The sequence below is a fragment of the Oryx dammah genome, unplaced genomic scaffold (assembly GCF_014754425.2).
Source record: "Oryx dammah isolate SB20612 unplaced genomic scaffold, SCBI_Odam_1.1 HiC_scaffold_21, whole genome shotgun sequence".
In the NCBI taxonomy this organism is placed as follows: domain Eukaryota; kingdom Metazoa; phylum Chordata; class Mammalia; order Artiodactyla; family Bovidae; genus Oryx; species Oryx dammah.
The window spans coordinates 50,859,117-50,930,834 of NW_024070205.1; the positions used below are offsets into that span (position 1 = coordinate 50,859,117).

General features: G+C 48.6%; 1 protein-coding gene across 2 annotated transcripts; it reads right to left on the minus strand.

Annotated features, from left to right (window-relative positions):
* Positions 1–1,168: 1,168 nt before the first annotated feature.
* Positions 1,169–58,717, minus strand: STUM (stum, mechanosensory transduction mediator homolog). 2 transcript variants are annotated; one of them, XM_040263654.1, is made up of 4 exons: positions 58,503–58,717; positions 7,396–7,575; positions 3,402–3,410; positions 1,169–2,273 (listed from the first exon to the last, which is right to left on the minus strand). In XM_040263654.1, exons 1-4 carry the CDS (start codon positions 58,699–58,701, stop codon positions 2,239–2,241), a joined length of 423 nt encoding a protein of 140 aa, XP_040119588.1. In that variant the 5' UTR covers positions 58,702–58,717; the 3' UTR covers positions 1,169–2,238. The 2 variants fall into 2 exon arrangements, with proteins under 2 accessions (XP_040119588.1, XP_040119589.1); XM_040263655.1 differs by lacking the exon at positions 3,402–3,410.
* Positions 58,718–71,718: the final 13,001 nt, after the last annotated feature.

Below are 71,718 nucleotides of genomic sequence, written 5' to 3' on the forward strand. Positions count from 1 at the left end.
CTCATAGCGGAAGGTTCTGACTTTCTGGATAAAGCCAAATCTGAGCCCACGCCTTGACAACACAGAGGATTCTAAATGTGAAAGCAGCTGCAAAGGCTTGGGTTGGGGCCAGGAAGAAAGGAGGGGAAAGAGACAGACACTGCCAGGTGTCCAGAACACGTAACCTGGCCCCAGGCAGCTCATCAGAACTAAGGGATGGATAGGGTGGTGGGAGGCAGGTCGGATCAGGCCAAGGAGTGGAGAGCCCACCTCTGATTCGGGGCCTGGGGTGGAGGTGGGGGGCAGCAAGTGGCTGAGGGAATTCCATTTCTTCAAGGATGCCAGTTTGCTGTCCAGGCCACAGGGAGCCCGAGACCCACCTCCCAGCAGACTGTAACTAGAAAGTTCGGTGGATGGGGTGGGTGGGCCACTGCCCCAGGTGGAGAGTACAGGAACAGAGACTAAGCACGCAGTGGCCCCCAAAGGGGCACATGGTAGAGTGAGGGGCCTACCCAGCTGCCGGTTGCCCAAGCCTTTCCATCCATTAAGGGGAAAACGACCAGAAAAGGCCACTCTTCTGTGCTGCTTTGCTTCAGCCATGTCCGAATCTCTGTGACCCTATGGACCATAGCCCCCAGGCTCCTCTGTCCATGGGATTCTCCTGGCAAGAATACTGGAGTGGGTTGCTGTGTCCTCCTCCAGGGGATCCTCCCAACTCAGGGATCGAAACTGTGTCTCTGTCTCCTGCACTGGCAGGTGGATTCTTTACCACTAGTGCCACAGGCCGCTCTTCCATCCCTGGCCAAATTCTGACTGAGTCCCTGATAGATCGGAAAAGCCCCTTGGAGAAAAACACACCCAAGGGCACACAGTCCAGTGAGGCCAGAAACTTGGCTCTGGGCCAGTCCCACATTTCAACAACCCCTACGCTAGAATGAAAATGAAAAGAAAGCAGACATGTGAATGTCTACCTTGTCACTGTCATTTAGATCTCCTGTCTCTTAATTGCTGATTGATCTTGAATCAGACATCTTCTGGTGGTTGTGACTCTGTAACAATCACTTAGGTGTCGCAAAGGCCCCGGTCGTCCCTTTGCGACAGGAGGAATCCCCATGTAACACCAGCAAGGTCGCCTGAATGCCTCTGTTTGCAGGATTTTTGCAGAAGAAGGATTTTCAGAGAGGGGTCCACCACCACCTGCAATTATTTTTTTGCAATTCTAAAACCCCTAAAGCTCTCAAATGGTGAGTTTTCTCCCCTTACATATTTAGTGGCAAAATCTGACCTGTACTGAGGCAAAGCTATTTACAGTTATTGATCCTAATAAGTCTGATTATTCACATGCTCCTCTGCAGAAATGGTCCCGTGTTTCGTGGTGTGAGCACGTCCAGACTCCGCCGGGCTGTCACGAAATGGATGGCAAACGTTTCTTCTCCCCTTCCTCAGATCTAAAATGTGTGAAGTCAGAGACCTGTCGGCCCTAAGGATTTCAGAGAAAAGAGTACGGGCCCCAGTGTTGAGTGTAATGGGGAAGGCTGCCCATGCGGACCTGGGTTGGTGAACTTGTACATGAACACCTGAGCAATTCCAGCAGTTTTGCCCCAGGAATGGAGCCACTGCCTTCCTTCCCAGGGAAACAAAGGTCAGATCCACCCAGACCTGGAAACTTCAGTGGCGAGGAGATGAAGTCGGCCATGGAGCCAGCAGACACCTGTAGGGACCCGTTCCCGCCGACAGCGGAGGGCACAGCAGGCTTTTCCACACCAGGGAAGGAATCTGTCTATCCTTACTCACACCCGGGTGTTGCCCCCAGGAGACCACTCCCACAGGGGCCCGGAGGAGGTGTCCACCGCAGTCCTGCCCCTTGACGAGCCCTGCTCGCCTGGACAGGGTCACTGCTGCCTGGCCTGGCCGCCCCGCACGCCCTCATGGTGGGCAGCGGACGAGGCGAGGCGGCCTGAGCCTGGGGCGCTCCAGCTTCTTGCGTCAGCATCCCCGCCTCCACCCCACTCCCCACCCAACCCAGATGCCCTCTGGGCGTCTGCGCTACAGGACTCTCTGGAGCAGCAGGAGGAGCTGGCAGCTCTCAGAGCCTGCTGAGGAAAGCAGGTGCGTTTTCAAAATAAATAGTATTCTCAAATCCCCTTCTTTCCACTCCAAACCCAGGAAGCGGCAGAAGAGAACACGTGAAGACCCCGGGCCGGCCGCTGCCTGACGTGGCCCTCCTGGGTACCGGGCTTCTCAGCGGCTCGCCGGGGCTCACAGCTGCTGTGGGATGCCCTGCTCCTTGTAGCCTGTGAGGGAGAAGCAGAGGAGAGACGGTCAGACACCTACTTCCCTCACCATTTCTCCAGGCGGTGGCCCCAGACTCCAATATGCTAGAACTTATTCACACAGACGTGTGAATGACTGCTACAGTGGTCCAGCTTTTCCCAAGGGTGCTGGCTTCTTAATGGGGAACAAGGGGATGAATGGAGAGAGTGGATTTCGGGGTTTAGTCGGGGAGACATGAGAGGAGGATTTCTGTTACAGACCTGCTGGGGGTTGAAAGGTTATCAACGTGCTCCTGAATCCACACCCCTGAAGCCACTGCACAAATGTGGCCCCGGCAGACCGGCCTGCTGCCATTTCCTAACGCGGCGCCTTGGGAGAAGGTGCCAGGGAGACTTCCCCAAGTAATGGGCATCTGGTACGTGTGGATGGAGAGGAGGAAGGAAGAGAAAAGGAAGACAGCATACAGAAGGGAGGAGCCAAGCCGGCGTGCTCCATCAGTTGGACATCTGTGACACAGGCCAAGGTGACTGCTGGCTTCGAGCCTTTAAAGCCTTGGTGGTGACTATGAGAACATGAGAAAAACCTGATCACTGTTGATATTAAGGAACTGATGCTAGTTTATTTGAGCATGAAAAGGTACTGTGGTTCCTTTTTTTTTTTTTTTTTTTTAAGACATCTACTAGGATATTTAAGGGTGAAATTGTCATCTGGGTTTGCTGAGTAGTTACCCCTATTAGCTGGTAACAGCCCACAGAGGAGCATCAGTGGACTTGTGTTTGTTTTTTTTTTCCCCTTTATTTACCAGGTTACTTATCAAGTTAAGGTGTTGGGGGTGGGGGTGGAGGCAGACGCAGGCAGTAATAGAAGAAAACAGAGCGGCCGTGAGTGGATGATGGCTGAAGCTAGTATAGGCGTTTAGAGACTCGCTATACTAGGCCTTCTATTTGTGTCTATGTTTGAACATTTTCCAAAATAAAAAACTAAAAATAGAAGCTTGTTGGCCAACTGGGAGAGGGGGTGTTTGTGTGCAGGAAGTGGGGGATAGGCAGGGGACCCGGAGGGTAGCAGTGTGAGGTGGGGGAAGGGCAGTGAAGGGGAGGGTCCAGGCAGCCCAGGCATGAGACCTGTGCATATCCCAACAGACTCACCTTGGGAAACTTCAGAGAAACACAGGAATACGAGGCAGCATGAGGAAGAGGAGAAAAAGAGAAAGAGAAAACAGTCTAAAAAAAGAAGCCAGACGTGAGACAAGCTGGGACCTGGCACCCAGGACCCTTTGCTGCAGTGCTTGCACCTGGACAAACTCTCTTTGAGCAACAAAATACAAAGAAACTATGAGGGATCAAAAATAACTGCATGCATGTGCATGAGCAGTAGGGGCAAATTATGGACAAGAAGATACAAAAAGACCAAAAGAACCAACTGTCACTTCTGAAGAGCCTGGAGCAAAAGCAGTCCCCTGCGCACAGCACCACCACCTAAGGCACCCCTCCAGCCAGACCCCTGGACCTGCCCCTACCTTCATCCCATATAAGGAATCAGTTCACCTTTCTGCTCCGGGAGCGACCAAGGGAACCTGTTATTAGTTCTCACTACCCTCTATTGCAACAGGGGCCCCCAATAAAACCTTGCCTGATTTCTAATCTGGCTTCTTATCAGTTTCTACTGATTAAGGAGGCCAAGAAACCTGGTCGGTAACAGAGGGACTGCCTGAAATATAAAATGGGAGAGGCTGCATGGTGGGGATTGGGAGATGAAAGGAGTCTGAAGTTTGCATTCACAGTGTCCAGCCACTGTGGCCAGTGGGCAGCCCCAGAGGGTGTGTGGGCTTCAGTTCAGGAGTGCAGAGCATCCTCCCCTCCCTGGGGGAGTCACTCTCCATGAGACACCGCCAAGAAGCTCTTTCCTCTTCCCTCCGAATCTCAGCCAAGGTCGCTCTTCTGCTCACCTTCTGCCCCTCACTCTTCTTCTGCCCCCAACCCATCTTTGTCTCAAGATGAATTCTGGGTGGCTCCAAGGAGGGACAGCTACAGGACAAGTTTGACTGTGACAACCTAAAGATGTTGAAGTGACCAATCCTGGCCCCTGTTTAACCCATGGGGTTCACCTTTTATGTGGACAGGAGTCACATATATAAAACCTAATGCTTTGGGAAAGACTCAGGCAGGGAATGGCAAACAGACTTTTATCTTGCAGACATCTTGGATCCATTAGTAGTGACTGCCTGAAGCCCTGTTTTGAAAACCGGTAAGACTATTCAGCAGAAAGTGTGAAGATAGATTAGCAATGTCTGCCAAGGGTATGGCAGCTGAAAAAGGCTCCTGTACAATTACCAAGTATTTATTGACCCACACCAATACAGGCTATTGTTAACTTATGGATTATTTTTATTAATATAAACAGAGCAGCAGCCTTGCAAGTTCTTGATTTTAACTGCTAGTTTGATTTAGAGTTCTCTGATTTCCCCCTTAGGAGGTTTTTCTTGATGGTAGGTTTCTTTTGTTGTTATTGTTTTAATTAATTAATAAATTCTTTATAGTAGGTCCTTGTTGGTAATCTATTTTAAATCTAGTAGTATGTACATGTCAATTCCAAACTCCCAATCTATCCCTCCCCATGACATGTTTCTTGGTAACACTCACATAATGCTAGGTAAAAAAAAATTACCGTGTTGTTACATTTGGAAAGTCTCCTTCAACGAGGTTGGAGTGACATGAGAAACAACAGCCCCTTATCCAACTATCTACTAGGGCAGACCTTGTGCTAGGACAGTCCATTGTGATGATTCTCTTCAATGTAGTATTCCTGAGACATGCACACTCCACTGTTGCTTGGGGTGATCTCAGCCCACAGCACAGTCTCAACAGTGGCAATTATTGATCTTTTGCAATTAGGGAAACGAAAAAGGGGCAAAGGCACCCATTGCTGAGATGGGTGAGCAAGTCTGGTGCCTAGGTGGCGTAGGTGGGTAGTAGTGAGGTGTGGTGGGTTTTCTGGGGCAGCCCTCAAGTCCATTCCCCAAACAGTGTTCTAAAAAGTCTGACACAAAGACAGCACTCCTGAAACCAAGGAGGTGATCCACCGGGAAGGCGTGGGCTGGGAAGAAGGGGGCAGGAAGGGAGGGGCCGTGGGTTCCAGCACTTGAGTAGCCTGCAGCCCAGCTACGGCCCCCACACCAGCCGTGAGAGAGGGGTTAATGCATAGTCAACAGCTAGGGTGGTGGAAGGTGAGGAAGCAATAGGTTCCCATCTGCCTGTCTCTGGTGTCTGTGTCCTCCTCTAGGAGGTGATAAAGGGGAGTTCTTGAAGCTATCTCTAAGATCCAGACCCTGTGGGGTCTGGTATCAAGCGTGACCCAAAAAGAGAATACCAGAAAGCTCTAGGCATCAGGTTAAGCATCAACACATTTATTCTGACACACCTTTGTGCCGTTATAACAGAAAGTCTCCTCACTAACACGCCCCAGTGCCTGGCCCAACACCTGTGTGATGAGGCAATGACTCAGTCCAGGGCTCATACTCGGCAGAGATGGGGCAGCCTTCCCAGGCTTTCCATCAGCCACTGAGGAAGCCTCTGAGAGCACAGGGCCCCTTCCAGGTTCCAGCTGGGAACAGGCCTCTCAGAGAAGCACCAAACTCCCACTGGGAAATGATCAGACTTGGCTTCTCCAGACTCACAGCGATGCTCTGCCCTACTCCCCACAAATGGAAGTGGTCCGCGGACCTTTCCCGGGGCGGGGCTCCCCTGAGGGAGCTGGATGCATCTGCCTCGGCCTCTGCCTGCTCTGCAGGCTCACCGACCCCCTTGCTGATGGGCAGCCCCTGCCCCGGGAGCAGCTGTCCCAGGAGGGACTGAGCATCTTCCGACTGTTCCTCAGCTTCCCTGCTGTTTCTCCTGCCCAGTGTTCCCCTCCGTGTTCTCTGGCCACCCCTGTCTCCCGGCTCTAATTCTGAGATGCCCTGGCAGTCCAGCACCCCAGCGGGGAAAGCAGCTGCTTCCACCAGCCTGTCTAACCAATCCACTGGCCCTGCTGGGCTCGCTCAGGCTCAGGGACCTGCCTTTTCTCTGGCCTGGTGGTTTGATTGGTCACTGACCCTAACCTTGCTGGGCCCTGGTATCTGAGTAAACCTTGGGTCTTGGATGCTCACAGGATTATGAACTCGGACTGAGTCAACTAGGAATCATTCTAGATCATTCTAGAGCCCCCTGACCCTTGGGCTTCCCCTCTTGCCCCCGCTGTTCTTCCCTGACACAGCTCACCTCCGGCACAGGCACTCCACCTGCAAATGGTCTTGTCAGGTGTGGGGCACAGGAGGAGCGTGGGGTGTGGGGAGAAGGGCAAAGGGCCTGTGAGGACGTGCTCCATGTGAGTGAGGAGCTTCGGCCTAATGAGGTAGACAGAACGTGTGACAATACAGGGACCTACACGGGGGCACGGGGTGACGAGCGCGGCTGCTTAAAATAGGTGTCTGTCTGAAGATCTCGCCGGGTTATTTTTAAAATGTTAATCAAGTCTTCTTCGGCAGTTTTGTGTCGGGATCAAGTTTGTGTTAAGTGACTGGTGAAGGTCCGCTGAATACAAATCAGGGAGAGGAAGGCTTTAGTATCAAGGAACAAAGAACTTACTTTAAAAGAAGTTGAAATTATGCAGCTCTGGCTGTTAAATAAAAAGCAGCTACAGGGTCTCCTGAGCACAAGTATGCCTGGTGGCCTTTTCCTTCTTTCTAGAAATGGCATGGTGGAGGCACGAGGGACTGAGCTCTCGTGGGCCACACCCTTGCTACCCTGGTGTTGTCAACCGGGCTGTTTCCTTGACAAGTGTGATGCCTGGTGTGTCTGAGCTGAACAGGCGCTCTCTCTCTTCTTTATTCACGCCCTCTGGCTCAGGTCTCTGCCTGATGCTCTCGTGATACCCTGCAGGCCCCAGGGCTGGGTGTGCGGGGAGAGTCCTCTAGACCAGGCAGCCACGGACACCAGTGAGCCCTTGGGGGAGGAGCAGGCCCAGCCGTGCAGATCTCCCTGCAAAGCCCCCACCTGACCCCCAACAGGATCACAAACAAACGCCCATCCCATCCTGGCCCCCACCCCTCCTCCAGCCCTGTTCCCCACATCCCGGCCCGGCCCCAGCCCCACAGCTACTCACTGGCGAGAATGACCATGTCCATGCCCCAGAAGATGCTCATGATCCAGCCCACCATGACGATGGCCGTGAGGATCTGGATGAGGGCCGCGGCGATGTTCAGCCAGAAGACACAGCACACGTGCCTGTCCGGGAGGTCCGTGCGGGCGCCACACAGCACGGTGAAGGCCGAGACGAACGTCCCTGTGAGAGGCCGGAGGGGACAGCCTTTGGAGGGCGCTGGGAGACGCAGTGGCACGTGTGCCCATCATGAGCTGGGGCCCAGTGGCTCGCCCTCCGGAGCTCCGAGAGGAACAACTCAGATCCAGCACCTTGCTGCTCAGACCACTGGCACCCACACTAGAGATGCCAATGTACCAGCCTGGAGGAGGCATGGCCCTGGGCAGCCAAGGACCCAGCACAGTCCTGAGGCCTCAGCGGAACACAGATGTCACCTAACAATCCATGCCTGCCATTAAGGAGCCACAATGCAGCCACTTGAAAGGACAACAGGCAGCAGGTGGAAAGGACACCAACCTCGTGTGGCAAAGCTCCTTAGGGCCTAAGAGTTCAGAGTTAGGAGCTGGAGTCGTTGAGGGGACAGGGAAGCCACCCAGAGGGTAAATTCAGGAAATGACCCCTAGCACACACACTGACCACGGTGCCTGCAGAGGGGAGTAAGCTCAGGCCAGGGTGCATCTCCCAGAACCCTTCCTTCAAGGGGCTCTCCCAGACACCCCAGACCTATAAGAGGAGGGACAGAGAGCCCGAGATTTTCTGAGCAGCCACAGGCACAAAGCAATGTGGTGAGTGTGTCTGTGGGCCTTACTTCATCCCAAACTTCCCAGAGCCCTGCAGGTATTAACAATATCACTACATTTTTATTGACACTTTTCTCAAGCCAGGCTCTTTTCTACACGGGCTCTGAGCCCGGTAACAACCCTGCAAGGTAGTTGGCATTCCTCCAACTGTGTAAGTTCTCTATGGCTGCTGCAACAAGTTACTGCAAACGTAGTGACTGAAAGCAACACATGCTGGAGGTTAGAAGTCTGAAATGGATCCTCGGGGCTGGCTCGTTTCCGGAGGCTCTGGGGGTAAATGCTTTCCTTGCCTTTTCCAATTTCTCAAGGTTGCCTGCATTCCTTGGCTCATGGCCCCTTCCTTTGTCATCAAAGCCAGGAGCTGTACATCTTCTCTCCTCTCAAACCTCAGCTTCCATCCTTACATCCTCTCCCTCTGACTATGATCCTCCTGTCTCCCTCTGACTATGATCCTCCTGTCTCCCTCTTGTAGGGACCCTTCTGATTATCCTGGGCCCAGTGGATAATCCAGGGTAAGCCCCATATTTTTAAGATCCTTAAATTAGTCACATCTGAAAGGTCCTTCTTTTTTATGTAAGGTAGCATCTTTGCAGGTTCTGGGATCAGGATATGGACATCTCTGGGGGTGGGCATCATTCTGTCTATCATACTATCTTACATACTGCATTAACCTGGTGTTTCCGATGCTTTGGTATCTGGAGACTTGCTGACTCTGTAGAGATCCCCCTCCCAGGGCTAGCCAATTCCTAGGGATAGCAACTGACTTTCTTATGCAAGACAAACAATCGAGAATGCACACCCAGACTGCTCTTTTATAGACTCTCACCCTCTTCTGCCCTAATCACTCAGAGCCAGGCACCAGACAGCTCAGGCAGTCCCTACAACCTGGGGAACACTAGCCCATCCTAAGCCTGCTTGACTTGTCTTGACATTCCTTCACATGGAAATCACAGCAAAGTCTCCTGCCCATGTCTCCCCCTAACTTCCTCTGCCTCCTAATAGTCCCTGGTCCTTCCACATGTGCACCTCCAAAGTGTGGTATGCCTCTCCTCTTAGGAACTGTGAGTAACAAACTATCTTTTCAATGGCTGTCATTTCCTGATCTGTTGGCCTCACCACACCTCACTATTAATAATAACAAAACCTACATTTTAAAGCACGCGCGTACACTCAGAGTCAAGAATTAAGTATCTCAGACTTTCCTGGTGGTCCAGTGGTTAAGAATCCTCCATCCAATGCAGAAGACATGGGTTTGCTTCCTGGTCTGGGAAGATTCCACATGCCTCCGAGTAACAAAGCCTGGGTGCCACTCTACTGAGCCTGTGGAGCCTGAGCTCCACAACAAGGGAAGGCACCGCAATAAGAAACCTGAGCACCTCAACTAAAGAGCAACTCCCACTCACCATAACTAGCGAAAGAGCCGGGACAGCAGCAAAGACCCAGCACAGCCAAAAATAAATACATTAATTAATTTTAAAAGGAGGATTAAGTATCTTGTCCAAGGTCTCACGCATGGGTAGGCATTGACCCCACCACTGTCTGATGAGAAAGACAAACTTGGAGAAAGGAGAACTGAAAAATGATGGGGACATGAATTCAGGGCTTAGTAGTGGACATGGAAGGAAATAGGACATAGGGACCAGTAGAATGTATATGTTGCCATCCATTGCCTCTGCTTATGTGTCATGCTGTGAGACATGAGATAAACACTAGATGACACCATTTAAAACACACAGCCAAAGTGGAAAGATGGTAGAAGGTGAACAGGAGCATGTGGGGGAAATACTAAGCAACATTAACACAGGTGCCATTTACTGCATTCCTATAGTGCATTACAACATGCTACCACACTCTCCTACTCACACTGCCTCTAATTCTTATGACAGTTCATGATGGTTATTATTATCCCCACTTTACAGATGGGGAGACCAAAGATCAAAGAGGCTAAATGACTTGTCCACAGAGTAGAGCCAAGATGTAAACCCAGAATTGTCCAGAGCAGAAACCTGAGCTCTTTTCAGTCTAGGGTGTTCCAGCCTTACATTAAAAATTAAGGAAAACAGTAAAGCCCTTCCTCAATAAAATTAAAAATAGACTTGCCATATAACCCAGGAATTCTACTTCTGGGTATATACCCAAAAGAATTGAAAGTAAGGTCTCAAAGAGATATTAGTATGCCTGTGTTCATTGCAGTATTATTCACAATAGCTGAAACATGGAGGCAACCCAAGTGTCTACAGATGGATGAATGGATAAGCAAAATATGATCTATACATATCATGGAATAGTATACATCCTTTAAAAAGGGAGGAATTTCTGACATGTGCTACAACATAGATGAGCCCTGATGACATTATGTTAAGTGAAATAAGCCAGTTACAAAAAAACAAATGTATCATTTCACTTATATGAGTTACCTAGAGTAGTCAGAATCATAGGAATAGGAAATAGGATGCTGGTTGCCAAGGTCTGGGGGGAGGAGGTTATGAGGAGCTATTGTTTAATGTCTAGTATTGTAAGATAAAAGAGTTCTGGAGACAGATGGTGGTGATGGGTACACAGCAATTTGAATTTGCTTAATGCCCATGAATTGTGCACTTAAGAACGGATTCTGTGTAGTTTACTACAAGAAAAATAATTGGAGGGAAAAAGGAAAGAAACTTCATCCTTAATGATTTTCAAAATATTGTTGAACCTCTCCACATTCCCCCAGCCCTGCCCGGGCCAATGTCCTTCACGGAAGCAGACGGTGCCCTGACTCTGGCTAACAGTGTCCTGACTCAGTGGGATCTGGCTGAGGTTCTGTGAACCCCTGTCTCTTTGTAGCTGTGGCCTCACCATGGTCATCCTGCCTAGGAAATGGGAACAAGTTCTTACTCGACTGAACCATAAGAAATCACCATCTTGGTAGGTCAAAGAATAACAGCAGTTTCGTATGGCTCAGCCTAACATGTAGCTGATATGAAAAATTTGAGCATAAGGAAACCCCTGAACTCAGAGATTCTTAGTTAAAAGGTCATCTAATCCATCCTCTGCCCCAAAACAGCATATCACCAGAATTACCAAACTGATTAGAGGCCAGTGAGCCTCTTCATGTATCTAGTTGCTTGCCATGGAGAGAGGGAGGCCTAGCCAGCCTGCTGCTCTGGGGACAGGAAACATCAGCAAAGAGGAAGGCTTATCTGCTGGGGAAGCTGGGCTAACCCACATTTTATTTAAAAGACAACATGGGTGTGGTGTGGGAGGGACTTTAAGACATGTATAAGAATAAAAGCACATTAGTCACATACCAACCAGTACAATATGTACATATATTACCTGCAGTTGCATCAATCTGGATAAATTACAAATTAGTTATTAATTTGGATAAATAATTTCATTTACTAGGAAACAATGGTGATAGGTCCCTTTAGCCATTTGTTGTTTTTGTTCGGTCACTCAGTCATGTCCAGCACTTTGTGACCGCCATGGACTGCCAGCGCACCAGGCTGCCCTGTCCTTCACCATCTCCTGAAGGTTGCTCAGACTCACGTCCATTGAGTCGGTGATGTCATCCCTTTTGCCATATAAGGTAATATTTGCCACAGAAGGGCTTCCCAGGTGGCACTAGTGGTAAAGAATCCACCTGCCAATGTAGGAGACAAGAGATGTGGGTTGGAGCCCTGGGCTGGGAAGATCCCTCGGAGGAGGGCATGACAGCCCACTCCAATATTCCTGCCTGGAGAATCCCATGGACAGAGGAGCCTGGTGGGTTATAGTCCATAGTGTTGCAAAGTTGGACACAACTGAAGCGATGTGGCACACATGCCTGCACATGCTATAGAAGGTAAGCATTAAGTGAATGGATTTATAATATACAAACATCGTTTTAATCTACTCATCAGGAAATTAAAAAAATTATTTTAGCACTGCTGCTGCTGCTGCTAAGTCACTTCAGTCGTCTCCGACTCTGTGCGACCCCATAGACAGCAGCTCTGCAGTCCCTGGGATTCTCTAGGCAAGAACACTGGAGTGGGTTGCCATATCCTTCTCCAGTTGCATATGAAGAGGTATTATTTTAAACGAGTCTTACTTGCTAAAGAAAGAGCCCCCACTCCCAACAGCAACCAGTTAGTCCTACCAGTCCAACCAGTTATTCCATGAGCACCAACCCTGAGCCAGTGCCAGGCCCTGGAACAGAGAGTGCAGGCTGGTGCTGGAGACTTGGCTGGGTCCCTTGCAGGGAGCTCACGCTCTGGTGGGGATACTGAGTTCCAGAAAGAACAGTGACGAATCAAGTTTGGTTTATCAGGAAAAACTTCGCAGAAGCAAACGTGATGAGGGGAAAGGTATAGAAAGCCAATGGGAAATAGTCAAGTGGAGGAGGGGAAGAACACCCCAGAGACAACCTAGAATGTCTGTCCAGAAGCCCAGAGGGTGGCAGGGAACTTTGAGGGTGCCACATGCAGGGCAGGGATGAAAATCGGGGCTGGAGGTGGGCAGCTGTCAGACTGTGGGGGGAGGGGGGTGCCTGAGGGCCTTGCTATGGGGCCTGGCTTCCTCTTCCAGGCAACCAGGCAGCCCCTGGGAAGGCTGGTTTCAGTGGGGAATCACAGGTCAGGGTTGTGACCCCCAAGGGGAGGATGGGGCAGAAGGGATAAGGCAGAGTCTGGGAGGTGAGATGAGATGAGGTAGGCAGGGAAGCATGGTAGTAGATGCAGGGGACAGAAGGACCCCCGGTTGGGGGGGGTGTCCTGGGGATTGAGGGGCCTGTTCATTTCGGAGAAGGGAGAAGGGGGTACAGTCGGCTCTGGGTATCTGGTTTCCCACACTATGTGGTGAATGTGGAGCCACAGACCAGGTGGGGAAGCCAGTGAGGGCGGCACCCATGGGCTGAGCAGAGCCGAGCTGGAGACAGGCTCAGGAGGGTCGCCTGCAGGTAGTGGAAGTCGTCAAAGTGAATAAGGTCATCCAGGAAGGGGTGGAATTCAAGGAAAGATCCAGGGGACATCAAGGCCACAAAGGGGACAGAGGGGGGCCGATCAGAGAGAGGTGAGAGCGTGTGTCCCAGACACAGAGGAGTCTCGGGGAAGAGAAGCTGGTGGACAGGGTCACCGGCTGCAGAGATGGAGTGGGGACAGGCAGGCCCCAGGTCGAATTAAGTCACCAGTGGCCTCAGGGAGAGTCTGAGAAGCTGAGGGGCTGAGAGCAGGGAGCAGGATATCAGAGTTTCAGGGAGAGAAAGAGGTGAGGATTCGAGCACATGGGAGAGGACCCCTCTCTCCTTGGGAGAAACTCAAGCTTGTCTGGCTGCTGAGGAGAAGCCAGCGGGGAGGGAGAGGATGAGGATATAACCAGACCAGAGAAGCGGGTAGCAAGGTTCTCGAGAAGGTAAGGGGTAGGGGATCTACTGCAGATTTTCCAAACTGGTTCATACATTAGAATTCTCCAACTGAGATTTATTTATTTCCAAACTAGGAAATTTATTTCCAAATTGGGAAAGGAGTATGTCAAGGCTGTATATTGTCACCCTGCTTATTTAACTTATATGCAGAGTACATCATGTGAAATGCTGGGCTGGATGAAGCACAAGCTGGAATCAAGATTGCCAGGAGAAATATCAATAACCTCAGATATGCAGATGACACCACCATTATGGCAGAAAGCAAAAAAAAACTAAAGAGCCTCTTGATGAAAGTGAAAGAGGAGAGTGAAAAAGTTGGCTTAAAACTCAACATTCAAAAAACTAAGATCATGGCATCCAGTCCCATCACTTCATGGCAAATAGATGGGGAAACAATGGAAACAGTAACAGATTTTATTTGGGGGGCTCCAAAACCACTGCAGATGTTGACTGCAGCCATGAAATTAAAAGACTCTTATTCCTGAGAAGAAAAGCTATGACCAACCTAGACAGCATATTAACAAGCAGAGACATTACTTTGTCAACAAAGGTCCATCTAGTCAAAGCTATGGTTCTTCCAGTAGTCATGTATGGATGTGAGAGTTGGACTATAAAGAAAGCTGAGTGCTGAAGAATTGATGCTTTTGAACTGTGGTGTTGGAGAAGACTCTTGAGAATCCCTTGGACTGCAAAGAGATCAAACCAGTCCATCCTAAAGGAAATCAGTCCTGACTATTCATTGGAAGGACTGATGCTGAAGCTGAAACTCCAATACTTTGGCCACCTGATGTGAAGAACTGACTCACTGGAAAAGACCCTGATGCTAGGAAAGACTGAAGGCAAGAGGAGAAGGGGGCAACAGAGGATGAGATGGTTGGATGGCATCACTGACTCAGTGGTCATGAGTTTGAGCAAGCTCTGGGAGTTGGTGATGGACAGGGAAGCCTGGCGTGCTGCAGTCCATGGGGTCACAAAGATTCAAACACAACTGAGCAACTGAACTGAACTGAACTGAACTGAGGTTTATACAAATGCAGGTTGCAGGGTACCTGCAGGGTACCTCCAACCCACCAGAGGCACAGGGATGTGTCCAAGGACTGCTCGTTTGAAAACAGAAAAGAAACATTCCCCCAACTGATTCTAACACATAATCAGGCTTGAGAATCCTTCTCTGATAGGTGGAGAGGTTGGCCTCCCAGATAGAGAGCCAGAAAACCACACAACCTTGTAAGAAATTAACCCACAATTCTTGCCTTTTACTCTGTCCCATAGCATCCCCCACAAGACTTAGAGCTGAGTCAGGGAAGCTGTCCTCCAGTGTTTCTGGCGGGGGCCAAGGTCCAATCAGGCCTTCCCTGCTGGCTCAATGGTAAAGAACCCACATGTAATGTACGTGATGCAGGTTCGATCCATGGGTTGGGAAGATTCCCAGGAGAAGGAAATGACAACCTGCTCTAGTATTCTTGCCTGTAGAATGCCATAGAACAAAGGAGCCTGGCTGGCTATAGTCCATGAGGTCACAAAGAGTTAGACATGATTGATTAAACAGCAACAAGGTCCAGCCAAACACTAACTGGCACAAGAGAAAATGATGGTAATGAACTAAACTGTCAACTACCATAATCAGTGTGCTGAAAGACACCTGGGACCTAGGTGCAGACATATGCATTCTCTGTCCTACATGACCCCAAGGGAGAGAGATGGGCGGGGGAAGCCGGAGGAGGACCCTGCCCCCACCCCACAGAGGCTTACAGCAAAGACGCCAGAGGGCTGTGCAGTCACAGGGCTCTGCTGAGGTCACCAGCTTCCCCCAGGAGCTAGGGCTGAGGCTCCAGGAGCGTGCAGTGGGAGGGGAAGGGCTCTTTCATTCTATCCTGGATGTCCCAAAGGGTCCTGCGGAGGTGGTGGGGATAGGAGCGGGAGAAGCAGGGCAAAGCGAGCTGGTAGTCTCCCATCAGGACGGAGCCTGCGGGCTGAAATCATCCTTCCCGAGTCCCTTCAGGCTCAGGTTTTCTTTTGACTCACAAGGGAGTAGTGGAAGGTTCTGAACTTAAGGCAGGTGAGGGGGGATGGGGAGGGTCACAACGGGGAGAAGAGTAGAGCTGCTCCAGAGAAAATGTGCTCCCCTGGGACGGAGGCCAGGAAGTCCAGCTGGATTCCAGGCATCACCTGCAGCTGGCTCTGTGGTCATTAAGATGTGCCGCTCGTCAGTGGCTGAGACCCACACCCGGATGACCTCCATCACTGCTCCAGGGAGAGTTGGTTGAGCACAGCTCTCGGCAAAACTTTGAGTGTGAGTCTCAAGAAGGAAATGTAATGGAAGCCTTGGTCTGGACTTCACAGCCTAATGAAAGGACAAGCCACACCTTACAGAACACATCCCACTGCTAACTGTGTCCAACTCAGAGCCAGTCTGAGATAAATGGGAGATCACGTTCAGGGTCAGACTCAGTTCTATAAGATTCCATTTCTCAAACCTGGTTGGGGGGTGGCATAAGAAGCAATGGAAATTGTACTAAAAAATACATCTTCCTGGGTCACTGAGATTCTAATTCAGCCAGCCTGGTCATCAAGTTTTCATCATTATGCAATCACTTCAACTGGAAACTGGACAAAAGCCCTAGGAAGACAGAATCAAAATAGTTTCAAAGTAGGGTTTCCCTGGTGGCTCAGTGATAAAGAATCCACCTGCCAATGCAGGAGATGCGGGTTCGATCCCTGGGTCAGGAAATGGCAACCCACTTTAGTATTCTTATCTGGGAAATTCTTGGACAGATTGAATTCCAAAGAAGATATACAGATGGCCAACAGGCACACAGAAAGATGCTCAACATCACTAACCATCAGGGAAACGCAAATCAAAACCACAATGAGATATCACCTCACACCTGTCAGAATGGCTATCATCAAAAAACAAACAAACAAACAAACAAGTGCTGGTGAGGATATGGAGAAAAGGAAACGCTCATGAACTCTTTGTGAGAATGCAAATTGGTGCAGCCACTGTGAAAGACAGTATGGAAGATCCTCAAAAAATTGAAAATAGAACTATGATATGATCTAACATTTCCACTTATGAGTATTTATCTGAAGAAATGAAAACACTAATTAGAAAAGATATAGTCTATGTTCATTGCAGCATTATTTACAATACCCAAGGTAAAGAAGCAACCTAGGTGTCCACCAATAGATGAATGGATAAGGAAGGGATAAATTGAATACTACTCAGCTATAAAAAGGGAATGAAATCTTGCCATTTGCAATAATATGAATAAACCTAGAGGGTATTAATGCTAAGTAAAGTAAGTCAGAGAAAGCCAAATACTGAGTGATTTCACTTATATGTAGAATCTAAAAAAACAAAGCAAATGAACAAACATAACAAAACAGAGAGAGTCAAAAATACAGAGAACAAACTGGTGGTTGCAGAGGGGGAGGAGAGAAGCAGGTGAGGGAGATTAAGAGGTACAAACTTCCAGTTGCAAAACAAGTGAGTCATTGGTAGGAAATGTACACTGTAGGTAATACAATCAATAATTATACAATACCTTTATATGGCAACAGATGGTAACTAGACTTACCACAATCATTTCGAAATGTAAGAAATATCAAATCACTATGTTGTGTAACAGGAACTAACATAGTGTTATAGGTCAATTATACTTCAAAAACACACACATTCACAGAAAAAGAGATGGGATTTGTGGTTACGAGAGACAGGGTGGAAGAAGGTGGAACTGGATGAAGGTAGTCAAAAGTACCAAATTCCAGTCAGTTATAAGATAAGCATTAGGGATGCAATGTACAATGTGATAAATATAATTAACGCTGTTCTGTGTTATATATGGGGCTTCCCACGTGGCTCAGTGGTAAAAAAAAAAATCCACCTGCCAATGCAGAGACGCAGGAGAAGCAGTTTCATCTCCAGGTCAGGAAGACCCCCTGGAGAAGGAAACGGCACCCCACGCCAGTATTCTTGCCTGGAAAATCCCATGGACAGAGGAGCCTGGTGGGCTACAGTCCATGGGATTGCAGAGTTGGACACAACTTAGCAACTAAACAACAACAACATGTTATATATGAAAGTTGCAGAGAGAATAAATCCTAAGAGTTCTCATCACAAAGAAAATTTTTTTCTATTTCTTTAATTTTGTTTCTTTATGAGAGGATGGATGTTCGCTTCATGATGTGTGTAAGTCAAATCATTATACAATACTGTATGTAAGTTATATCTCAATACAACAGAAATAAAAATACATTAACAAAAAATCTGCCAGTGTCTTTGCCCCATCGATCCTGGACTTGTGGCAAAAGGCTTTGTGAACTGTTCTCACCATTCCCGACAGCACAAAGAGCCCTAATGAGGTGGCAGCAGTTCATTAGAAGGTGGCTTGTAAGTGGGAAGCTCATCATTTCAGTGCAGGAACGGGGGGTTTGTTCCTGTTGTCAGCAGCTCTGAGCAGACATTCTATCCATCTCTGATCAATTAGAGATGGGAAAGTGCGTTTATTACAACTTAAACCTTTCTGAGCATCAATTTCAAGGAAGGAAAATAATGAAGGGTGGACAGGTGAACTTTCTGTCCCCCCAGTAAAGAGAAGGTGTAAGGCACCTGGGACCACTTTGGCCTTAGCCCCAGCTGCTACCCTACACCCGGTGCCTCTCTCCGCACCCTCTCCCTAGTCAGAAATGACTAGGGTACCCACTCTGTATTCCCCCCTGGGCCTCAGGAAAACTCTGAGGAGTCACTGAGGGATTCAAGGATTGAGGAGCTCGGGGAAAGGCAGCCAGGAAGAAGCCTTCGGGTGGATAAGGGGGTTTACAAGTGAGACCTCCGCGGGTAACAGTCCTGGTTCAAGACTACAGCCACTATGGGGCCTTAGATTTTCCAATGGAAACGGCTCCATGGTTTAAAGGGAGGAGAACAGGGAGTCCCCATGGCTACCACTAATAAATCTGTTGTCCTTCCTTTGAGGACAGAGAAAACAAGACCAGCCCTCCTCTGTCCCTCTTACTGCGGCCACTGTGACATCAGGCTGATGGGGGTGAGGGGGCAGGCTGACTGCAACTGATAATTAATTTTAATGGCACTGGGTACTGCATCAGCCTCCCTGTGCTTGTCAGCAAATCTCCTCTGCCCTCAGCTTCCCCGGCCAGATCCTTGATGTGCTCCAAGACACACTCCCATCCCTGGACAAGCTTCAGGACTGAACTGAACCCCTTGGACTCTCGGGGACCCCAGGCTTTCCCTACGATCTTCAGCCTGAGCAGAAATATAATCACGTGCAATTTCTCAGTTCCTCAGTTTTGAGCCTTGTCACAACAGATTCTGACTTAAATGGCAGAAGATAAACTGAGGAAGTGGGGATGGGACCATGAGGGCGGCTGTGTACTGACCAGGGCAAGGAGCCCAGGCTGGCATGGAGGCCCCAGGAGACTGAGCTTCGTCCCTCCTGCCTTCCAGCAGGTCTGGTGTTCAGGATGGTCAGTCAGGTGGACGGATGGGCAAGGGCAGCAGCAGTGACATTTGCTGGGGGAAACAACAACAGCTTCCATCTCTGCAGAATTTGCAACCTGACAAGATGCAATTTCCATGGATGGGTAGACACTGAGATTAAAAACAGAGAGGGGCTCTGCCCAAGGTCACAGCTGCCGAGGAGCCCTTCTGAGATCACTGTGGTGAGAACCTGCAATGAGGTGAAGCCCGAGGCGCTGCTCTGGGGACACGGCTGCAGCAACAGACTTGGGAACTAGAGCCCAGCATCTGCCCCTGAACCCAGTGGGTGTCTCACCCACATGGGCAAGGCCTCTGGGCTCGCGGCTGACCCTCATTCGATCACCCAAATGACAAGTAACATCTTTGTAGCGGCTGCCATCTGCTTGCATTGAGACTGTTGAATTGGAGTCACTCTCTCCTCATTGAGTCAAGTGAGAGGACGAGGCTGCCCTGGGCCTGTGGCACCCAAGTGAGTGTGAGGCCAGGTGTGCCAGCACCCGAGGGTGCTCATCACTGGGATGCTGGGGGAGCTGACCCAGGTGCCCCGAACGGTGGCCCCCCAGACAGGGCAAGAGGGAGGGCACCTCGGCCTGGCACCCTGCTTGAAGCCCTCGGCAGCAGAGGCTTTGGGGAACCCTGACCTGTGCACCGCAGGTGGTGGGAGAACACCCCCCATCAGAACACCCAGGCCTGGAGGCACGCATTCCTGGGTGCAGAGTCGCCCCTTCCTTAAAAGCATACCGATTCATTTCATCCACTCATTTCCTCCATGTATTCAGGCAGCATTTATGAAGCACCTGCTGGGTGCCAAGAACTGGGCTAAAACCACGTGCACCGAACAAACAGGAGTGTCCCAGCCCTGAAGAATCTCACAAGGTGCTGAGAGACAGAAGTCACGAACACAGTCCGTGAGGTCAGTCCTGGGGGATAGGGCAGAGGCAGGGGGGACCCCAATTTATAAAAGGGACTCTGGAGCCAGAATGGCTGCACTGCCCCCGCCCCCGCAGAAGCCATGAGATCCTCACAAGTGACTGAACCTCTTTAGGCTTCAGTTTCCCCATCTGTGAAGCTAAGGTAATGATAGTAGCCTGCCTCATAGGGATGTGAGGACTGAATTCAAGCATGTAAAGTACATGGAACACAGGCAGCCCTCCTGGGAGCAAGGGGAGATCCTTCACCCCAAGCAGGGAGACCCAGAGAATCTTCCCCAGGAGGTGATGCCAGAGCAGAATCCTGACGAACAAAGAGTTACTCTTGAACATGAGTGAAGCTGAAAATCTCAATGAATCCTGCTCTCCTAGTGGCTTGTAGCCAATGGTACTACTCTTCATTCCACCTTAAACACGATTAATTATAACTTCTGAGTTCACTATGTCAGCCTCATGGAGACGGAGGCTCTGTATGCATCCATATGTCACGGTACTATGCGGCCAGTAAAATTACAATTATGATGACTCTGCAGCAAGCCAGACAAGTGTTTTAAGTGAAACTACAAAAATAGTATGTATACTGTACAGAGGACTATTTAAAAATATTTACATCTGTGGACAAGGATTGGAGCGTATTAAGCAGATGGGAATTGTTTTGCTGTGGCAGAATTGTGCTTAGTTGCTCAGTTGTGTCCGACTCTTTGACACCCCATGGACTATAGCCCACTAGGCTCCTCTGTCCATGGGGATTTTCCAGGCAAGACTGCTGGAGTGGGTTGCCATGCCCTCCTCCAGGGGATCTTTCCAACCCAGAGATCAAACCCAGGTCTCCTGCATTGCAGGTGGATTCTTTACCGTCTGAGCCACCAAGAAAGCCCATGGAAGAATCTGAGGTAACTTTTTCTCTGTTTTCAAAAACAAATTCTCTTGGGACTTCCCTGGTGGCTCAGTGAATAAGAAGCCGCCTGCCAATGGCAGGGGACCCAGGTTGGATTCCTGGTACGGGAAGATTCCACAACTCCTGAGCCCATATGCTGTAGCTACTGAAGCCCGCATGCCTAGAGTCTGTGCTCTGAAACAAGATAAGTCACTGCAATGAGAAGTCAGAGCACCTCAATGAAGAGTAGCCTCTGGTTGCTGCATCTAGAGAAGAGCCCCCACACAACAATGAAAATCTAGCACAGCCTAAATAAATAAATAAAAACAAGTCCTTTCTTCAGTTAGAGAAAGTTTCAGGCACCTGTTAAGATCTGACTCTGTGGCCCACCAAACAGCATCTTACTGAAACGGAGCAGGACCCTGTGGTCCTTGCAACCCCTCCATGTCATTGACCTGCCTTTTGCCTGAGGAACACTTAAGTCAAAGAATAAGTTTAACCAGAGAAGTGAGAAATACGGAACAAAGGAAATAGTCAAAGGAGACTAAATAATAATAATATAGTCACTAAGCACAGTCAAGGACCTTCAGTTCTCAAGGGCTAGAGCTAATATTCTGAGCCATATCCTGTGAGCAGTCTTACAGATACTAAAACACCAGGAGGAGAAGTTAACTACATGATGACCAGCCTGTACTCGTGACATAAGCTGCCACAATTCCGAGAACTGGCCTCAGAGAAATGGGAACAGATGGACCCTGGAACTGAAGATTAACTGTATCTAGAATAATCAAGATGACACTGGTCAGACCACTGATGATCAGCCTGAAGATGATGGTCAGAGATGACTGTATTGTTTCTGCATGTAGTCTCCCCTCCCACGTCTGTCTAGGAAAGTTCTTACCCCGCTGGTCGCTGTGGCTGGTGGCGGGAAGGCAGTGTGCAGGGAGAATCGGCCTTTGGACAGATTTCCACCATCCTCCACCTGCTACTCAGTTGCCGGCATCTGAAGTAAAGCAAACTTTCCTTTCCACCAACCTGGCCTGTTTATTGGCTTTTGAGCAGCAAGCAGCCAGACCTCACATATTCCCTTCAGTAACACGATTGGTGACAGAGAAAGTCACGTTGCAGTCAATCAAACCAGAGGACAGATGGCATGCAGACACCTAACACAGAAAAGAAATGATGCAGTGTGACCACACCTGGGCTGCGACAAAAGCCCCTGAACATCCAGGAACATCTCTGGAATTCAGCCCCCAGTCCTAGAACATCTTTCCCAGTGAAGCTGGCAAAGCTGGGCTCTTAGATGGGAGGGTCGGGCTCACCTGTTGGAGGTGGGAGGAGAAGGAGGAAGCTGAGGGTTCCTGTTTGGAAGCCAGGAAAGGACTCCAGTCGCAAGAGACCTGGAGAAGCCATGGTGGCTTCAGCAGTCACACGGCAATAACAGTGGAAAAGGGGGTGGCTGGGCTGAGCTGGTGCCCCAGCCTCCCAGAGGGCCAGGGAGGAAGAGGGAGGGCAGCAGGAGGCCTGTTTGGGGTTGGTGCTCAGGTGCTCTCTGTCTGGCTGGGGCCTCCCTATAGGCCTGGCAGTCAGACACACCTGCTCCTTCCTGGAGCCGGGCCTTGCGGAGTGGCCCCAGTGTGTGCTTCATGGCAGGGACAGCTTCCCGCTGGAGCTCCTGGGGCTGGATTCAGGTCGGCTCTCTCCATGCAGGGCTGACGTTGCAGCCCTCATGCCATGGGAGCATGCCATGCCTGCAGAGAGAGGGTGTCTGCTGCGGTTCTTCATTTTGGAAGTAAGCAACTCAATAGGCTCAAATGACAAAGGGAGTCATTGGCTCACATAATTGGAAAAGTTCAGAAAGGCAGTGTGGGCAGTGGTTAGAAAAAGTGGGCTCGAGGGTCAGACTGCTGAGCGCGATTCCTGATTATCATTTACTGGCTGTGGGGACGTGGGCAAATTACTCTGCCTCCAGAGGCCTATCTCCTCATCAAAAATTTGTTGACCTATTTCTTCATCTGTAAGGTAGGAGTTATAATAATACCTTATCCAGGCTCTTTGTAATGCTTAATAGAAATTATGCATTTAAAGTGCCTGGAACACACTAAGTCCTTAACCACTGTTCACTGTATTATTATTAATAAGAATTCAGGATTAGTTTGATTCCATGACTCAGTGATTCAACACAGACCCAATGTCTTCCACCTCTCTGTCTTTCATGGCATCAACTTTATTGCAAGACCAACTTCTCTCATGGTGACAAAATGATCATAGCAGTTCCAGTTTTCACATCCACACACCACTTGTCCAGAGATGACAGAACATTTCCATCCTAGTATTCCAATCTAGAGTCCTGAGATTTACCCAGAGTGGACTGTCACATGCCTGCCTTTGAACCAACGACTTGGCAGAAGATGGAAGGTACTTGCTGTCTTAAGCAACTGGGCTCACCTCTGGAGCCAGAAGTAGGGTCAGCTTCCTTTATAATGCCCAGATTGCATCGGGGTGTGGATTCCTGAGTGAAAATCTTAGTTTGGGGGTGGAGAGTAAAAAGAGGGTAATATGGGGCTGGTAAATTGTCCATGATGTTCACTAACAGAGGAGAAATGTGTTACAAAATCCAGCAGAGAAATGACAGGTTGGGCCATCTTTTTTAAATGAAGGTGTGATTTCAAAAGGTAGCTCCAAATTCTTTAACACTCTTCCATCAAAGGGTGGAGATCTACATTCCTCTTAAACTGTGCTCTGTGGCTGGTCAACAGAGCACATTATTATCAAAGCGCAGAGCTGCCAGCCACGTGCGGTATCACCTTTGACCCACACAACTGGAGGCAGCAGCCTAGGACGAGAAAGGCTCATTGACCCTGAAGCAGGGCCATCTGACTTCTGTTCCTCCTAGACACAGAACTAATATCTCTTGCCCCACCTCCCATTGAGGGATGACAGGCTGAGTCAGAGACAGAGAGGAGGACATGGTGACCACAAGGCCGTGGGGAAGGATAGAGGAAAGGGCCAGAGAGGAGGGGCTCCCTGAGGACCACTCCAGGTGGACAGGGACAGGCTAATAAGCACAGAGGAGGAAGAAGAAAGAACTGCCTCTACTTTCCTTTTGGCCAGACGTGTGCTTGATGTCTAAGGACAGACCCCTTCCCAGCCCTCCAACACTTGTTACTATGGCTCTGATGATGGATCTATAATGTATCAAGCATGCGTTAGAGATTAACATTTTACTATACTACCTCAGCCGATTCCCACAACAATCCACATCTTTATCCTCATTTAACAGACAGGACCTAGAGTAAAGGTGCATTAACCAACTGTAGTCAGGCTACCTTGGTGGCTCAGATAGTAAAGAATCTATCTGCAATGCAGGTGACCTAGGTTTGATCCCTGGGTTGAGAATATCCCCTGGCAAAAGGAATAGCAACTCATTCCAGCACTCTTGCCTGGAGAATTCCTTGGACAGAGGAGCCCGGTGGGCTAGGAGTCATGGAGTCGCAAAGAATCAGACACTGGGAGCAACTACACACACACAACCAATTGTAGTCAATTGCAGAAGGCAGGAGCCAGGGGGTTGAAAATGGAAATGAGATTTCAGTGGAATCTCAGAGAAACCTCAGCAGTGGAGGGGCCCCAGTTCTCTCTGAACCCATGTCTTTTGCAATGTGCTTTGCAACTCCTCCCATGAAAAGAACCTGTTTCCCCACCCTTTGAATCCAGACTGGCCTTGTGACTTTCACGGGCTGATACATGCGCTGGAAGAGGCATCATACCAGTTGAGAGCTGAGAGCAAGAACCACAGGCGCCTGCACTTGCTCTCGCACAGCTCTGTCCAGGCACCACATGAACAGGCCCAGCCCATCTGCTGGGGGATGTGACCACATGGAGGAGGCTCCAGCCATCCAGCCCTCCTGAACCCAGCCCACATCACAACCCACAGGCTGCTGTTTTAAGCCACTACATCTAGGGGAGGTTTCTTATACAGCAAAATCTAGCTAGACACCAACTGGGCCTGTTTTCAGAAACCCAGTGGCCACCAGGAAAGAGGAATGAGAGGCTGGAGGACTGAAGATCCTCCGCTCCATCAAGAGAACAGGAGGAAGGGGATGGACTCGGGTTTTGGCTGTAGACCCTCTCCTAGGACCTGAGAAAGCTTTTCCTGAAAACAGGAGCCAGACAGAATTGGTCTGGCTCCCCATGGATCATTCTCTAGAGAGACCACCTCTGGGGCTGCACTTTGCACCACTTGCTAGTTTCTTAAAGGGGCAAAGGGCACAATGGATTTGATAAATCTACTTATTTCAGGCAAGGGCCAAGAATTTAAACCAGCTGGCCTGATGGAGGCCTTCCTGTAGGTCTGGGAGGCTTGGACCTGACCCCTACAGTGCAGGGGGTCACGTAGTCGTCCCAGCTGCAGCCTTGGCATAAGTGGGGTTGCAGTGGCACCCCTGGGACCAGAGCTTCCAAGAGAAGGTTGAGAACTTCTATGGTGGCTGTAGGCTGACTCAGCTGAGGGGGCCACGGGGAAGGGACGCAGAAGCTGTGATGCTCAATGGGGCAGACGTGTGAGTAGGGAGGGAGGGAAAGGCAGGAGCTAGGGGGTTGAAAATGGAAGTGAGATTTCAGAGGAATCTCAGAGAAACCTCAGCAGCTGTGGAGGTTATGTCTATGTTACCAACCAGGAGACTGGCTGTGATCAGTCCAGAGAAGGCTCTGCCCAAGCCACTGTGACCGGAGGGGGCCAGGCCAGGCTCAGGAGGGAACTCAGTAATGGGTGGCAAGCCCTGCAGCACTGGCTCCTCCCCACATGCTGCGCTTCCTACCCACCAGCCACCTCTTCTCATCTGATTTTGCTGATTTCCTTTTCTTCACCCGCCCACTAGCTGGCTGTCGGTCCTCCCCCCACCATCTTCTCTGCTTACACTCCCTCTTGCTATACAATCTCCCCAAGCACTCCAGCTCGGAGCACAGGGGTGCCAGCCCATGCTCCCCCCGGGCCCCCACAGGCCTATGTACTACTTGCATGTAGCTCTCTCACCACAGTGAAAGGCCTTCAGGGGCCCCAGCCTCGTCTGGTCCACCTTTGAGGTCTCTACATTGCCGAGAAGCATAATCGGCTCATAGAAGGTACTCAAGTATCTGATGAATCTGAATGGAGGACAATTCCTGGGTGGAGAGTGGTCCTAGGAAGGTTTCCTCTCCCCCTGCACAAGCCAGGAGCACTTTGAAGGGTGTAGCCAAAAGGTAAGAAAGCTGACTCTGAAGCCAGCCTCCTTGGGTCTGAGCCATGGCTCTGCCCTTTACCACCAGTGTGACACTGGACAATCTCTTAACCTCTCTGGGCCTCAGTTTCTTCATCTGAAAATGAGGGCAATAATCTCTTCCTATCCTGTGTTGCCATCAACTTTACAGGAAGCGTTTGGTGCTTGGAACAGTGCAGGGCACCCACTCGTTGTTGTTCAGTCACTTAGTCATGTGTGACTTTTTGCGACACCATGGACTGCAGCACGCCAGTCTTTCTTGTCCTTTATTATTTCCCAGTTTCCTCAAACCCATGTCCATTGAGTCAGTGATGCCATCCAACCATCTCATCCTCTGTCGCCCCCTTCTCCTCCTGCCTTCAATCTTTCCCAGCATCAGGGTCTTTTCCAATGAGTCAGTTCTTTGCATCAGGTGGCCAAAGTACTGGCATTTCAGCTTCAGCATCAGTCTTTCCAATGAATATTCAGGGTTGATTTCCTTTAGGATTGACTGGTTGGATCTCCTTGCTGTCCAAGGGGCTTTCAAGAGTCTTCTCCAGCACCACAGTTTGAAAGCATCAGTTCTTTGGTGCTCCAGTAAGTGCCATGAAAGTGCTGTAATTATCAGTACACTAGAAATAGAGTTTGCATTTTTCTCCCCTGTATCTTCCAGGCACCGGTACAATGCCTGGCATGTGGCAGGCCTTTAGTAAGAGTTTATTACATAAATAGATCTCCACAGAGGCATCAACTAAGGCCCAAAGATGTGTGTCTAAAGAACTGGGCAAGGTGTGTTTGTCGATTTCTGCTGTTTCTGCTGCCCTCCTGTCTTTTCTCAGGGGTCACATGGTTGACCTTGAATGGACCATGAGCTGCTTGAGGGCAAGCCTGAGTGGTTAGCTTACAGGTAAGTCCATCTCCTCTGGGCTCCCATCCCACACCCTGACCTGCTTCTGCAGTCTGTGCACAGCTCACATTAAAGCAGAGCCCTCGCAGGACTGCCTTAGCTAAGAAGCTGATGGTTACACAAGCCGAGGAGACAGATCTGCTTTTCACACCCCCTATGGATAAGAGACAGGCTGAGGTCCTGGGAAGACAAAGCAGCTGCCTACATGTGCTCCAAACTCCTTAGGAAAGGCCGAGTGGTAAAGGAGAGCAGAGTCGCATTGTGGCCTTCCAGCCCTGCTTGGGCACTTAGCACTCACTGCAGGACCTCGGCCAGCACTTCCCCTCTCTGAGCACCCTTCCACTCTCGGGGTGGTTATTATTATTGATGTTCTTGTCTTTGGCACCTGCAGGATTCAGTCCCCAGAATACTTAATCACTTTGCCTTCTGAAACGGAAACGGCCCAGCTTCTTGGGGGGCTGTGCAGTTCACGAAGTATCTTCCCATTCTTCCTGCAGACCCATCAGGATCTGAGAACAGGACAGGGAAAGAGAACAGGACAGAAGCCCTCAGGGGACAGCCTGACAACAAGAGAGCAAAGCCCTGTTGAGAAGGAGCTACGTGAGCAGCCTAAGGACTTTGTGTCCCAGAGCACCCCACACCCCCAAAGTGAACACAAACAGACCCAAGCACACATCAAGGAAAATGTCCCTAAAGGGTTTAGGGGACCACAATGAAATGCCAGGAACATTTCAAGATATGTGAACAACCATGCCACATAGACAGTAGCCCCAAAGTACATGTTTCCTCCCCTGCAAGGCTATGACTCCTGCACCCACACTGTCAGGGCACGGTCTCTACAGCAGCAGACCCCCAGAATCCACATCAGGATTCAGACGCATGGGTCCTGGCCACAGTTCACCCTGATAGAAGTCAGAGTACTCGGCTCCATCACCCGCTTTATTCACTTCTTCACTGGGCTGCAAATTGCCTCTTTCCAGAAATGAATTTCACCTTCTTTGAGTGTGCTTTCTGGGAGTGATTTGAAATTAAAAAAAAAAAAAAATTAATGTGCTGCTGACCTTAAGAGCAGATCCCTGGGGATGAGCTTGTTCTGAGCAGCAGCCACCCCACAGAGGCCAGTGACATGCAGGACAAGAGAATCACCCATAAACAGAGAACTTATTTCATTTCCCAGCCACCCCCCTCAAAGGCAATGGGGTCCCAAAGCAGAGCACAAAGTGTTGGTTAAAAATGCAGTCCTGTTCCCTTATGTCCCCTTCCTGTGCTTCATCAGCGGAGACAGGCGCCTGGACATTTGGATGTTGAAGGGCAGTTGCCAACTTCAGCATCACCAATCTCATCTCTAGAGGTGGGATCAGCACAGAGTCAGGTTTATCCTGCACTCCAAGACCCAGGACATTACCTGTTGCAGTGATCCAGCCCACCTCCATAGGGTTGGAAGAAGCAGGTGCAAATGGGGAGAAGCCCACCAGGTTCCTCTGTCCATGGAAATCTCCAGGTAAGAATACTGGAGTGAGTAACCATCCCCCTCTCCAGGGGATCTTCCTGACCCAGGGATTGAATCCAGGCTGACAGAATGGCAGGCACACCAGCCACGGTCCTGTGGATATCACAGTGGGTGGACAGTGCAACTGGCTGAGGTACCAACCACAAGTGGTTACTTGTTGCAGTAAATCTGTATCTACAGTTAATGGCATGAAATTATAAGACGCTTACTCCTTGGAAGAAAAGTGAAGACCAACCTAGATAGCATATTCAAAAGCAGAGACATTACTGCCAACAAAGGTCCATCTAGTCAAGGCTATTGTTTTTCCAGTGGTCATGTATGGATGTGACAGTTGGACTGTGAAGAAAGCTGAGTGCTGAAGAATTGATGCTTTTGAACTGTGCTGTTGGAGAAGATTCTTGAGAGTTCCTTGGACTGCAAGGAGATCCAACCAGTCCATCCTAAAGGAGATCAGTCCTGGGTGCTCATTGGAAAGACTGATGCTAAAGCTGAAACTCCAGTACTTTGGCCACCTCATGGGAAGAGTTGACTCATTGGAAAAGACTCTGATGCTGGGAGGGATTGGGGGCAGGAGGAGAAGGAGACGACAGAGGATGAGATGGCTGGATGGCATCACTGACTTGATGGACGTGACTCTGAGTGAACTCCAGGAGTTGGTGATGGACAGGGAGGCCTGGCGTGCTGCGATTCATGAGGTCGCAAAGAGTCGGACACGACTGAGCGACTGAACCGAACAGTTAATGGCAGGCTCACGTCATTCTTGAGGCTTGTAAATTTCCCCTGTATGCTTTGTTTCCAAAGACAACCACTTGGAAAGTCTAGTTGAGGAACACCTCATACCAGAGATGGTACCTCTTGATTTGCTTTGGGCTGAATGTGACACAAAGCCAACTCATACTAGCCTGAGTGACATCATCGCAACTGATAAGAAGTCCAAAGCAGTTCAGTCGTGTCCCCAAGGCTCTTCCCATCTCTGCACGGCCACACTTCAACTCAAGGCCACACCCAGACGGCTGTAGCAGTTCCAGAAATCTCAATACAGACATGATAATGTCCGCAAGAATAAAGATAGCCTCTTCCTGTAGCCCTGTTTCAGGCATAAGGAAGCATTTCCCTGATTACAAATCATTGAGTCACCTGTCAATTTCTGAACTAGTCACCCATAAGAGGGGTTGGAGTCACAAAACTGGCTTGAATGAGTCATCTTGGTGGAAAGGATGCTCGGGGTCAACCTCCCTGCCCATCACACTAGGCCTTTACCTGGGAGCAGTGGGCCTCTCTCCTCTTCACCTCTCGGCATACCTCCTCCCAGGCAGCCAGATGCTCCAAATCAACCCCACAGACCACCGCGGAGCAATGTCATAGCCAGATGTCTAGAGAGGCCCACAGAACAACCACCGCATTTCAAAAATGTCCTGCCCAAGTGTCCATCACTGATGAATGGAGGCACAAAATGTGGAATATTTACAGTGGAATGTTATTCAGTCTTAAAAGGAAATGCTGACACGTGATATGACATGGATAAACCTTGATGATATTATGCTAAGTTGGATAAGTGTTAGTTGCTCAGTGATGTCCAACTGTTGGTGACCCCTGTGGACTACAACCCGCCAGGCTCCTCTGTCCATGGGATTCTCCAGGCAAGAACACTGGAGTGGGTAGCCATTCCCTTCTCCAGGGGACCTTCCTCACCCAGGGATCAAACCCGGGTCTTCTGCATTACAGGCAGATTCTTTACCGTCTGAGCCGCCAAGGAAGCCCAGTTGCAAAAGGACAAATATGGTATGATTTCACACAGAGACAGAGAGTAGAACAGAGGTTACCAGGGGGGGAGGGAGCGGGAATGGGGAGGAACTGTTGAATGGAGACTGAGTTTCGCCTTCAGATGATAAAGTCCTAGAGATGGAGAGCGGTGAAGGTTGCACGGCATCGTAAATATGCTTACCGCCGCAGGGTTGTACATGTAAAAATAGTTAATATGGTCAATCTTATGTTACGGATATTTTACCAGAACAAGAAAAGTGCCCTCTGGATATCTACTAACTCACTAGTCGCTGGCAGCCTTAGTGAGAATTGAGTCTTTACCAGGGATGTTCACGCCCCACAGAGCAACCACTTGGGAGCTTTGATCCTCTAATCTCGCCATGATTTAACTTCATCACGGCTTTGGGCATGCAGGAAGAACCCCTTTTTCTTCTCTGATTTGAATGCCATGCCGATTAAAGAGGCCCAACCCACAGGGAGGCAGCATGTGAATGCCAAAATGAGGGCCCCCCTCACAGCTTGGGGAGCCCAGAACACACAGCCTCCCCCTGTCCCCTAGTACAGCCCAGTCCCTCTAACTCTTCCCCTGCAGTCACCCTACTCAGAGGCTCCAGGAGCCGGTATGTCACTCCCTTTAATGAGGTGCTTCTGAGACCTGGGGCAAGAAGAGACCATCAATCTACCTGCCAGCGGCAGCTGGGAGAGGAGTTGTGTTCTTTTCTGGTGATCCCCATCTGACTACCGAGCCAAGGAGAAAAGCACGGGGTCAGACAGAGTTGCTTCCGAAGCTCATGGATTTCTGGGAGCAGAAGTCATTATGTGGAGGGAGTCTTATCTGGGGCTTTGCATCCTCAGCGGGAGGTTCTCTTTCCCAGTCTATACAAGCAGAGGAATGATGGAGTGGGCAGCCCAGGAGCTGGGGGGCGGGACTCGGCCCCAGGCCAGCTCCCAGGCGGGCTCTGGGGAGAGCTCACCACCAGACATTGCCTATTAGGGCAAGAAGGCTCTGCAGATGTGAAAGGTCAAATCTGTGGTCACCATGCAGTTGCCTCTGATATTCTGGAAGTTCAAATTAGCCACTGTAGGTCCCAGTCACCTAAAAGGGGGCTGGAAACCGGGTGAGTGAGTAAGGCATACAGTTCTGTAGAAACAGCTGGTTGCTTTATTCCTTCGGAACTAGCACTTTGGGAAACCTTGTATCTGATGGACTCCCAGGAATCCCCACGCCATTCTCCGCAGCAGGGGTGGTATAGGTGGAGGCTGGCCCAAAGCTGCTGCCCCAAACTTCCCTGTTGCCTCTTAACCATCCAATACTTTGCTACCCAAGGGCCAGCCAGGCCTGGCTGCTGAGTTCAGGAGCCTGGCTCTCTTCTGTCCTGCCTCTCTTTCATGCTAACCACCCTGGGTGTTCTGCTGGGGTAGGGGCTGGAGAGTGGCCTGTGAGAGACCCAGGCCAGGCCAATCTTTCTCTCTGAGAACCCTCAACTCCCAGCCAGGGTGCTTGCTAACTTCCTGCTCCCCTTCCTGCATCTCCCCATCCTGTGTGCAATGGGATAGGGCACAGTGCTCACCTTCACCTGTGCCAGGCCTGGCACACTCTCCACCCTGCTCATAACATGGGATGGTGGGTGACAGTCCATACCTGTTCTGTGAGCTTGTCCCCTGTGAGTGCCCAGCAGGCCTTCCCCTGGAGGGTGATGCGGTCTGCAGCCCCAGGGTCCCCTGATACCCAGCCGGGTGCCCCCTTCCATTTCCCTGATTCATTCACTGTCAGAGCCTGACTCCTACCCACTCTGGGCTTCAGGAGTCCTCTCACAGCCCCAGCTCAGGTGCAGCCCTGGGGATGTTTAGTCTTCAGACTCCATAACAGATTTCTGAAGCACACCCCACTGGCTGCCTGCCCCATAGCTCCTCCAGAAAGGTGCTTCCTGTCACACAGGGCACAGACTGGTACACAGGACTGGACTTAGGGACCCAAATCTACTAATCAACATGAGTATCTCCCCAAGGAAACCCCTCATCCTTGCCTCAGGTTTACCTCAGGGGCAATTTCTAATACTTTGTCCTTTGGCTTGTCCGGCAGGTCGGTTGCAGCCGCTGTGGCCCCGTCCTCCACTCAGCTCTCTCCATTCTGAGTGTTGCAAATGGTAACGTCCCCACCCTCGCACCCCTAGATGAACATGTTTCTGTGAGGTCATCACATCCCTCACCTGTCTGCTCATCTGTAATTTTTACCTACTTCAAATCCGTTCCTCTTCTGGAAACAGTGCCCATAGCTTCCTCTGGGACCTTCCTCTCTCCCACACCCAGGCCTTGAAGTTAGGATGGTACTAACCTTCCCCCAGGAGGCAGAAGCGCGATACAGACCTGGACCATCCAGACATTCTACTTACTCCCTGGGCCACAGAGACGGGCACATGACTCAAACCAGGTCTGTGAGATTCAGTTCCAGGAGATTACTGGACCAACTGGGAGGAGAAAAACCCTCTTTTGACTGGACTTGCTAGTGTAAAAGACATCAGTGTGGAATACCTAGGAGCTACCGTGTAGAAAGAACCCACCTAAAAATCAAACATAGAGGAATGGAATTAGGGCCAAGAGCGGGGAAGAGAAAATGAGGCCTGAGAACATCTCTGAGCACCTGGATCCAACAAGGCCTGAAATCCACTGTACCATAGGATTCCACAGTTCCACGAGGCAATACATTTTCTCTTCTTCTTAAGCCAGTTGAATTGGCTTTTTGACATTTCTGATTGAAAGACAGTAACCCACCACGTGTTCTAAGAGCTCTATGTGTATTACGTCACGTATGACACGAAACCTATGAAGTAGGTACTAGAAACATCAAGTTGTTTGCACTGAGGCACAAAGAACCTAACTGACCTGCATGAGGTTCGGAAGAGCAGAGTCAGGAATGGAGGGCTGAAGCACCACTTGGGAGAACCTCAGTATGCAGTAAGTAACCAAGGTGGCAATCCAGATCACCTTATCAGAACTGTCCACGTAACACTGTTGCGGGTGCTGAGCTGACTCTCAGATAGTTGTATCAGAACAACAAGCTGAACTTTATAACCTGCAAAAGGCTCAGGACTCAGGCATGACCTCCATCCTGCATCCCTGTGGGGCAAGAGAAGGACGATGTGGTCACACCACACTGCTCAGGGCTCGTAGTCAGGGGCCTTGGGCTCTCTCCCTGCCTCCTGCCACTGCCCCACAGCCTGGGAGAGCCCCTCTCACCTCTGAGCCTTGCTGTCTGAGTCTGTAAATTGAGATGCTTGGATGGCATGTTCCCCAAGAACCCTTTCAGGTCTAACTTTGGTGGCCCTGGTCCTGTGAAACTGAATAAAGCTGTTCTGGCAGAACCGACACCATGGGGCCCACGACCTTCCTGCTCAGCGATGGGGCAGAACCACTGGGGTGGGGAGGGGTGCTTTTGCACATTTGCTCAGAGGTTGGTGGGGTCATCTACATGTGGGTTTTCCCTGTGGCTGACAGAGAACGCCTGGGCCCCAGGAACTCTGCCCAGTGGCTGACTCAGGGACTCTGGGAACACGGAGAGGTTTCCCTGCCCACCTAACCCGCCTGCAGGCCTGTGCACTGGGCACAGCGCAAGAGAGAGAATCTCCCCCTCTGACCCCGAGGTGTCAGGGGCTCTGCCGTGGGGCAGGGTCTGCTCCCGGTGCCTCCTGACTGGCTCTGTTCTCCATCTCCTGGTGGCACCCGGCCGCACAGCACTGTCAACCTCCCCACCTTGGTCTTCCTGGTTTCCACTGAAACCCAGGGGCCTTCCCAATGGCTCAGCTTGTAAAGGACCCGCCTGTCAATGCAAAAGACACAGGTTTGATCCCTGAGTCAGGAGGATTCACTGAAGAAGAAGATCCCCTGGAGAACTGAAACCCAGCTTCATGAGACCAGCACTGCAGACCCAGGATTTATTTGAGTGACTAAATTTTTGGCACTTCATACACACATATTCAAAACTGTTAAATGCATATAGTAAATATTAGAGAAAACTGAAAAAAGCCCCATAACTGTCCCTCAAGAATCTCATAGTCAAAAGCTCTCCTCTTTCCAAAGTCAAATTATATCTCAGTGACCTTGACCTGGGACACCTGTGTTGCAAATGCCCCTTGGTAGAGGAAAGTGAGGGCGCCAGCCTCCTTGATGACACAGGTCACAGGTTCTCACAGCAGCCCTAATACCGCCATGACATCAACACTTACTTATTGACTATGTTTGTTCAACAGTGTCTTGCTGCTTGTACACAGATGTGCAAAGTAGAAGATTAGAAAGGGAAGAGGTTCTCAGGGGTGAACTGGGGGCTACAAACCCTCTGGGGATCCATGAACTAGGACTGGAAAAACTTACTTCTTTATTTTCACTAACCTTTAACTTAATTTTAGCATTTCCTTTCATTATAAACGTAGGTGACAGCTACAATATATTAGCAGAACCTGGTCTTCATCATCAATCGAAATCACAAATAGTTCCATACCACACTGAGGTCGAGAAGCATATTTGTCAAACTATCACTGACAGTTATTACTATTTCAAAGTTATAGCCCTTATTAGACTCACTGCTGGATCTTTTTATTTAGTGTATTAATACAGAAGCATGCTGTTTCTCTACACAGATTTGTTTTTAGTATTTTGATAACTGTTTTTTAATATCACTGTTTTCTTTATATGTCTGTGTACTAAAAGTGTATTACAATTATTTTGAGAAGGAATCGAAGGTTTTACCAGACTGCTAAAGGGTCTAATGGCTTCAGAACCCCTGGATCTGAATCTAATATCCCCTCCAGGCGCAAATCTGCCACTCTCCAATTACACACTATAGAAGGCCATTTGACTGGACGCTGGGTCTCCAGGTGGCAGGGAAGGAGGGAGGTGTGAGGAGAGGAGAGCCCTCCAGGTGATGTTTGTTCCACTGCCCGGAAGGAAGTGGCCTGACGGAAGGTGGCTTGGTGTCCCTGGGTAGGAACTTTTCTCCCTCGGAGCTCTCCAATCCAAACCAAGGGCTCCTGCATCTGTTCCAGGCTCTGAGTTTCTCTACCCATTGGAGGTGCTATGCTCAGACTTTTCTCGCGTACTCTACAGATTTTTATTGTGTTTTCTACGGTGCTTGTGGGCATCGTTGGATGTTCCGACACTGCCAGTGTGTTCTGGATGAGCCCAGTTGCTAAGAAACAAACCTCAGAGGTATCTTTAAACACAAAGCCCCGTAAAAGCACATTCCTCTTCGCTTGACTCCAGGGTGTCCCTTCTCGGGGCCGCTTAGGTTCAGCTAGCAGCTGTTTTCCAAGGGCTTCATTTTGAGCCTCAAGGATAACCCCTTGAACTGCTCCAATGACCCAAACAGGGAGCCACTTTCAGTGCTCGGGGTGGTGGCCCTGGGCAGAAAGGAGGGCACCATCCTGGCCAAAGCTGCCTGCAGACTCTGAGCTGGCGGCTGGTGAAGGAAGCCCTCTTTGGGCTCAGCACAGGCTGAGGGGACAAACGGGGCCCTGACATGCAGAGACGCCTTGAGGGACCCACATACCCACCTACATCCTGGGGGCTCCTTTTAGGATTTCTAGAAACCCCTGACCTCACCATTTCCTGCAGAGTGGTTCCAAGTTAAACAGGCTTTAGACAGAGTTCAACCTCAACCTCTCTCCCTGGAAGGCTCCAGTCTTCCGTGGCGTGTCCACCAGCCAGCGCAGAGCAAGGGCTCCAGAGAGGGACACAACCATCCCCTCCCAGCCCCAAAGGCAGGGAGGTCCCGCAGGCAGGCCCTGCTGGTAGTGGTTGCCCTTGGTTCCCTTCTTCTCCCCCAGGCCTGGCTCCGGGGACACCACAGATTGAGGCTGCCCAGGAGTTTATCAAATGGGGTTCTGTTTTAAAAATGCAACTTCTCCAGCCCCACCTGACTCCTACTAATACCAACGCAAACTTTCTGGGGACAAGAGTTGGGATGTGACAGCTAACAAGCTTTCCAGGGTTTCTGATACACCCTGAGGTTGAAGAACCACCATATAAGACCATACACCAGCCATGTCGCCAGCTGGCAGTCCTGATATTAAATTACTGAGGACCTGCTGGGAGCCAGGCATCATACCAGCCCCAGAGGGCAGAGCTGAGTGAAGACTGGTCCTGTGTTCAATAGGCACAACAGTCTAGAGGCCCTGCTGGCTTACACAGCATCGGTCCTCTCAGGGCTGGAATGGGAGGACTGGCTTCATCCCAGTACAAATTTCAAGGACGATAATATTTATTTTGTTAAGCATTTTAAAAATAGGCCAAAAAAACCTAAATAGAGATTTCTCCCAAGAAGACAAACAAATGGCCAGCAGGTACAGCAAAAAGTGCTGAACATTCCTAATTATCAGGAAAATGCAAATCAATGAGCTATCACCTCACACCTGTCAGAATGGCTGTTATCATGAAGACAAGAGATAACAAGTGTTGGAGAGGGTGTGAAGAAAAGGGAATCCTGGATCACTCTTGGGAATATAAATTGGTGCAGTCACTAGGGATAACAGTATGAAGGTTCTTCAAAAAATTAAAAATAGAACTACCATATGATCCAGCAATTCCACTTCAGTGTTTTTATCTGAAGGAAATAAAATCATTATCTCAAAGAGATAGCTGCATTCTCATATTCATTACAGTATTATAGTCAAGATATGAAAAGAGCCTAAATGTCTGTCAGTGAGTGAATAGATGACAAAATGTCATATATATATATATTCACATATATATATATGAATGTTATTGAGCCTTTAGAAAAGAAAGAAATCCTGCCATTTTTTACAACATGGATGGAACACGAAGGCACTATGCTGAGTGAAATACGCCAGACACAGGAAAGCAAATATCATATGGTCTCACTCACAGAATCATAAAAAAACTAAAAGCCAAATTCCTAGTAACAGAGAGTAGAATGGTAGTTACCAAAGGCTGGGACATAGGAGAAAAGGAGAGGTAAAAGACATTAATCCTTTTATAGCTTGGGGAAAAATGTAATCCTCACTGTGTTCCAAGCACAGTTCTAAGACTTTATGTGTAATAGCTCATTTCATCTTCTACAAAGTAGGTACTATTATTATCCCCATTTTGCAGATGAAGAAACTAAGGCACAAGCCGTTAAGTAACCTGCTCAATGTCACACAGCTATCACATGGTAGGGTGGAATCTTGGCCCTCAGCAAAATAAAGAGGCAATACCCTGAAAAGGATCACTAGGATTTGGGGAAACACATACAAAAACTTGGGGATCCCCACCTCCCCATCATCAAATGCCCTTCTTGTTCCCAAACCCAAAGTGGGCCTCTCCCTCCCACACCCTCATTTCTGGGCAGTGTAGCAGGTGGTTCTAACTTATTTTTCGCACCCTGAGAGTGCAATCTTCCCATTCCTGGTAGGGAGAGTAAGGACCAGCCTGGCCTTCCTGCACCCTGAGCATCTCAGATGGCAATGCCCCAGGGCAAAGCTCCCCATTGCAGTGTGCACCTGGGCCTCTGCCCCATGTCAGGGCAGCAGCCGCTAGAGGGGGGTCACAGGCAGAAAGGCTCCAGTCCCATGGCTGCTGTGTTCCTGGCTCAGCAGGCTCCTACCCTCTCCGAGCTGCCCACCAGCCCCCCTCCCCCCATGCTGCCTGCTACTGATGCATTGTTAAAAGAAAAGGAAAAAAAAAAAACTCTAAATTAAATATGTGCTAAGGGAAAAGGCTGAAACAGTGCTCCGGGCACCATCCTGGTTCTGATTCCTACTCTGGACGGGGCAGTGAGCCACTTTCCAGCAGCTCTCTATGCCAAATTCCTCTGGGCTATTTCAGGGCAAATAAGAATGCCTGGGAAGCCCTCTGGGCAGTCCTGGAAGGCATCACTGCAGGAGAGTCCCCTGGTCCTAAACAAGTCACTCCACCCACGGTTGACGGCCAGACACATCCCAGGCATCCGACAGGAAAGTCCCAGCCACAAAGGTGCCAGCTCTCCGCCTGGCATCCACAGGTGGACCCAGCCCAGGTCACTCCCAGAAGGAGCCTTGCCCCAAGCCTCACTTACTCTAGAAGCATCAAAGGGCGCCTCACACCTCTCCTTCACATTCTTTTTCAATAAACACCCTTAACAACAAGATAGCAGCAGTTGCTGTCTCCAGTCTGTACACAGACGGTCCACTGGGTGAGGGGGAGACTATGAGTGGTGTAGCTGGGGCTCTGCACCTTTCCAACCTGTGCAAACCAGAACGTGCCCTTGTCCTCTGCACACTGGGGGCACCACCGTGCAGGTTCACGTGTGCACACACTGGATGAGCAGACACAGCCCCCTCTGGGTATCACAGTTCGACTTTCAAGGAATGGAGATCAGCACACTGCCAGACAGGGAGTCTGGCATGTCCCCTGGGTGGCCCTGTTCGTATTTCCGGCACTACGTAAATAATAACAGTCAACACAATGGCTTTCTAGTAATTCATAATTCCTTATGATTCATAATTCTGTATGATTCAAACCCCTCGGCTGTGTCCAGGTGCTCGATTAGGCAGCTCCTGGCACTGAGTGCCCAGCCTGCTCACTAGAGAGCCCTCAGTGGAATTCATCTCACACTGACACACTTCCACTTTTAACTCCTCTTACTGGTCATTTCTCTTCCAAAATATTTTTAGTTTCTAGAAAATCCTCTCTTATTCATTCTGCTTCTCCCTCCATGGCTTTGTATATTTCATTTTCTGGGAGATGAAGTTTCACTGAGAAGCCCCTCCATTTGTGAGCTGAACAAATATCTAGCATTATTGGTAAAAAGTTGGGTGCCACTGGGACCCTCTACCTCTTCTTCTAATTAAATCTGCTTTTGCTTAGCTGCTAGTGTTCAAGATGACTATAAAACTATTTCTGGTTCAATATGTTCTTCTTTTGTTTTACAAGAATATTGCTTTGTTTTGATTTCCTATTATTTTCCATTACAGACGTCAGCATTTTAACAGTATTGTGCATTAAATGGGATTTTTTATTTTTAACAAATCTGATTAAAAGGAATAAAAGAGCCCTCAGGCTCTTCACCATTCCTTGGGCAGCTCCAGAGTGTCTAGTTCTTCAAGGTTTTATGAAATTCACATTTAGAGAGACTGCAGGTCAGTGCGACCGGGACAGGACCATTAACTAGCGGAGACCATGCCTACAGTCCAGCCCTGCACTGGTTTCATCTGGAGAGCAGACTGGCCTCCTTTTCCGCGAATCACGTCCACTTCCCAGAAGCCTCTCAAGCCAGTTGTATTGTTTAGAGACCCAGGTCTCTGCCAGCACATGGATTCTTGGAATCAGATTTGTAGCATTTGAGGGAGCAGCCACGGGTGGCTGCCAAATTCACCTCCTACTTTCCCCCAGCCATATCAACCTCAGCCTTCAATGTGCAAAAATCTCCACAAAAATCATGTTTATGGAAATTATATTGCCATGGCAACTGTAAAGGTCTCACAAGTATTTTTAAAATAGCAAATTAACAAAACCCACTCATAAAAATCTAAAATCTGTTCCTTTATGAGCATTAGTGAACACAGAGATTCTAACAAATACCAAATGTGTTTTGTGACATGATGGCCGAATGTCTGTAAAAGGTGCTCCTGATCTTGGATTAAGTGGGGACAGAGGGTTGGATCTGTGAGAGCAAAGTTTGATTTTTCTAATAAGAGGTTGCATCTTGGATATATTCTGGAAAATAACACCAAGAACTTCTGGTGCAGAAAAATATGGATAACAGATCTGAATTGCTGAAATACTAATTTCTTACTTTCTATTTTCACATCACTGATATTATTACCTTCCCCACTCTGCAAGACTATTCCATTTTTAACTCATAGGTTTTTAACAGTTGCATAAGCTTCTGCCGCTGTGATTTAGCCTGGCTGAATCTCTATTATAAAACCTGCTTCTCAAAAGTCTGCACACAAATCATAGAGGAGGAGGAAAAAAAAAAACAGATTCAGAGGTATCCAACCAAAACCTTTTTTCTTTTTAAAAATGTAATTGGTATGGCTATCAAAGGGGATCCTTTTAAGTAGATGATGCACTAATTTTTGGTGTCTTTTGTAAAGACTTAAAACGCAATAGGCGTATTTTGATGACTCTTCACATAACAAGGAATCGTTGAGGGTTTTAACAACTCAAACAGTGGAGGTTCTTTTTGAGAGTGGAGGAAGAACAATCAAACCATGTACCTGACAACTTCTTTCTTTATTTGGTCTCATCCTCCAAAGTGTGGTGGAGGGGAGCAGGGATAGACAAAGGAAATTGTGAGGTGAGGGGTGGGCGCAAAAGCAAAATGATGGGTCCTCCAGAGCAGAACACACACTGGATTCAGGTGGTGATTTGCTCTCCATGAAATGTAAGGTGGAGAAGGGAATCACTACCCACTCCAGTATCCTGGCCTAGAGAATTCCACGGACAGAGGAACTTGGCGGGCTACCATCCATGGCGTTGCAAAGAGTCGGACACGACTGAATGACTTTCACAGGACACAGGACAGCAAGATAAAGTAGCTGTTACAACAGCCTGGCCTGATGCTGCAACTCCCAAAGTGATCATAAAGACAGAGAAATAGCAAAAAGTTGCTTGTGAATGGGGAGCTAGTTCTTAAAAGGCGCACGGTATTCAGACTCACATCAGGAAAAGAGGGAGAGAGAGCGAGCAGGCTGAGTGGTCAACAGGCTCCAGGATGAAGGAGGGCAGTGGCTCCGGAGGCAGCGATGATGGTTCCAGCAATCAGAGTCTGCAAAGGGGACTGAGGGCGGGGAGGGGTGCGAGGTGGGGGTGAGGGGAAGGTAGAACCGTGGCTTCCGCTGCTGGGGAAGGAGGGGCTGCCCAGAGATCTCTGAGCCAGGGCCCGCGACTGTCCAGGGAGGAGCTGGGGCTGGTGTCTGTTGATGAAAACCCATAAAGGAAAACATAGAAGGAAGATTCCTGGCCCCGGGGTGGGAGTGGGGGATGCCGCTCAGCACCGTGTCACCCCCCTCCCTGGCCTACCCCCCTCCCCCGGCACTCTCAGGAATGTGGCATCTCACGAGCAGGAGAGCCATTTGGAAGCTGGACGCCCACGCTTTTCTGGCTTCGTGTACTGGCTGTTCCAGAGCTTCCAGGAGGAAGACTGTGTTAGAAACCAACTTCTTAGCAAAACTGGGCTGTGGGGGGAGCTGGGTGTGGACAGAGGCGGTAGTGGTGCCAAGCTGGTGGTTCAGGTTCCCACAGCCCAAGTGGGGGTCTCTGTGCCAGTCAGGGTCAATAACTATTGACAGAGGTCTGGGCAGGACCAGGAGGACCACCAGGGAGAGTGAAATGCTGATGTTTTGCAACAGAAGGAGCAGGAAGGGGGGTGTTGTCTGAGTCTGGAGAGGGCTGGGTGCAGGAAGAGGGAGTGCCGGACTGAAGCTGCGGTCACAGCCAAGCCAGAAGGAGCTGGAAGGGCCAACACCCAACCTCTCTCTTCCTTTCCTCTGACCCCTGCCAGTGCCTCCCATTGGCTGACACACCTGGAGCAGGTGAGGTCACATGGAGATCAGCCTCCAGGCCAGGGATGGGTGGAGAATGGATGGCGGGTGGGGGAAGAGGTGGGGGTGGCCTCCTCTCCTGCCCACCTCGGCAAGGGCAAGCCTCACTCAGGCCCTCCGAGCATGAAAGCAGGAGATGAGCCAGGTGGCAGGAGGGAGATGAGCCAGACAGGCTGCTGGAACAGAGCCCCCATTCACTCCCTGACTGACAGGGACATGGTCGTGGGAGCTTGATCTTATTTCATTAACCATCTCAGCACAAACAAGGAGGCAAGAACAATGATCACTTTCCTTTGGATGAGTACAAAGTGGGGCCCATGGATGGTGCTGGTGGTGGAGGAACACCACTGGGCCAAGGGTGGTGGTACACAGATCTGGAACCAGAAGCCAGGATTTGGGGTCACAGCCTGGCAGGGGCCATGCTCCTTCTCAGCTCATTATCAGTCAGCAGGTGTGGCTGGGCCACACTCCAGGGAACACAAGAGAGGAGTAGTTGAGGAGACAAGACTGACCCATGCAAAATCACCCATGTGATTTCTTGGTGTTTAATCGCTAAGTCATGTCTGACTCTGTGACCCCATGGACTGCAGCACGCCAGGCTCCTCTGTCTTCCACTATCTCTCGGAGTTTGCTCAAATTCATGTCCATTGAGTCGGCGATGCTATCTAACCATCTCATCCTCTGCACCCCCTTCTCTTTTTGCCTTCAATATTTCCCAGCATCAGGGTCTTTTCCAGTGAGTCGGTTCTTCACATCAGGTGACCAAATACTGGCGCTTCAGCTTCAGCATCAGTCCTTCCAATGATTATTCAGGGTTGACTTTCTTTAGGATTGACTGGTTGGATGTCCTTGCAGTCCAAGGGACTGTCAAGAGTCTTCTCCAACACCACAGTTTGAAAGCATCAATTCTTCAGCACTCAGCCTTCTTTACAGTCCAACTCTTACATCTATACATGACTATTGGAAAAACCATAGCTTTGACTATGTCAGCATGTGATAGATTTAAAAACCCAAAGTCTGAGTGACAGGTAGACCAGGTAGTCCAAAAGAGTAAATAAATTCTCCATTTTAATTCTACCCATCAACCCTATCCTCTCCCTCCAGTCTGTGTTCACCATCTCCAGACTTACAGTAAGAACCACGTGCATCTCCCCCAGGTTGGTGGTAGTGCCAATGCCCTGATGCCTAGGGGTGGTGGTGAGGGACTCCATGCAGAATATGAAATGATGGGACACAAACAGCACTGGGGAGATGTAACTGCTCACTCCTTCCTTCCTGGGTCTACCTTTAAGGAGTGCGTGACTCTACCTCCAGGTCCTTACATCCTGGCACGGGGCAGACCAGCTCTTAGTCCTCAGGGGAACCCACAGGAACACTGATGGTACCTTGTGGGAGGTTCTGCATTAAGCTCAGAGGAGAAGCTGGCAGGGAAAATAAAACACACAGCCATCCCATCCAAGTGTGGGCCCAAGCAATCAGGGATCTTGCCAAGGTCATGGCTTTTCTTTGCTTTCCTTTACCCCAAATCAATTCCCAAGCCCCAGGATTAGACACCTCTCCTCAGAATGGACTCAGAGTCCAGCCACAGGCACTGAGGCCCCAGACCTTGGAAACCTGGCCACGCCCAACCTGGGGATTTTGGCGTATCAGCCACTTGTCCCCCTTTCTGCCTCGAACCACAGAACCCTAGCTATAGGACCTAAGAGGGTTATGTTTATGTTTCTCCTCCCTGAGTCAGGCCACAGTGCGATCCCTGGAAAGATTCCACTTCTATGTTCAATCCATATGACCTCTCAGAGCAGCCCAGGCCGAAGGGCAAAGGGCGGCTCTCCCATGCCCTCCCAGCATGGTGCAATCATTGATTGTTGGCTTGAGGCTGGTTTCTTTAAGGTCTACAAGTAATTCTTGGACTTCACACTGAGATGTCAAAAAGAGGAATTACTAATACCAGAAAGACTTCTCCAAAATAGCTCTGCAGCATTGGGACCTACTCCAGCTCTGGCTGAAGCATTCAGATGCCTGACGGGCCCCCAGGGAAGGCTGGGAAGGCAGCCGGGTCAGTCTCAACCAGCCACTGCAGGGCAGACCAGTTATGTGCACTGTTCACTGGCCCCAGCCTCTCCAGAAACTTACTTCTTTATAATCAAGCCTGTATTTCCTGATAGATGTGCTGATGGAGCAGAGAAATGGCTCACACTTCCAAATGGCTACAGTAAGCTTCTGCACCACCTTGGGGTTTTACTGTTTGGCATTCCTGAAAAAATCCCTCTTGGGCATCTGGGCCCTGCAACCCAATGCCACCTTGTACCACGACTTTTTTTCCCATGGCCCCAGGTGGTCCCTGACTGAGGTAGAGCTGGTAGACCTCAAGTGATAGGAAAGCACTTACATTGGGTATAGCCACTTGGATTTAGGTGCAGTTGCTATACCTAAACTATATGAGTTCAGAATGTTGGACTTTTAACCATATAATTTTTAACTTCTTATTTTAAAATACTTTCAAACCTAACAGAAAAGTTTCAAGAATAATACAGAAAAATCCTGTCTACCCTTTACCCAGATTGCCAGTTTTTTAACACTGGACTATATTTGTTTTGTCCTTCTCTCTCTTGATCTTTACATAATATTATCTTTTATTCTGCACCATTTGTAAACAGGCTGCATACATCACGGTTTTTTATTCCTTAATACTTCAATGTGTTTCCAAACAAAATTCTCTTACGTTTTCACAGGACTGTTACCAAGTTTAGGAAACACAATATGGATATAATGTTTTTTCCTAATCTACAGTCCATATTCCAATTTTGTCAATTGTCCCACTAATGTACTTATTGGTATTCTTTTTCCCTCCAGTACAGAATCCAGTACCCTTAAGATTATACTTTCTATTTAATGATCATGCTTTTTTGTATCCTTTAATCTTTCACAATGATGATATTGTGATGATACCACATGACAGGTATTTTGTAGAATGTACCTCAACTTGGGGCTTATCTGATATTTCCTCATGAATAGATTCAGATTACACACCCCTGATTAGAATACCACAAAAGTAATATTGCATCCTTCTCAGGATATCACGTCCAGAGGCATGCAATGTCTGTCTGTCCATCCTTGATGACGCTAATTTTTTAAGCAGCTTTATCGGAGAAGGCAATGGCACTCCACTCCAGTACTCTTGCCTGGAAAATCCCATGGACAGAGGAGCCTGGTAGGCTGCAGTCCATGGGGTCGCAAAGAGTCAGACACGACTGAGCAACTTCACTTTCACTTTTAACTTTCATGCATTGGAGAAGGAAATGGCAACCCACTGCAGTGTTCTTGCCTGGAAAATCCCAGGGACAGCAGAGCCTGGTAGGCTGCCGTCTATGGGGTAGCACAGAGTCGGACATGACTGAAGCGACTTAGCAGCAGCATTGAGATATAAGTCACATACCATGCCATTCACCCATTTAATCACACAATGGCTTTCAGCATGTTCAGGTGGTGCCACCATCTCCACTGATCAATTTTAGAATGTTTCTGTCACTCCCAAAATAAACCTATACTCATTACCAATTATTCCCCCTGACCTCCCAACCACATCACTCCTCCTCCACAACTATTTCCTGTCTCTACGGATTGGCCTATTCTGGACGTATCACACAAATGGAATCACATAGTGTATGGTCCTTGGTGCCTGGCTTCTTTCTTCTAGCAGGTTTTCAAGGTCTAGGTAATGTTATTTTGTTCACCCAGCCAAGAGGCTGTCTGGATTCTCCACTGTATGATTCTTCCCCTTGCAATTAAGAAGCATTCTGTGGAGAAACACTTTAAGATCGTGCATATATCCTGCTTCTCATCAAAATATCCCCCTAGATTTAATTTGATGGCTAGTGCCCAAACAAATCTTTATTAAAATGGTTTACTAAGATTGATTGCCTCCACTGCTCCCCACTCCATCCCCACCTACACTTAGCCGTTGTTAGCTGTTGACCCGGCTCTTCCCAGTCCCAGGTGGCTGTTAATGAATCCGCCACAGAGCAAGCCCTCTGGCCCAGGGATGGGGAAGCCAACATCCTGCCTCTGCCCCACATCCCTCTCCTGAGTAGCTAAAACACCAAGGACCCTCAAGAGACACATTAGCTGTGGCACAGCCCTCCTCTAGTCCCGTCTCAGACCTGGGAACAGAATCCCTTCCTTCTGAGTCAGGAAGGCTAAGAACTGACATGAACACCCGTGTCCCTCGGGTAAGGGACACACTTACTAGGTTAAGGGAGTGAGGATGTGCTCTTGACCCCACCTTCACAATCAGAAGTCAGCCACGTACACATCTCCCCTCCGACCAGTGCCTCCTGGACCTGCCAGGTGCTGTGGGAGGCGGAAGGTGATATAGCATGGCCCCACCCTTCAAGGAGATGATTCCAGTACAAAGATTAAGACAACAGAAGAACAGAATTTAAGGAAAACAAGAGAAATGTCCTAAATGGCCTGACAGTCCCAGGAAGGAGAAGTACCCCACATGGGAATGGTCAAGAAGGGCTTGGAAGAGCAGAGCCTTGGAGATGGGCCTGGGAGGTGGGCAGGATTCAGACCTGGTGGTGCAGGAGGATGCTCCAGGCAGGGGTCCAGAGGGGCACCATAAAACCATGTGCTTCAGTTCGACTAAATTAAAGGGAGGGAAAGAAAAAGCGAAGTTTGTTGAATCCTGGTGGGTCCAATGTGGAATGCGAGCTTAGTCCATGGACAATAGAGAGCTGTTGCAGGTTTCAGAGAAGCAGAATGAAATTGGCAGAGCTGAGCTATGGGCAGAGATGGGCTTAATCTGCGAACATGGAAATTCCATTAAAACCATAGGTGCACTGAGCTGTAGCCCAGGAAGACCCACGTCCATCTGAGGTGCTATGGGCATGCCTTTCTGCCGCCTGGCCGAAGGGTGACTCTTAGGCCCAAGCAATATCCACGACCAGGGTCAGAGCCCATGCGTCCCCAGGGAGAGGGGCCACTGGCCCACGTTTCAACTCATGCCACTGGTGCCATGTTTTTGTGTTTTCACTGAGAAAGTTTTCCTTCTTGCTGAGATGTTTCTTTTTAAAACAAAACAGAAAATAAAACATGACAACCTCCCAAACAATGTTTGTTCTGGAAGCCTCCAGGTGGCTCACGTCTCGCCCATCTGGGCCTCGCCTTCCGAGATGCGGATCCCTGACTAGCAGAACTTGGAGGTAGTCGTGACCAAAAGGTGCCCCAGCAATCTCCCTTCCTCAGAAGCACCTGCCTGAAGGTGTTCCTGTCACAGGAAGCTCCCGAGGTTCTGAACAGAAAGTGGCCAAATGCTGAGACTGGAAGACAGGGCAGGGAGAGGAGCAAGAAGCTCTGGGTTTGCTAAACACCACCGAGCTGCGCATGCTGAAAGTGATACTTATGGTAGGTAGCTAGATCTCAGTAAAGCTTATGAGGGGGAAGGCTGGGGCAGTGAGAAGAAGGGACTCCGGGTGATGGGACTGGATGTGGTCACTGATGAGTCACATGTTGTCCTCTGCAGCCCTCATCAAATCTTTATACCTGCACACTCGTTTAATTTGACAAATAAGTAATTAACCCTCTAGTACAGGGCTTCCCAGGTGGTACAGTGGTAAAGAACTTGTCTGCCAATGCAGGAGACTCTGGAGACGTGTGTTCGATCCCTGGGTTGAGATCTCCTGGAGAAGGAAATGGCAATAGACAAAGGAGTCTGGCAGGTTATAGTCCATGGGGTTGCAAAGAGTTGGACACAACTGAGCAAGCATGTGAGCGCGTGCACATGTGCACACACACACACACACATACACACAAGTTCCAGGCGCCAGGGTGGGCAGGAAGGTCTGGGGCTGGGAAAGTGATGTGAGATTGTGGGTAAGAGCCTCAGGTCCTGGAGGAGGCCTGTTCTCTGTAAAATGAAGTGGTCAGATGGCCCTAAAACTTCCTGACCCTGGGAAAGGTGGACCATTTTCTTTATTGAAGTTTCAGGACAAGTGACAGGCTCTTCTGTGCAAACACCAAATCAGTCTTGGCTTCAGGGTTAAACTTCTCAGTGAAGATCAAAGCCTACAGAAGGCCTGGCCATGGCCCCTACACATTCCAGGTTCTAGGACAGCCCTGGTCTCAGGTCATTTTATTCTTTTCAAGAAAAATGACTTATTCAATGAACTTAAGACCTTTCATAAAATAAACGCATATAAGTATCCATCAACAGACGAATGGATGAAGATGTGGTATATAGATACGATGGAATATTACTCAGCCATAAGAAAAGAATGAAATATGCCATTTGCAGCAACATGGATGGACCCAGAGATTATCATACTAAGCGAAGTAGGTAAGAAAGAGAACAACAAATACCATACGATATCACTAATATGTGGAATCTAAAATACAACACAAATGAACATATCTATCAAACATACCCACCAGATAGAGAACTGACGTGTGGTTTCCTGGGGGGTGTGCAGAGGCTTGGGAGTTTGGAACTAGCAATTACAAACTATTAAATATAAGATGGATAAACAGCAAGGTCCTACTGTATAGCACAGAGAACTATATTCAATATCTTCTGATAAACCATAATGGAAAAGAATGTGAAAAAAGAATATATATATATGCATATATATATATACATTTGAATCATTTTGCTGTACATCAGAAATTAACACAACATTGTAAATCAATTATACTTCAATAAAATTAATTTAAAAAATGAAATTCTGTCATTTTCAACAGTGTGGACTGACCTGAAGGTTACGCTTAGTAAAACATCTAAGACAAATACTGTATGATTATCACTTATATGTGGAGTCTAAAAAAAGAAATGAATGAACACAACAAAACAGAAACACAGAGGGGACAAACTAGTGGTTATTAGTGGAGAGAGGGAAAAGGAGAGGGGCAAGACAGGGGCAGGGGATTAAGAGATACAAACTGCTATGTATAAAATAAGCTACAAGGATGTATTGTATAGCACAGGGAATACAGCTAACACTTTGTAATGATTTTAAATGGAGTATGATCTATAGATACACTGAATCACTATTTTGTACACCTGAAACGAATATAATATCATAAGTCTGCTATACTTCAATAAAAATACACTCTCCGAAGGCCAAGCCCACCTTTTGCCCAGGTGATGGGGTTTCAAGGCTACAAACCACCAATATGGCCTCCAAGATGAATGAATAGTTTCCTTGGACTCATGAGCTGGGAAGTTCAAACACAAACCTAAGGACTGCCTAACTTTTGTAGTAAGATAATGACAGGTAAAACTCAAAGGGCATTTGTGTGTGTGCCTGTGTGTGCGCGCACACTTGCATGCACACTCACACACCGACCTGATGCTCCCACAGCCTCTTAGCAAACAGTAAAGTTGTCCTCAGAGACGTGTCCCTTGCAGAGGCCCAGGGCTTGGGGGTTATAATGGCAGAACCTTCTCATAAATGGTAAACCAAGCCTTAGAGGCCAGGCGCTGTTCTTCCCTTGCCTCCAGTGTGTCGAGTGTGTGAGATCCAGGCAGGGCCCAGCAGGAGGTCCCAGGTCTTGGCTCTCAGCTACGTGGGACCAGAGGCTGAAAAAGCCTCCCTGCCTAGGGCTCTGCTGCCCACCCTAATGACATGGAGAGGAAAACTCCAGGACTGATCTTGGAAACAAAAGAAATTTTGTTCATGTTAACTGGTAGGGATAACCCCTTTTCTGACCATGGAGTGCTTCGTGGTTAAACAGAACACAGTAGCCTTACGAGATGCTAGAGCAGGGGTTATTTCCATTTCACAGATGGGGAAACAGGCTCAGAGAGGAAGGGGCTCAGAACTACACACATAAGGAAGAACCATATCAAGCCCTGGGGCCTCCTAACTCCCTGGGGCTTTGTGACTCTGACGCACTAGAGATGTGACTTAGTCCAGTGCCCTCTAGGTCACCCGCTGTATTCACCCTCCCCCCGACCTGTGCATTGCAGGACCACTTACAAGCCAATGTATAAAAGCCACTGTGTCAAGTGACACCTGTTCAGCGAGTCTCCTGGGGAATGTATCCTTTCATGAGCCGGGTCACAGCCTGGGCAGTGACACTTTGAGGCGTGACCAGGTCAGGTTCAATAACATGAACTGCATCCACATTTCTTCTGAGATGTTGCAAGAATCGGAGGTGCTGTAGGGAGCAGACACGGTCAGCCAGCAGGTGATGCCTGAGGAAGCTGGTGTCAGACCCAGGAGCGTGCCGAGCAGAGGAGAACTGGCTCGCTGCCTTCTACAGCATGCCCTTCCTGCTGCTGGCAGGTCTGTGCTCCAGCTGAGATGCAAAGTCAAAGGAGATGAGGTCCCTGTACACCGTATGTTTGATAGAGACAGTGCTCTTAAGGAACACAAACTCGCAAAGAAAGGAAGTCTGGGGAGGATGGAGAAAGCCACAGTCTTAAGATTATCTGGAAGGTGTTACGGGCTGAACAGTGTCCCCTCAGAAGTCCTACCTCCCAGTGCTTCCACACATGACTGTGTTTGGAGATAAGGTCTTTAAAGAGGTAAATAACTGAAATCGAGGTTTTTAGGATGGGCTCTAACTCAATATGACTGGCATCCTTGTAAGAAGAGAGATGTGGACACAAAGACACACAAAAGGAAGACCCTGTGAAGACACACAGAAAAAGTGGTCACCTACAAGCCAAGGAGAGAGAATTCAGGAGAAACCAGTGCTCCTAACACCTTGATCTTTGACAATTTCTCTTCTTGAAGCCACCTGGTCCATGGTATGTGTTATGGCAGCCCTAACAAACCAATACAGGCCCCAGTGAGCTGGTGACATGTGAGCAAAGGTAAAGGATATGAACAAGGAATCCACATAGATGTCTGTAGAACAAGTACTCCAGCAAATGCAAAAGCCTTGAGGTGAGAAGATGCTTCCAACATAGTCAGGAGACAATGAAAAGGCCAGTGGGCTGGAGTACAGTAAGCAAGAAGGAGAGGAGATGAAATCAGAAAGACAGTGGGAGAGATGCTGTTCCCCACACCACAGTGGTGCTGTGTTATCCAATATGATGTCCATTGTGGCTAGCGGGCACTTGAATGGGGTTAGTCCAAACTGAGATTCAATGCCAGTATAAAATTCACAACAGATTTTTGAGAACCTACTACACAAAAAATGAAGCATAAAATATCTTGTCAATAATTTTTATATTGGTACGCACTGAAGGATAAAATTTTGGATACACTCAGTTAAGTACAGTATATTAATAAAGTTAATTTCACCTTTTCCTTTTTTATAACATAGGCACTAGAAAATTTTAGATTATACTTGTGGCTCATGTTGTGTTTCTTTTGAAAATTTCTGGCCTAGGGTCTGGTGGGTCATCATGAGGACATGAGCTTTTACTCGAATGATATGAGAGCCACTGAAGGGTTTCCAAGTGACAGGATCTGACTCACTTGGGTTTTTAAAAGGATCACTCTTACTGCCATACTGAGGACAGACTATGAACAAGGTCAGTAAAGGCAAGCAGCCCATTAAGTGGCCATTGCATTCTGGAGAAGATGGAGGATTGGACCAGCAGGGCAGACACAAGGTAGGCAGAAGTGATCAGATACTGACTATATTTTAAAAGCAGAGCCAAGTATTTCCTGACAGCCTGGGCGTGGGGTGTGAGAAAAAGAGGAGTCAAGGATGAATCCCAGACTCTGGCCTGAGCTACTGGAAGGATGCCATTGCTGAGATGGGGAAAGATGAGGGAGAAGTAGATTTGGGAAAGAAAATCAGAAGGCTGGTTTTGGGTAAGTTAAGTCTATGATGCCCCTTGGTTTCCAAGGACAGACGTTGAGAAGAAGTCAGTTGGATATAAGAGTCTGGAGGTCAGGGGAGAGTCTGAGCTGGAGATCTGGATCTGGGAGTCATCATCACGAGGATTTAATTTACAGCCAGGAGACTGAGCGAGAACATCACAGGGGTGCGTGGGGGCGGAAAAGAGAACAAGATCAAAGAGAAAATCAAGATCAAGAAGATCGAGTGCCTGGGGAACTCCCAAGTTTAAAAACTGATGGGATGAGCAAAGGAAACAGAGACGATTCACAAGGTATAAAGAAAACTAGGGAGTGTCGTGTTCCAGAAGCCGAGTAAAGACAGTGTTTTCAAAGAGGGAGTGAGCAATTGTGTCCAATGCAACTGCAAAGTCTGGGAAGATGAAGACAGAACTGACCACTGGATTCAGCAAATTTGGAGGAGACTGGTGATCCTGATAATGACAGTTTAGGCAAGTGATGGAGGTAAAAACATGCTTAGAGTGGGCTAAAGGGGGATTGATGACGACAAATCTAAAGGGGAACAGAGAGATGGGCAACGGGCAGAGGTGAGGGTAGGGACCAAGAGAGCCCATTTGAAAAAGATGAGAGACAATGTCAGCATGTATACGTGCTAAGAATGAGTCATTTAGCAAAAGAAAACCGATGATATCAGAAAGAGTGGCTACTCTTCTGGTGTTTTCCTAATCTCCAGAGTATGCTTATAGTGCATTTTCTGTCTTATCAACTATAGATGTCATTTATTGACTTTTGTTATGATGTGTAAGAGCTAGCTTACTTTTATCCTTCCTCATTCTTTTCCACTCTTATCTCAACATGACCCCATTGTCCTGATACATTACTATCTCAGTGCATCTGCTGATTTCCTTGGGAGCCTTTATTTCTTGGTCTATCAACTTCAGATAGCATGTCTTCATCACTTACTTCACATGAGGAGGCTATTCACACCTCTACCCTACCCTCTACACATTAGTCAGTTGTGGTAGGTTGTGCTGGGAAATAACAACACCAACACAACAGCAGAAAAATCTCAGTTTTATTTCTCACTCATGTGACATGTCATGCCCTGCTTCCGTTGTCCTCTTTATTCTGAGAACCAGGTAGAAGAGCACATCTGAGACCTGCCATTCTCACAAGAAAAAAGAAAAGAACAGTGGCAGAACCGCACGATGCCTCTGAAAATGTCTGCCCAGGCCCAGCATATGTCACTCCCACTCACTCACTTGGCCAAAGTGAGTCTCGTGGCCAAGCCTGATAACGTTGGGCAGGGAAGGAAACAGTCTCCTCCCACAGGAATCATGGCATTAAGTGGGTATGTGACATCATCTTTCAGTTCAGTCACTCAGTTTTGTCTCTTTGCGACACCATGGACTGCAGGCAGGCTTCCCTCTCCATCACCAATGCCCAGAGCCTACTCAAATTCATGTCCATCGAGTCGGTGATGCCGTCCAAGCACCTCATCCTCTGCCATCCCCTTCTCCTCCCACCTTCAGTCTTTCCCAGTATCAAGGTCTTTACCAATGAGTCAGTTCTTCACATCAGGTGGCCAAAGTATTGGAGTTTCAGCTTTAGCATCAGTCCTTTCAATGAATTTTTAGGACTGATTTCCTTTAGGATTGATTGGTTGGATCTCCTTGCAGTCCAGGGGACTTTCAAGAGTCTTCTCCAACACCACAGTTCAAAAGCATCAATTCTTCAGTGTTCAGCTTTCTATACAGTCCAACTCTCACATCCATACATGACTACTGGAAAAACCATAGCTTTGACTAGATGGACCTTTGTTGGTAAAGTAATGTCTCTGCTTTTTAATATGTTGTTGGTAAAGTAATGCCTCTGCTTTTTAATATGCTGTCTAGGTTGATCATAGCTTATCCATAAAGTCATAAGCTTATCTTTCAGTGGATAAATGGAAATAATAATTTATTCTATAACAATTTACCTATCAATTTCTATAAGGTGTTTTTTTAATTTTATATTGCCAAGGAAAAAAATCTTACATCCACCTTTATAGCTATTATTAAGTAGTCTTCAGTGCTTTGCCTGTGGTTGGTTTTAGAAGTTAAAAACCACTGAGATGCATTTATATCATTATGACTAAGCAAATACTCTTCACTACAGAATCAAAGAGACCCATATTGTGCACCACTGTTCACAGACCAACTCTATGCACTTAAAAGAGTCTTTCTTATATTCCACCACTTGCCTAAAACCAGGTCACAGTTTGATTTGCTTCCTATTTAAGCTATACCTTTAATACCATGTTTTTTGTTTTTCCCAAAGTTGTTATTTTTTCTTTTTTTAAATTGTTGATAGAAGAAACATCTGCCTTCTACATCATATCCCTAATATCCTCAAATTCTTTTTCATTTAGTGTTTGGAATCCTCTATTCTTTTTGAAGTCTACTGACCTCCTGATATAATTGGGTAGTTGCTTCATTTGGAGATCGTGATACTTTTACACAGCTTTTTGTCTTTACTGCAGTTACTGATTGCCTTCTGTTTTTCTTGCTTTCTGTTTTGTATCACTACTTTAATCTCTTACAGTATACTAGTAATACTCTCTACTCTGTAGAATGTCCCTTTCTCCCATCTTCCTCACCTCATTCCTGGAGCCTTCTACCCTCCTTCAGTAATGAAGACTGACTTCTCTCCAGGCTTGCTGAACAATTTTATCCTAGGTTGCTTTTCATGGCTGCTTTCAACTGGATACACTATTCCCTGGGTCTCATACCTTCTTTTTTGGTTTACTCTCTTGTTTTGCTAAGATACATCCTCAAATGATTTCATTAAAAAGACTGACTAGGATGTAAACTTCATTGGTTCTTTCATCCTGGGGACTGCCTCACTTCTATATAAAATAAAGGCCTTGGACCAGACGATCTCTAATGCCTATTCAAGGAATATAATTCTGGTTGGTCAGTGTGCATTCTATAAATAGTATACTATATCAAGGAGAGACTTTAAATGGTTCTTGCTCTAAGGAACTTACAATCTACTTGGATAGACAAAGAATAAACTCTTGTAACAGTAATAAAAAGGTAACAATACAAAAGACGCCACATGGTAGGGCATGATTTATCATCAACTAGAGGCTCAGACTTAAAGGAGAGAGAAGCTGAGCCAGCCTTGATGTGCTGACCAGGGAAAGGAGATCTTAGCTGAGTGCCAAAGACCAGGCAGTATATTGGCGGGGGGGGGATTAATTATTTATGAATATTCAACACTAGATTAATAGCCAACATTAATCTGATGGAATAGTTAACAGTCAGTGAAAGTTCTCCTCTGTCCCACTTTCCCTGCCACAGAGTTATCAACATTTTCATTTCACCAAGTCAATCAAGATAGAAACAATTTTCAAATATGAAAGTATAGTTTTTCTCATAACAAACAGATAAACCCTTTGGCCACTTTGTGGCATAACAGTGAACCTCCACTACATGTATGAGCAATTGTGTATACTTATAAATGCCATGCCTGTTGGACTATGAACGTATTGGCCATGGTCTTTGTTAGTAGAGTTTCACTGAACAGGAAACTACCATCATCCATTTTTCAAATTCATTTTGTATCGTTCCAATGAGGATCCAGAATGACCATAAATCACTTCCCCTTCCCATTTACTCCCCAAGAGAGGAAACATCTCTCTGATGGTATGTTACCCCAACAGCCCTTCTGCTTGGACCAAGGCAACACCAGGGAATTGTAAGGACTGAGCTTCTCCATGGGGGTCCTGCAGACTGGATGAAGCTGAAATGCTGTCAAGGAAAAATGGTGCCTTCATTCAGCCCAGCACTGGCACTCCCATCCCATTTGCGAATGAGGAGAACACTTGCAGGTAAGGAAGTTTCCAGAAAAAAGAAGAGCTCTTTGGGCCCGTGCTGCTACCAGTTTCCAGAGAGCAAGAATGATGTGAGGATGGCAAGTGCTTGGAGCCCCATGATGGAAACTCTTAGCAGGGTCTAACCTAATACTACTCCTTCTGGGAGGCATCCTCTGAACTCCCATCCCAGCCCTGGAAGAATCAATTACTGCTCAAATACTGTTCCTGCTGCCATTATAGCAATAACAAATTTAAACAATGTTTGCATCAATTTTCCTCAACAATCTATGACATCTTGACTGATTTATTCATCATCACATCCCCAGTGCTGGGCACACAGTGGGTGCTCTGTGTTTGTCAAATGAAGGAGTGAACAGATTAAAAGAAGCTTCATTTCCTCAAAGGGCAGGGCCAGACATGAATATTCAGTTTTCACAGGAGCATCAGATAAGCTGGAGGACATGGAGAAGTGGATCTGGGCTAAGGGAAAATTTTCTAAGCACTGAAGCCATTCAAACCCCAACAGGGTCAGTTGCGGGGGCGGGGGGGCGTGGGGTGGGTGGCAAAAAAAAAAAAAAAAAGCCTGGAGATTCCACTGCAGGTCAAGGGAAGCAGAGAGGTCAATAAACACTCAGAAGAAAGGTCCCAGAGGGCAACCCCCAACCCCATACACCAGAGATGGGACCAGTGCTCAGCTCTGCAGAGAGTCAAAGAGCAAGATGGACCCACGGTCTCCAGAACACTCTAATGGCCAGACCCTGAGCTTTATGTGATCTCATTTTACCCTCCCAGCATCCCAGAGGGACAGGCAACCCTGACTGACAGATGAGAAACACCAGCAAGGATCAAGAACTCCCTTCAGTGTGTGTGTGTCGGGGGAGAGGCGGGTGGAGGCAGGGGCCCATGCACCCCGTCAGTTGTACAATGACAGCAAATACAAAACAATAAAATGCCTGGATTTTCAGTCACTGAAAATTCAGAAGTCTGTGTACCCATGGATCACCTCAGCCTGTTTTATTGCTTTTGTAGTTTGCTTTTTTTCTCCCTCTTTCTTTTATTCTGGCTTCTTAGAAAGGTTTCTTACAAAAATCCCATAGGATTCTGATCTAACAATAACAGCAACAAAATGTTATGAAGGGCACGGGCATGCATGCTCAGTTATGTCTCACTCTTTGTGACCCTCTGGACTGTAGCTGGCCAGGGTCCTCTGTCCATGGGATTCTCTGGTCAAGAATACTGGAGTGGGTGGCCATCTCCTCCTCCAGGGGATCTTTCCAACCCAGGGATGGAACCTCATCTACTGTGCCTCCTGCATTGGTAGGTAGATTCTTTATCACCCAGCCACCTATGTAAAGACAGAAAAAGTGGGGGGAAGGTGGGAGGAGTTGGCAGGAGGGCAGGGGGTGTGGCAGTGGGCCGAAGGGTGGGAAAGGGACCTAGTGAAGCAGACCTAGGAGGTGCCCGGATGAACAGGGGCTGTGGCCTGACCCAGCAGAGACTCGGTGTAGCTCTGCCCACCTGGCACCAATGTGCATCTTTCCTCAAAGACCATAAGATGGCATTTACTTCACCACTTTAAGAAAAGGAGAATCAAGACACATCCCTGCTGGTGATCTTCATATCCCCAGAGAGATGGACAGGCAGTGTGTTTTTCACTCCAGCAGATGGGAATGTCTGACACAGCTAAATTAGCCTTGGCTTGCCTTTTCACAGGGTCTACATGTGCACAGAGAGCCGGCCTGAAGACAGCAACCAGGCTGCTGAAGGCACCACAAGGGGATGCCCAACTGAAGGCCACCTAGCTTTCTGCTCAGGCACATACACTTCTCCAGCAACATCCCCCCCACCTCCCCCTAGGGGGCACAAAGATGAGCAGGAAGGGGAAAGTGAAGCCGACCTGCGTGGGTGGGTGTGATCTTCCCTATCAGTACCCAAGAAGCCCCTGCAAAGCTGGTTAAGAGCCGGGCCGTGAGAAAGGCCAAAGCAAAACAGAAAGCCACTTCTAGCTGACCTCTGTCCTTGGGAACTTGGAGCCTTACAGCGGCAAGCTTTTCTCCTGGGCACAGAGGTGCCTGCCTCTCCAGTCTCGCGCGGAATTGGGGGGTGAGTTGCTCTTAACTCGGAAGAACAGCCGGTGCCAAGTTGGCAAGTTGGGAGTGATCCGGGAGGGGATACAGACATATTTGGGTGTGGGGTTAGGAGAAGAAGGGTCAAGGAAACTTCGCATTTCCTCCCTTTATGCCCCCACTGGGCACTCCTATCTCTGTGATGGGCCTCTGTTTTAAAATTGGGGACACAGATGCCATCAGGGACCGTCCAGGCCGCCAAAGTCCAACACAGAATTACACCCGCGGGCACTCCACGTTCTCAGGAACGGAAGCGATGGGGGAAGTTATGGGGTCAGCTCTGGCCAAGTGCGGTTCAAACCCACAGGCATCTAAACTAATAAAATCGTCCCTCTTCCCCTCGGCGTCCTGCGGGGGTGCTGGTGGAATCGCAGGCACGCCGGAAGGCGGTGGAGGAGACTCTGGCTAAAGAGCTCTCGCCCCCACACGCCCCTCACCGCGCGAAAGCAGGCGGGGCTGCGGGGTGTCTTCTATCCCAACTCATCTCCCTTTTTTCCCCAGCTCGACCGACTTCTCCAATGCCCAGGGACTTGGTCATCCCCACCGGCGGCCCCAACTCTGGTCTTGCTGGGGCCCCGCGCCCCTCGGAGGATGGAGCTCGTGGGAAGGTGCGCAGGGCGGAGAGAAAGAGGCAGGATTAGCCGAGGTCGAGAGAGCCGCCTGGGCGGCTTGCCGGCAGACTCCAACATTCCCGTCAAAGTTTCCGGCTCCCCGAAGCCAGATCACCTGGCTCCCAGGTCGGAGGAGGTGAAAGGAGTGTCAGGGAGCCCTGCGCCTCCCTCCGGGCGCCCCCTCCACGCGCTTCTGCCACCTGCCAGAGGGCGCTAGGAGCGCCGGCGCGGCACTTGCAGCCCGTGGGCGCGGCCCGAGGGTCCCTCCCTGACCCCTCCCCTGCCGCCCTCAGCTCCCGGGGCCCGGGGCGCAAGGGGTCGCGGCCGTCGCCTTACCCAGTCCCGGCACGAAAGTGTTGAGGAAGAGGCAGATGACGGCCACCGGGAAGGGCATGTAGGGGATGGCGGCGCGCAGGGGGCCCTTCTTCTCGCGGACTTGCACCACCACTCCGCTGGACGAGGACGCCCCTCGCTCCGCCGCCGCCACAGCCGCCGCCGCCGCCGCCGTCTCGGCGTCCTTGTGCGAAGGCTCCATGGCCGGGCGCGCTCCCCTCCCCGGGAGCCCGGCTGCCGCGGCCGGGGCTGCCGCCCGATGCACAGGGGGCGGGTGGCGGGCGGCTTCAGGGCACTGGGATCCGCGCCGAGCTCAGGCGGCCAGCGCGCTCCGGGTGCGGCGCGGCTCGCCCGGAACCCCGCACGCCCGCGTCCCCACGCGCCCGGCCCTCTGCCGCGCGCTCGGCTGCGCTCCCACACCCCCGGCGGAGGGGCGGGGAGGGCGGCGTGACACCCGGTGACAGCCCTCCGACGCCCCTCCCCGCGAGGCCCCTTCCCCGCCCTCCCTTCCACTCCCCCACATCCCCCCGCCCCCCAAACACCACTTACAAATCTGGGCGGAGGGAAGCAAGTAGAAGAGGACCGCGGAGGGAGCTGGCTGTCCAGATACTGGGAGGCATGGACACACCTCTCTCGCTCCAGACAGGTGAACGGGGCGGGGACCTCCGCCGAGGACACCGTGAATTGGCCGCGTGCGTTAGGCTGGCCCGGAGGGGAAAGGCTTCGAGACTGAGTCCTCTAATCTGGAGGTTGCGTTTTAACGCCAGGGAGATGGAGGCAAGGAACGCGCCGCGCCTGCTGCCTCCTGTGCTTTAAATTCATTCTGATTTGAATGGATTTCAAGTCACTGGAAAAGCGATTTTAGGATCGATCAAGCTGAAAGCAGGAGACCCAGCTATTCAAACAGGTCTCCATGAGGCTAAAGTGGAACCCTTCCTTACACACACGCACACACACACACACAGAGAGAGAGAGAGAGAGAGAGAGACGCGAAAACTAAAAGAAATGAGCCTGTTGCTCGGAAGGGGGGATGTTGGGAACTGTCCCCGAGCAGTTCTGGGGAAAACCTGGGCTTTTTGTGAGCTGGCCTGGTGGTTAAGAAGCCAACGAAGACACAGCGTCCTCTGGTGTTGACAATGCAGCAGTTGGTAGAAGCAGGATTTGGCCAGCCGTGTGCAAGCGGTTAACAGGAGGCCCCATATTTAATCATATTTTCTGAATATCGCCGTCTTCACCTCCACACCTGGAAAAACTGAAGGGATGAAAGCAATCGCCACTTACGTTAGGGAGGGATTCAATGCATCAGAATTATCCTGATATTCAGCAAATCGTCCGAATAATTGGAAGGATGCAAATCCACTTCCTTCCCAGCAACCCTCTTTCTCCAGGAGAAATGGTGATTGAATAATCCCCAAACAGCCCAGAGATTCTGGGGAAGGATACTAAAAAACCGTGTATTGTTGTGGGGGTATCTGAATTAAATTAGTTTATTTTATTTTTAAAAAATATTTGTTTGGCTGGGACAAGTCTTAGTTGCAGTGGGGCAGGGTGGGGGGTGAGAGGGGGTTGGGGGTTGGGCGGGGAAGGCTGGGAGCGGATCTTAAGTTGTGGAATGTGGACTCTAGTTCTCTGACCAGGGAGGGAACTCGGGCCCCCTGCACTGGGAAGGAAGCGTGTTACCACTGGACCACCACCAGGAAAGTCCCTGAATAGAATAATTTTAAAAGCAGATGGTCAGCAGGGGATAGTGGTGATACTAGTGAGTGCATAGTAGTAACTAGTTAGGCCTGGCAATCATAAGTAAACAAAACTGAAATACTTGTCTCTTGTCTGACCACTAACTACCTGTATGACTCAAAAGAACTCATCAAGCCTTTTATGGGCTTGAGTTGCTGTGATTCAAATCGATATTCAGTTTCATATGCATTTATCAGAGGTCTAATATGACTTGGATTCTGGAGAGAGGTAAAACCCAGCCTCTGACTTCAAGGGTCTAATAGATGAACTGACAGATACTAACAGCTACAAGGACAGAATTATAGATGGTGATGAATCTTGTAGCTGCGGTAAGCAGAAAGTGCTGAGAAAACATGGACCCATCTGTGAAACCAGCTAGAGAGGGGAGGCATCAGAAGTTCTCCCAAAGAAGGTGATAGTGGATGAGACTTGTGAAATGACTACAGTTAATTGCTTGCAGGACATTTATTTTATTTTAAACAAACACATTTATCCAAGCCCTCTACCAGGCACTAAGCACTTTACACATTTTAACTCATTTAAGCCTTACTACACTCTATCTTATTGGAGAAGGAAATGGCAACCCACTCCAGTGTTCTTGCCTGGAGAATCCCAGGGATGGGGGAGCCTGGTGGGCTGCCATCTATGGGGTCACACAGAGTTGGACACGACTGAAGTGACTTAGCAGCAGCAGCAGCAGCACACTCTATCTTGTATTATTCATTACCCCATTTAACCAGTGGGGCCGTTGGTACACAGAGAGGTTAAGTAAGCATTCTCTGAACATTTTTTCATGGAATACTTGAATGGTTTTGGGGCCACTGAAACGATTTCAGGGAGGGAAATGGATTTACATCTTCCAATTTTCTAGATGATGTGCTTAATATCTGGATGTCAGAAAGATATATAGATAGAGCAACAGCATGTACAAAGGCATGGAAACCTAGACTTGCAGGAACGTTCCAGAAATAGAAGTATGGCAAGACTAGGACTCCTGTGGGCAGGGGCTTGAGATGGTGGGGGGGGGATGGGCAAGAACTAAGTAATGATCCAGGAACAATTTGGATTGGATGGAATCAGTGCTACATTCTAAGCCAGCATGTGGCATGCCCTGAGTGTTACAGTTACTATGTAACAAACTACCCCCAGACACAGCTCTTTTATTATGATGACAGTTTCTTTGGGTCAGATTGGACAGAACAGAGCTGAGACAGCTCTTCCTTGCTTTAAAATATGTCTGGAGCTGAGAGGACTCAAACAGTGACAGCTGGAATAGCCATGGCTAGAGGATCCACTTCCAAAAGGATCCTCAACTCTGATATCTTGACTGGGATGACTTGACAGCTGGCTCTGCTGGGACTGTTCTCTAGAGCCCCTACACAGGGCCTTTCTATATGACTTGGACTTTTCACAATGTGCAGCCTGGTTCCTGAGAGGAAACTTCCCCAGAAAGGGCATGGCAGGACTAGAGGAAGCTGCATGGACCTTCTGCTCTAACATCAGAAATCACACAGCATCAGTTCTATGGGCTGTATTAGTTGAAGCTGTCACAAACCTGCTTAGATTCAAATGGAGGACATCCCACCTCTCAATGGAGTAACATCAAGAATTTGAGCCCTGATTTTAAAGCCACCCTAATGAGATATGCTGACGAAGGTCTGTATAGTCAAAGCTATGGTTTTTCTCGTAGTCACGTATGGATGTGAGAGTTGGATGGTAAAGAAGGCTGAGTGCCAAAGAATTGATGCTTTAGAACTGTAGTGCTGGAGAAGACTCTTGAGAGTCCCTTGGACAGCAAGGAGATCAAGCCAGTCAATCCTAAAGGAAATCAACCCTGAATATTCATTAGAAGGACTGTTGCTGAAGCTGAAGCTCCAGTACTTTGGCCACCTGATGCAAAGAGCTGACTCGTTGGAAAAAAACTCTGATGCTGGGAAAGACTGAGGGTGGAAGGAGAAGGGAGCAGCAGAGGGTGATGGTTAAATAGCATCACTGACTCAATGGAGATGTGTTTGAACAAACTCCAGGAGATAGTGAAGGATAGGAAAGCCTGGTGTGTTGCAGACCAAAGAGTCAGACATGAATTAGCAACTAAACAACAACAGCAACTAATGAGATATGTTTGGTGGAAGGACCGCTCAGTCAACCGTGTGGAGGATGGATTCTAGGGGGTTGTGGACAAAAAAAAGAAAACGTTGACTGCCATTTCAGTCAACAACAAATGCTGATCTCCATCAAGTGGTCAGCTACTGCAGCCACCTGACGGTGTGCCCTGAGGATTCAGGATCAAGAAAAAGCAAGATACTGGCCCTGGATACATAAGATGCATAATGAGGGAGTAATTTCAGTGAACCCAGATTCTTGCATCTTCCATACATAGATAAACACTAAAATTATTAACTCTAGCTGGCTTTTTTTGTGTGTGATTTGCCATAATCTTTTGATGTTCAACTACATTTGTTTATTTAGCAAAAAATCCTATATATCCTTGCTTCTCCCTTACCTCTTTGGAACAGTTCTTCAGAGTTATCTTAGAGGTTATTTCCCAGGCTTTAGTTCTCAGTAAAGTCCCCTAATACAACATAACTCTGAACTTTCAGGTTGTGCAGTTTTTTGTTTTGTTTTTTTTTTGTTGTTGTTGTTTGGTTGGTTGAGGTTCTTTTTTTTTTTTTTTTTCAGTTGACAATGTAAAATTAAGTCTCATGAGAGGGGAACCTCTTCCTGACCTTTTCCCTATGGAGAATGGGGCAGGAATAGTTTTCATTAACCCACTCCAGTGTTCTTGCCTGGAGAATCCCAGGGATGGGGGAGCCTGGTGGGCTGCCATCTCTGGGGTCGCACAGAGTCAGACACAACTGAAGCGACTTAGCAGCAGCAGCAGCAGTTTTCATTAACAGACCAAAAGGAAAAGTTGAGTTTGAGGGACTGAGGGCAGCCAACGAGTGGTGGGCATTTGCTGATAAAATAACCAGCTGTCTTGACTGTTAGTCAATGTGAGGCTCAGTAAAGCAATTTGGGCTGCAGCTTTGGGAGCCATCAGCGTAGGAATAATAGTTAAAGCCCTGTGGTGTAAAACAGATGCAGAATAAGAAGAGTGGAGGGCCTAGGAGAGCCATCAGAAGTTACTGAAATTAAGCAGAAAGGAAGGAGGAAGGAGAAGATTTTTAAAGAAGAAACACTAGGAATGTTTCATGGAAGCCAAAAAGGAAGACTTTTAAGGAGGAGTGGTCAGCAGTGTCAAATGCCATGCAAGTACCAAGGAAGGCCTCAAAATTACCTATGGGGTTTGGCAGTTAGGAGGTTCAGCTCCCTGGAACCCCAACTCTAACATCTCACCCACTCTGTCTGTTTTTAAGGAATTTGTCCATTTCATTTAAACTGTTGAATTTGCTAGGATAAAATTATTCATAATATTCTTTTATTGTCTTTTTAATGTCTGTGAAATCTGTGATGATGTCTCCTCTTTCAGTCCTTATATTTGTGCTTTCTCTTTGTTCTTAATCTCGCTTGCAAGGGATTTTTCTGTTTGACATTGTGACCACAACTTGTATTTGAAGCAGAGTTTAAGATCTAAGTTATTTCACGCAGGAAGAGGTCTCCAAAAAGGTTAAAACCTTAAAAAATTCTCTCTCCCCAAAATCAGACACAAATATAACAACAAAAAAAAAAATCAGTTGATTGCATCAGCCAAATATATCTGGGCCAGGCATTGGGTCATAAAGATAAAATCTGTTGTTTGGCCTTGTTCTGTCATCAGCTGAATAAAGTACTTCAGCTTTGGACCTCTTTTTAGCCAAAAAAAAATTTTTTTTTGCTTAAGTCAGCTTCCAAACTGTACAAGGGATTCATATATCAACCAGGATGGCTCCTTTTGGCAAAGATTATATGTAGCTTTGGCAGTAGAAAGACAGACCTTATTTGGAGCTCTGTGTCTGAATGATTTCTTAACCTCTCTGAGCCTCAGTCTCCACGATTGTAAATAATACTTATCTCATTGGTGTATGTGTCAGGATTAAGGGAGAAAATGTGTGCAAGCTACACAATAAATGGCCACTGAGTCAGGAGCCTTTGAATCCCAGGAATACCCTGCTGACTCAACAGTAAAGAATCTGCCTGCCAGGCTGACAAGGGTTCAATCCCTGGGTTGGGAAGATCCCCTGGAAAAGGAAAGGGCAACTCATTCCAGTATTCTTGCCTGGGAAATCCCATTGACACAGGAGCCTGGCAGGCAACAGCCCATGGGGTCACAAAGAGTCAGACATGCCTTAGCCACTAAATAACAAAAATAGAAAATCCTAACTCAAATTTAGCTTACAGGGAAGACAAGGAGTTTATGGGTATGATGGCTTTTTGATATATGAATTTGGCAAAGCTGAATTTCAGCTTCCAGAATTCCCTCTCTAATTTGTTTCCATTGAGAGTGGACTAAAGGTGATGAAGTCTCTCAAGAACTGAAGGACAGAAGCAGTCAGTGGCCACTTTATACCATACACACACCTTCTCTGAGGTATTTCATCAAATGTTAATCTAGGTGTTAAAGGAATTTTGCATATGTGATTAAAGTCCCTAATCAGTCAACCTTAAGTTAATCTATGAGAGAGTGTCCTGGGTGGGCCTGACTTCATCAATTACAAGTGCTTTAAGGCCTTATCTGAGGGAGAGACTCACAGTGACTGTTAGGTTTGGGCCTTATCTGAGGGAGAGACTCACAGTGACTGTTAGGGCAGCAATTGTTCTCCCTTCTAGATCTTCCTTTGTGACTGAAACCTGTGAACATCAAGGTTCAGCTCTTGCTTGTGATCTCTCCCTGTCTGCCTGGACTTTAGATTTGCTTGTGTGTGCTCAGTCCCACTCTTTGCAACTGTATGGACTGTAGCCTGCCAGTCTCCTCTGCCCATGGGATTTCCCAGGCAAAAATACTGGAGTGGGTTGCCATTTCTTCCTTGAGGGGATCTTCCCGACCCAGGGGTTGAACCTGCATCTACCAGATTTGCTTAGCCAGTCCCTATAGCTGTGCAAGCCAATTCCTTGTAATAAATCCATATTTACATCCTTAATCTATCTATCAATCGTCTATGATTTGGCTGGTTCTCCTTCTCTGGTTGAACCCCAACTGATACAATGGGATTGCAAGTCTTGGAAGTCCAGAGAAGGGCTCAAACTATAACAGTGAGTCGTGTAATCAGTTTCCCACCCCCTCCATTTCTCTGCTTCCTCCTGTGTGTGGTGGCTTCGCTCTGTAGGCTGGTGCTTCCCATGTGGTGAGGAAGATGGCCTCTGAAGGCTTTAGATTCACATTTTCCCAATCAAGCCAAGCAGAAAGACACTTCTTTCTTTCCCACAGAGAAGGGGTTCTGATTGGCCCACCTCTTGGATTAGTCACTGTTGCCAGGATACTGTGTTAAATTTGACCAGGCTTGTGAGAGGTAGGATTCTGTGATTGACAGCCCCCAGCAAGCCTTAAAGAGTGGGTAGAAGCACCTCCCCCTAAAAGAGGCGCTGCTGTAACCAGAACAGGTGTCTGGGGATGCCTATTAGACAAACATAGCTGTAATGATCACAGTCTACCACAAAGATGGTTAGTGGAATTCTTGGTGATGAGCCTTCTAAATCACTGATCTTGATCTACATGAGTCATGTGTTTGAACTTCCATCCACATGCTGACTTCCACTGACACTTCTTGTTGCTTTTCCCAGGCACAACACACTCCTGTGAAGTGTGGTCTTAAAGACAGAGCCCAGCCTGGCTTCTACTTATAACTGCACTTCTACCCAACTGTGTGCTCTCAATCAGAGCAGGTCATTTCTCTGTGCCTCCATTTACCCATTTATTGAATAGGAATTTTCATGCCCACCTTTCTCACTCTAAAAGACCAGGGATGGAACAGCAGTATTATTTCAAGTCTTGGGATCAGGTGGATCACTTCCCTGCTTCCTCTGTGGATGGAACTTCTCATCCTCCTTCCTAAAGTGACATTTGCCCTCCCTACTCCTCCCCTGAAGCCATAATCGTATAATGTTTGCAAAGGAACATAAGAGAAAAGTGAAAGTGAAGTTGCGCAGTCGTGTCCGACTCTTTGCGACCCCATGGACTGTAGCCTACCAGGCTCCTCTGTCCATGGGATTTTCCAGGCAATAGTACTGGATTGGATTGCCATTTCCTTCTCCATGGGATCTTCCCAATTCTGGGATTGAACCCGAGTCTCCTGCATTGTAGACAGACGCTTTACCATCTGAGCCAATTGCCACAATGAGAGAAAAGGAATGTTTATTATGCCAAGGTCAGAGAAGTGGAGGCATGGAAGAAGTGTTCTCTGCTGGAATCCAGTGAGGGTTCTTGTTCTAGTGGAGGGGTCCACACCATCATGGGTATTCTTTTTATTTAATAGGGTAACAGTAGCAACTTTGACCATGGAGGGATAACCAGACCAGGCTGTCTAGATTTGGAGACTGTTTACAAAATTTGGAAACCTAGTGCTCTTAGGAAGTCACCCTCTCATAGGGAAGGGTAAAGCATGGGAGAAGCTACTTATCCCCCAAGTGGGAAGGTGAGCTTGGGTAAGCATCTTCAAGTGGGGAAAGAAGGACCTGGAACTCAGAATTACTGTTAAACAATCTTGCTCCTTGCCCTACACAGTCTTTAAGGATCAAGGGAAGAATTGTTATCATAATTGAATTTAGAGTCTCGATGATCTGAAAAAAAAAAAAAGCATGTTAAGATGAACTCAAGCAAGACTTGGGGAGGGGACAGATTGCTATCTCTCTTTAAAACAAAAAAAAATTGGCCACATCACACAGCATGTGGGATCTTAGTTCCCCAACCAGGGATCAAACCCACACTCTCTGCATTGGAAGCGTGGAGTTTCAATTACTGAGCCACCAAGGAAGTCCTAAGGAGACTGCTATATCTCTTTAAGAGTCCTCAGCAGACACCTGTAGCCAGAGCTTTACCTTGGCAAGTCCTATTTCTTGTGCAAACACTTTTACAGTTTTCTAAAGTTGGTCAGGCTGTACTGCAGGGCAGGTTACTAAGAAAAATGCAGAATGCTATTAAGAGAGAGACCAGAAGAGCTAGCCAAGGCCTTTCTGATCTAAAAGTAGGCAGATCTACACCCTCTTAATAACCAAGCACTCCTAGATTCCTGCATGCTGAAAAATGGACCAAATTCTGAACCACAAGAGTAACAGAGAACCCTACCCCAGGGACCTCTTCTGTACATGGGGAAGTAGTTGTAAAGGTAAAAGGGTTTCTCCAGAGAGGACTGAGCAACCTGGAGCCCACCTCAGACACGAAACAGCTAACATCCTGCTCAGATAGGAGCTGTGGCTACCTGTGGCTACATGAAGCTAGTTAAAATTCAGCAAAACTTAAACTTCAGTTTCTCAGCTGCACTGGTCTCATTCCAGGTGCTCAATGACCACATGGATGATGTGGCTAGAAAACACTTTCCTCATCCCAGAAAGTCTGGACAGCACTGAGTTAGAACAGGATTGAGCTGAATGTTTAAAAGATGCAACACCCAGCGGCTTAACCAAGGTATTAGTTTACTTCCCTCTTTTATAAAATTCTATGTCAGTAAAGTAGCTCAGTTCCCCAGAGTCATCAAGACTGGTTATGCTCATGTGGTGTCCACAGAGTCAGGGACCCAGGATCCTTCCATCTTGATGCTCTGCCACAGCAGGGTGTTTCCTGGTCCACAGGGTTGAGGACGGTGCCCCAGCCAGGGGAAGAGGAATGAGGATGAGCATCCCTGCTCCTTTCAAAGGCATCACCTAGGCCAGCATCAATCACTTCCACTTAAACCATTGGCCCCATTTTTTCTCATGGCCTCACCTAACTACAAGGGAAGTTGAGAAATTCTATTCTGGTCAAAAATTAGAAGTTTATTTTTATGGGAGAAGGAGCGCATGGATGTTGGGGGCATGTAGCCATCTCTTCCATGGCAGTCATGTGAGTACCCCTGGAATCCATTTCTCCCAGTTCTCTCTTTCTTGTAACCTTCTCTCTGTTCTCCATCCTTCTTCTTTCCTGGTTCCTCCCTCTTCCTTCTACCCCACTCCCTGAGGCACCCCCTTCTATGCAGCAAGCCCCATATGCCCCAATTTCACATACACAATCTCATTTTACCCTCACAGCCGCCTTGTGAGGGAGGTATTAATTGTACCTATATGACAGATGAGGACATTGTGACTTGGAAAAGTTGAACAATAAGCTGGACTAAATTGGTCCTGAAAGCATTCTCCCCATAGTCATTAAGTTTCACCTGCTTCGTCCTCTCCCCCAGCAGCCCAGGTCTCTCCTTCTCCTCAGATTCTCTTCTCTGCCTGTCTGTCTCTTCCCAGCCTAACCCATCTTCCCTCCCTGGATTTTAGGCTGTTATTCTTTCCTGTCTCCCAGTGTAACAGGCTGGCTTCACTCAGCTCCTAATAAATCTGTGAAGTTGTAATCAATCTATATATCAGCTCTCCTGAGGAAACCTGGTGGGGATTAGGTTTGCGTTTCTCTGTAATTATAGCTGAAGACCTGAGCAATGAATCAAATTGACGGACAGAAAAAATGGGGTTACCTCAAAACACCTTGCATCTCCTCTCCTGTGGTCTGTCCGGCCAGGCCCCAACCACAGATGACCTGCCTCGCTGCTGCGCCCCTCCGTCCCGTCCCCAAGGCTGAGGGTGTGAGGGCCAGACCAGACCTCTGACCTTGGGCTGGAGGTCAAGATCCTGAAGGTCACAGAAAAAGGGGGTCTCCAAGATGGACAATAATCTTCCAGAGCTCCCATCTTACTACGCATCCTCTCTCCTCCTGTGAGTCTGGCTAATTTCCCCTCTTTTGGTTTCCTGGGGTTTTTCTTCGTCCACTTGGGTAAAGTGGGAGAGAGGGGGTCTTTTTGAGGAGTGTCAGTCCCCTAACTAGTCTGGAAACCCTACACTTGATTTTGGCTATTTTTGCAGAATCAGAAGGAGATGGTAGGCAGCAGTGTGCGTGACCATGGGGACCAAAGATGGGGGAGGGGTGCTAGGATGCCAGGTGGTGGAGACGCCTTGGAAACTGAAAATCCATCTGCCTCTCCTTTCTTTCCAGAGGCCCAAGTAGGGTTGGCGCAAGAGCACTTGCTCCAGGCAGGGATGCTGACCTTTCTTCCCACCTCCTGTGAGGTTCCTTACCATCAAGCTTAGACTTCTGCAGCCTTCATTTCCCCCACCCCACCCGCAACTCCTCTTCCTTGCAATACCCTCCCACACCCATACACAGAGGCTGGTGCATCCTGGGTGTTCAATCAATGTGAACTGAATCGCCTACTCATTCAGGCGCTGATCAACTCATATATCCACATGCAGTTTTTGTTATTCAGCTGTCCCAGACATCCCCCAATTCACTGATGTCTTTTCGGAAGCAGTGGGAGTCCTAGAACTGATGACTCGCTAAAGGATGAGAAGCAAGGAGGAATCAAAAGAGAAAAAGGGAAGAGAAAGAGGAGGGTTTGGGAGAGGAAAGGTGAGACAGAGCTGGGGAGATCTTGCCTTTCACCTAAAAGATGAGCTGAGCCAGGGCAAAGGGTGAATCATGCACCCTTATACTCACAACTAAGAGAGTAACAGACTAGCAAACAGAGGAATACAACCCCAAAGTCCAGCCAACCTAGCAGGCAGGCACTATCAGCCCAGACACCCTCAAACCACGCACACGCGATACCAGGCGGAGACCCTGTGTCTTCTACCAAGCTGCTTCCACGCCCGTCAACTGAATTCCCTCAGCCCTAAACCTGGGAGGACGAGCCCAGCAGCCCCTCACCAGCAGCCCAGCTGGCTGGCTCCCGCTCCCCACTCCCCGCTTTTCCCTTTCGAGGGGCCCCTCCCCGGGCCCACGCTGCTTTGCACAGTTGCCTGGTCTCGCGCTTCCTGTAATGACACATGGGGACAAGAAGCTCTGTTGTTCTGGCAGGCACCACAGGCTGGTCTCCCTCTGCACTTAGTTCCTGGGCATAGGTTGCTTCGTTTCTCCCTAAACCACCCAGCACTTATGGCAGGGCCTCTGAGGCTTCAGAGGGCTGTAGAGGCTATCACGCTACAAAGAGCACCCCCAGGAGGCCCTCAGGCCTGGGCTCTGTGCCCCACCCCCACTCTCCCAGGGTCCCGGGGGAGCCTTGGAGAGCCCCAGGGGAGGCTCACACACACACCAGACACCAGGAAGGGACATGCTAGGGTCCCTGAGAAGCACTGTCGTATGGGCTCTGGAGTTGGACATTCCAGGGAAGGACAACCCTACCTCTGTCACCTACCAACTGTGCAACTCACAGCAAGAGACAGACTCTCAGAGACTCTGTTTCCACAGCTGTAAATCGGAGCCAATAATAGTATTCACCTCATAAGGTTGCCCTGAGGGCTACAGAGAGAAGGCTTAGCACAACGCCTGCACATAGCAAGTGCTCAATAAATTCTGTTTATTACTATTATCATTACTGACACTTTCTAGAAGGGACAGATACCAGTTAGTGCTAGGCATCCTATTTCCAAAATACAAGCTCACAAGTCCAGGTGATTTATTATGCCCATTGTCCTCTCGAGAGGTGGGAGGAAGGAGACATGACCCTAGAACCCTATAAGAGATGGCCCTATAAAATAGCAAAGTAAGTGGTGATCTAAACAGAGTAATTAAGAGTGACCTTCCTGGCATCTCAATAAACCATTTTTATCACTCTCCAATCATGGGTCCCTAAAATGTCCATCACAGGCCACTTCTTAGGGATCTTTGTCCAGATGCCCGAACAAAGAAAAGGTCTTGAGTCATCTTTGGGGGATTTTCATCTTTGATCTGATCACTGATGCCTGGTCGGGCAGCAGGGAGAAAAGTTATGCTGGACTAAGATAAGGACGGAGTCTTTGATTACCAGCTGAGAAGAGCAGATCTGGAGTTGGGCATGGTGGTGGTAGGGGGGCAGGTAGGGTTGGGGGTGGGAAGAGTATGGGTCCCAGCAAGCTAAGTCATGGAGCCTGGGGTTTCCAAAAGAGGGTATATGGGACACACTCCAGGGTGGCCACCATGATTCCCGGCCCCTGCTATTGACGCTCTTTGAGCCTGGATGAGAACTGTGAGTTATTCTAGCTCAAGGTATAAGCAAAGGTGAAGGGATTTTGTAGATGGAACTAAGGTCTCAAATCAGTTGATTTTGAATAAAAGGAAGATTGCCCTGGGTGAACCTGACTTAATCAGGTGGAAACCCTTAAAGGGGGACTGGGCCCTGCCTGAGGTGAGAAGCTCTCCCTGCAGCCTGGGGGGTGAAGTCAGTGACCAAGTTGACAAGGCCACCATGGCAGGAGCTGACCTTCTAGAGCCTGCTGGCTGCAAAGTCAGCAAAAAGCAGGAAGCCTCGATCATATGACTGCAAGGAAATAAACCTTGCCAACAGCTCAAGTGAACTTGAAAGTGGGTTCTTCCCCAGTTGATCCTCTGCAGGATAATGAGGCCAACCAACACCTGGGT

Coding starts and splice junctions, on each gene's coding strand:
- STUM (XM_040263654.1), bottom strand. CDS start 58,701: ATGGAGCCTTCGCACAAGGACGCCGAGACGGCGGCGGCGGCGGCGGCT. Junction 7,576..58,502: donor CACTTTCGTGCCGGGACTGG/GTAAGGCGACGG, acceptor GGCCTCTCACAG/GGACGTTCGTCTCGGCCTTC.